Raw genomic sequence first — 71,695 nt, 5'->3', positions numbered from 1 at the left:
AAGCAAAGAGATACAACAATGTGTATAACATATTTATTATTCTCAAGTAAAATGAGTTATAAATTTAACTACTTAAATTTTGATAATTTTGAGAAACAAGTTCACTTGTAAATCAAGACAATTTGGTGATATACTGTCAACATGTAAAATTAAAATCAATATCTTTTTTAAAAAATAGGTAATTTTAAAGACACCAAAGGAAAAACACATGAAGAATGATATTTTGGATTTTGGCATCTTAATGTGAATAATTAAATTACCAAATCTATTTCTTCTTATCAATATGCCACAAACCATAAGTCTTAAAGAGATTTTTAGAATGGATAGTATGTTGAGGATCCAGTTATTCCATATAACAGAAAAACAGCAATATTTTTAATAAAAAAAGTTCTGGTGGCAGTATCAAGATCTCATAAGTAAAGGATTATTAATATTTTCCCATATGAATTAAAATGTGAGATTCTAGTCAAACCCAAAGTCTGTGTGTTTTCTGCCTTATTTCCACATTCTCTTAATCAGTCTTTGTCTTCTGGTCATTTAGCAAATAGTGAGAGCTGTTGCCAAGAAATTGATGTTGAAAGAATTGTGAAATAAGAACAGTGATTTCCAGTTGATTCTATTCTAATTTCTGATGTTTCCTGGCTTTCTGAACCTCTTTTACAACAATGCAATAATGAAAATCATATGTAACTTTTTTTTTAATGTTTGGGAATTGATTCCAAGGCATGGGGCACACTAGGAAAGCATTCAATCATTTAGTTCCACAAACACTAAAATCAATTTGTCAACCTACCTTTTTATTTCTGTGACCTTTAAGAAACTATGTCTCCTTTAGTGGTGGTGTGCTTTAGAGTTTTCAAATCACCTTATTTTAAAAAATCATCTTAGTGATTTTTAGACTTGGTAATTTTTATTTTATGTTAATATGTGGCTGGAATTAATGGTTTCTGATTTAAATGAAACAATGATAATAATTCCTCTTATGATACCTCCTGAATACCTAGCCTCTTGGGATAAAGATATCATGTTGGTAGCATAATGTTTAAATCTTTCCCAAACTTCTGAAAACCAACAGATCAAACAAGATAGAAAAATCAAATAGAAATTTTAAAAAATGGTGACATTCCTACTCTGGGCCATGAGTGTAAAGCACTATCAAAGATCTCAGAAAGATCCAAGGGTCAACCTTAGAGATCACTGGAAACACCCCGCATGTTTTGGCTAGTTCCTAAACATCACTCAGTTTTAAAACCTTTAGTTCCATTTTTTCCATACCATCTTTGCATTATTGTCATAAATTGTAATTTATTGTATATTTTAACTATATGATGCATTATTATGATCGCATTGTCAATCAACTATAATTTATAAATATCCACATTTTTACTTTTTTTTTTTTTTTACTCCTTGTAAACTTGTGACTGGGCCTCCCTGAGACTTTCCAAATTTTGGTTGGTCATAAACCAGTGAAGTATTTTCAGTGCAATTCAGAAAGTTGCTTGAAAACACTTGCACATTTTTGAAACCATCAGTGGTTGCCTGCCATTCTTTTTCCTGATGTACTTTCAGCTTTACCTTTATGTGGATGTGCCATATATAAAGGGTTTTGAGAGTCCTTTCAGTCATTCAACAGCTATTGATTGTAACATCTGTGTTGCAGTTCATATATTTTCTACTGACCTGATTTAAAGTTTAATTCACCAAATTTATATTCTAGCCATTGAATTTTTTATTTCCAGTAGTGTATACTTTTAATTTCAAATGAACAAATAACACAGAACTTTATAAAGCAGGAACTACAGAAACTAAGGGATAAAGACCAGAAGTCTGACACTTCCCAGTCAAATTCTATTTATCTCACAAGAGGGTATTCAGTGACTTCAGACTTCACAACAGTTTGCAATGATTGATGTAAGTGGATCAACACAGAAAAGAAGGCTGTTATTATGGAACCTCCTCATTCTTACCCCATCAATTAGTTTGTGTGACTGATTTTCCCTAGCCAGTCATGCCCCATAAATCCAGAGGGTCCAGTTTGGTTAACTGTAAACCATCTAGACAGGCCAGGTATATCCTATATATCATTAGGGAATGTGGGTGGAAATTCTTAACAGTGGTCAACACAATCTGATGGGAATATATATTTGGATCTTTTTAAATGAATATATGGGAATATATATATATATATATATATATATATATATATATATATATATATATGGATGTTTTTAAAATGTGAGGTTAATTTTATTATGTACCATAACCATATATCCTTGAAGGGCTGGGGATATCTACCAGCTATCACATATGTACACACAGACACATACACATTTCAAAAGAGCAATTTACATGTAATGTCCTAAAACTCTTCTAGGAAATTTTAACATTATCCAAATTCAAGTTTGTAGAATCAGGAGCCCTAATACTCAGTAACTTCAAATTTTTTGGCTTCTTTTACTAATGTATAAACTATTAAAATTTTAATATAAATCCACTGCTTTATCTATTTTCTTATTAATATTAATATTTAGAAAGATAATATTTCTATTATTATTATAATTTTTCTTTCCACATAGAAGGTATCTTTCATTTCTCCTCACGTCTGTTAATTATGCAATTTCTCATGAACGTTAAAAATTCAGTATTAATAAAATTTTTACAGAAATATTGTTATCTTTTATTTTCATTGTGGTGAAATACATATTAAAAAGTTTACCACCTGAATCATTTTAAATGCACAGTTCAGTGTCATTAAGTATATTCACATTGTTTTGCTACTATCCCTACCATCCATCTACATAATTCTTTTCATCTTGAAAAACAAACCTTTCTGCCTACTAAGCAGGAACTTCCTATTTCCCTTCAACTCTGCAACCACTATTCCAAATTTTGTCTTTAGTAAGAAAGATTCTAGGTACTTCATATAGGTTAAATCCTATGGTATTTGGCCTATTACTAGCTTATTTTCTATGGCATAACATCCTCAAGGTTCATCCATGTTGTAGCATGTGCCTGAATGGCTTTCATTTTTTATGACTGAATATCACTCCATTGTATGTGTATACCAAAATTTGTTTACCTATTCATCTACTGATGGACACTTGGATTGTAAGTAATGCTACTCTGAGCATGGGTGTACTAATATTATTGAGTCCCTACTTTGAATCCTTTTAGGCATATAACCAGAAGTGGGATTGCTGGATTATATGGTAATTGTAATTTTAAATATTTGAGGAAACTTCATAATCCTTTTCACCCTCCAGACATCATACCATTTTGCTTTCTCCCCAACAATTCACAAATGTTCCTCACATCCCCTAACACTTGTTTTCTGTTTTCTTTGATTCTGTTATTTTTTGTTGTTGTTTTTCATTTAGAGGAACTATCTTATAGGGTATGAGGTTCTATTTCAATATGGTTACAACTTGCATTTTGCTAATGATTAGTGATTTTTTTTCAAATTCTGAAACTGGATTTTTATTATTTCAGTTTTACATTTAAATACAATGATTCATAATTTTAAAACATTTTCCACCTCTTTTAAGATCTTGAATTTTTTCAACTTCTCAGAATTACCTTTCTTTTTTTTCTTTTTTTATTGGTTGTTCAAAACATTACAAAGCTCTTGACATATCATATTTCATACATTAGATTCAAGTTGGTTATGAACTAGCAATTTTACCCCAAATACAGATTGCAGAATCACATCGGTTACACATCCACATTTTTACAAAATGCCCTATTAGTAACTGTTGTATTCTGCTACCTTTCCTATCCTCTACTATCCCCCCTCCCCTCCCCTCCCATCTTCTCTCTCTACCCCATCTACTGTAATTCATTTCTCTCCTTGTTTATTTTCCCATTCCCCTCACAACCTCTTATATGTAATTTTGTATAACAATGAGGGTCTCCCTCCATTACCATGCAATTTCCCTTTTCTCTCCCTTTCCCCTCCCACCTAATGTATCTGTTTAATGTTGATCTTTTCTTCCTGCTCTTCCTCCCTGCTTTGTTCTTAGTTGCTCTCATTATATCAAAGAAGACATTTGGGGGCTGGGAATGTGGCTCAGGCGGTAGCGCGCTTGTCTGGCATGCGTGCGGCCCGGGTTCAATCCTCAGCACCACATACCAACAAAGATGTTGTGTCCGCCGAGAACTAAGAAATAAATATTAAAAATTCTCTCTCTCTCTCTCTCTCTCTCTCTCTCTCTGCTCTCTCACTCTCTCTTTAAAAAAAAAAAAGACATTTGGTATTTGTTTTTTAGGGATTGACTAGCTTCACTAAGCATAATCTGCTCTACTGCCATCCATTACCCTGCAAATTCCATGATTTTGTCTTGTTTTAGTGCTGCGTAATACTCCATGGTGTATAAATGCCACATTTGTTTTATCCATTCATGTATTGAAGGGCATCTGGGTTGGTTCCACAGTCTAGCAATTGTGAATTGTGCTGCTATGAACATCGATGTGGAAGGATCCCTGTAGTATGCTCTTTTAAGGTCTTCAGGGAAGAGTCTGAGAAGAGCAATAGCTGGGTCGAATGGTGGTTCCATTCCCAGCTTTCCCAGGAATCTCTATACTGCTTTCCAAATTGGCCGCACCAGTTTGCAGTCCCACTAGCAATGTACAAGAGTACTCTTTTCCCCACTTGTTGTTGTTTGACTTCATAATGGCTGCCAATCTTACTGGAGTGAGATGGTATCTTAGGGTGGTTTTGATTTGCATTTCTCTGACTGCTAGAGATGGTGAGTATTTTTTCATGTACTTGTTGATTGATTGTATATCCTCCTCTGAGAAGTGTCTGTTCAGGTCTTTGGCCCATTTGTTGATTGGGTTATTTGTTTTCTTATTGTTTAATTTTTTGAGTTTTTTGTATACTCTGGATATTAGGGCTCTATCTGAAGTGTGAGGAGTAAAAATTTGTTCCCATGATGTAGACTCCCTATTTACCTCTCTTATAGTTTCTCTTGCTGAGAAAAAAAAAAAAAAAAACTTTTCAGTATAAGTAGGTCCCATTTGTTGATTCTTGTTATTACCTCTTGTGCTTTGGGTGTCCTATTAAGGAATTTGGAGCCCGACCCCCCAATATGTAGATCAGAGCCAACTTTTTTTTCTATCAGACGCAGAGTCTCTGATTTCATATCTAGCTTCTTGATCCACTTTGAGTTAACTTTTGTGCATGGCGAGAGGAGGGGATTCAGTTTCATTTTGTTGCATATGGCTTTCCAGTTTTCCCAACACCATTTGTTGAAGATGCTATCCTTCCTCCATTGCATGCTTTTAGCTCCTTTATCAAATATAAGATAGTTGTAGCTTTGTGGATTGGTTTCTGTGTCCTCTATTCTGTACCATTTGTCCACCCGCCTGTTTTGGTACCAGTACCATGCTGTTTTTGTTACTATTGCTCTGTAATATAGTTTGAAATCTGGTATCGCTATACCGCCTGATTCACACTTCCTGCTTAGAATTGCTTTTGCTATTCTGGGTCTTTTATTTTTCCATATGGATTTCATGATTGCTTTATCTATTTCTACAAGAAATGCCTTTGGGATTTTGACTGGCATTGCATTAAACCTATAGAGAACTTTTGGTAATATCACCATATTGATGATGTTAGTTCTGCCTATCCATGAACAGTGCATATTTTTCCATCTTCTAAGATTTTCTTCTACTTCTCTTTTTTAGGGTTTTGTAGTTTTCCTTTTGAGGTATGTGTACTTTTAGTGTATAAAACACTATTGATTTTTGTATGCTGATTTTGTACCTGAGATTTGATGACTTCACTTAACAAGTTATTTTAGTTTTCATTTGTGCATAAAGTCTTTAAGATTTTCTTTTTTAAAAAGAGTTTTAAATTCCTTCTTTTTAGATACACATGACAATAGAGTGTATTTTGATATATTTTACATACATGGAGTATAATTTATTCTAATTAGGATCTCATTGTAGTGATTGTACATCATGTGGAGTTTCACTGGTGGTGTATTTATATATGAACATAGAAAATTTATGTCAAATTTATTCTACTGTTTTTAAGATTTTCTATATTAAAAATCAGATTTTTTGTAAACAAATACAACATTATTTCTTTCTGATTTGAATAGACTTGATTATACTACTTTAATTTAAATTACATTAGTTAAAATAGCTCATTATTTCTATTTTTAGAAACCATTTTCAATCTAAGATAACCATAGAAGAACTAGACACATAGTATGCTTTTGTCTATATTTAAAACGTACTTTGAAAAAAAAAAAGTTGCAATGATTGATTCTGTGAACCTAGTTCCTAAAATGATTGTTTAATCTGTCATTAAAATGAAAACACCTATGATTACTAGGTTATGTATAATGCTTTTAGGTAGTCCTATACACAAAACAGCCTTCAATATTTCTGAGACAGCCTTCAATATTTATGACTCAGAGCATATTCTGTGCTGGTTACCTAGCCTAGAGTGCATTCTCTTACTTCACAAAAAGATTTGGAAATAAAACAACAAGAGGAATGCTTTGAGAAGTGAGTACCCATGTACCATCAGGGAATATCACAGTAGCTTTTTTACCTCTAGATATATGTATTTTTTATTGTCAAAATTTTTAATGATTTTACAAAAAAAATTCACTTTGGTAGATAAGATTTATGCATTTAAGACATAAGAGTTTGATGTTAATCAGTGAATTTGAACTTACACAACTTTTCTCATGAACCCTTTTAATTATGTGTGAAAAGCTGATACATATAATTTGGAAAATTAACTGCTTGAATTAATTCAGCCTGTATTTTAGTTTAGCATAAAGTCGAATTTCAAGAATTTTTCCTAAAAATGATTAATAAAAGCATGTAAATATACATATATCCTTAAACATTGTACATGTATATACATAACATATAGTTTCTCTACAGCTCTATTTATGATAATGGAACATTGAATCAATAAACTATATGACAAATATATCAATAAATTAATGTTTATGAAGTTAAATATTATTTATGTATTAAAAATTTATGAAAGGGCTGGGGATGTGCCTGGCATGCGTGCGATCTGGGTTCGATCCTCAGCACCACATACCAACAAAGATGTTGTGTCCGCCGAGAACTAAAAAATAAATATTAAAAATTTCTCTCTCTCTCTCTCTCCTATCTCACTCTCTCTTTAAAAAAAATTATGAAAGATGAATATTGTTACTCTTAAAATGTTTCAGTAAATGTGCACAGAATTTTTGCCTTTTCTAAATATTTATATGAATATTTGTTTACATAAATGTTATATATATGCATATAAATATTCACACGATTTTGCATTAAGAAACAAAAGTTGAAGAAACATCCAAGCTCTTAAGGTTGTTATCTCTCAGGAGGGTTTTGGTGAGGAAATATTTAATGAAATTTTGTAATTTAAATTATATAAAATTTTAATAATTTAAAATTTGGCTTTTTAATATATTTTCTTTCTGCTACTGATTCCACGTATGAGGACAAGTCTACATGTATATACAAGCAGAAATGTAAATGTACTTGAAATAAATTCCAAAGCAGTTATTAAATATATTTATTATTCCATGCTGGCAAACTGTATGAAAAAGCTTTACCTAAGAAATGTATTCTGAGGCAGATAGTGTTGGCATTTTTTAAAATAAACCATTACAAAAATATTGTACTGAGGAAATTTATGTACGGTCTCTACTTTGGATTTAAAAGGATCATTAATTTCATTGCAGAATTTAAGCAAGTGCTTTATAGAAAGGAGTCCCATGAATAAAGAATAAATATTTTAAAATATGAGTCCACTGAGGTTCCTTGCATAAACATTGTTTTCAAGGAGTTAAGAAAGTAAATACAGTTATTTTATTGGAGTCCCCAGCTAACCCAGTGGTGCTACTAGATCTTTGTACTGAAGAATTATGGTTTTCTGCATTCTGTCTCTATGTGGCATCTGAAAGCTGGAGTGGATGACTTCTACTTGAGGATCATCCACAGCTTTAAGAAAAATCATAACCCTGGGCCTCTTTTTAGGACTACAAGGTAGCTGTAATTTTGCTACTTTTTAATCAGTGGTGTACTGGAGAGGGAACACAAGGCTACCTGATGTGCAATGCTGGCTGATTTCTCTGGTCTAAATGTTTCCATCTAACTGGTTTCAAGCTGTCAATGCACAAATGGAGTTAGGAAGAGATATAAACAATTGGTTCTCATAAACCATTGCAAGCTACATCTAGCAAATCACTGATTTAAGACACATTTCACTTCTGTTTGCCTCGTTATAAAACCTGCAATTATCATTTTGTTAGATTCTTAAAGTGACTTTTTTATTACTCACATACACACATAGGCATATGTACCACATTTTTGTGTCTTTGTGTCTATATATTTGTGGGTTTGTTTGTACATAATTTTTCTTTTCCAAATCCTTGCTACTTCTACAATAATGTGATGACTGATGATATTATGGGAAGATGTTGCTGAAAATGCTTTGGTTCCAAACTGAAGTTGACATGGAGTATGGCTACCAAGGAGTTACAGTGGATAGTTTCATAAACAAGAAATATGCCTTTTTCTTTTGCAAGCAACTGGTTGTTGGATCTCTTATCTTAACTGTTCCATAATGGACCACACCATATAAATGTGGTCTATGTGAGCTGGGGCTGTAGCTCAGTAGTAGAGCACTTACCTAGCATGTGTGAGACCCTGGGTTCGATCCTCTGCACCACATAAAAATGAAACAATAGAGTAAAGGTATTATGAAAAAATTTTCTTTAAAAATAAATTTTAAAAATATGGTCTCTGTGACCTAATAAAGTATCTCAGGGCAGAATGACAGTCAAGCAATTGCATAAATTCAGTTCAAAATTTCCTACTAGAAGAAAGTAATACTTCCAAAATCAGTTCAGACAATGTCTGACAGTATTCTTCCTCACATTTTAAACTACACCTATCTTCTTGTTAAATAACTGAGAATTAGAAATAACAGTGACAGCTTACAACATCTTTCCTGAGGTGGTAAGAAGTTATTCTCATAAAGGGCTTTACACTGCAAGCTCAGCTCAAGTAAAATTTTATTAACAAATCATATCACCTAGGTTTTCTTTCTAAATCACTGAGGATCTTGGGGTCACAGCTGCAAAGGCCATCCGTGTCCTGGGGCTCCTCCACCATGAAAGGGCTCTCCCCATCACCCTCTCCTCCTGCCCACTCCGTGCTGCTCTCCCTGAGGGAAGCCCCAGTCTCCTCTGGCTCAGGTCTGACTGCTCCAGAAGCAGCCCAGTCCACACTGCCCCCAGCATCCACATGGAAGACGAGGGGCTCCCCAATGTGGACCACAGCTGGACCCTGGGCATGGGGCTCCTGGTCCAGCTGCTTGTTGTTGGAGTTATTGGCGTTGGGGTCCCCACCTGGCATCCCACCAGGCAGTGTGAAGAGCAGTGTCCCCATGCCTCTGGGTACCTCCCTGGAGGGAGACACAGCCCGAGGACCCGAGTTATTCACTCAGACTTCAACAGTCTCCTCAACCTCCACCCACTTGGGCTGGGGCCCTGTGCCCCCTGGCAGGGCTCCGGAGGGGGCCTCAGCCTCCGTCACATACAGTGTGGGCACAGTGGGCTTCCAGCCTGGCTCTGTCTCAGGCCTGTGAGGTTGCCTGGACCCCGGCAGGAACAGCAGGTCAGGGGCCAACAGAACTGGCCTTTGTGGGGTGGTGGAGCGGCGGGAAGGCGAGCAGGAGGGGGACTTGCTGGGGGACCGTCGTGGGCCACGGGGACTCTTCACCACGGTGGTGATGGTCTCCTCTCTGGTAGGGGAGAGGGCCCAAGAAGAGATGGGCACAGAGATCTGCAGCCTCACCCAGCTCCAAGCCATCAGCACATGCCAGAGACCAAGTTAAGGTACAAACAGGTGAGGAGGGTGAGTGTGCAAACTCCTACACATGCTCTTCAGCCCCACCTGCAGAGCCCCTGGCAGGAAGCCAAGGAAACCAAGCACAGTGTTTCACATGGCTAAGCTCAAGTTCTGCTCTGCTCAAGACATGTGGAGGCACCTAGAAGGCCCATGCTACATCACCCAAGTTGAAGCCTCTGGACACCAGGACTGCACTGTCTCCCCGTCCCCCTCTTCAGCAGGCTTTCTGCTCTGTACCTCAGGCAGGGTGCCCAGCCTGCTACCAGGAAGTGCCCGCATGCAGTGAAGTCTTTGGCAGGTGACAGGCTGCTGGTCTGCAGCCTGTGCTTCTGGCCTCTGGATCTAAGGCCAGTGAGGCCTCAGCAGGCCAAGGGGAAGACTGGCTGAACACTGAGCTCCACATGGCTGAGTCCCCCACCTGGCTGGCATCTCTCAAGGTGGGAGGGGCAGAGCTCAAGGCCAACAGCTCAGGAGTGCATGCTGGGAGGGCCAGCGACTCTGCAGCCCTGGCCTGTCTCAGCAAGGGCCCTCAGTGGTTCTGATCCCCTTTACAGGCATGGACAGGGGGAAAGGCTCAAAAATGCCCAGATCCAAGAGTCAGCAATGCACTGGTTAGCCTAGGTCCTCCTCTGCTGCCAGTGATCCTGGCTCTAGCAGGAGCTGAGGTAAAGTGGGCCATGAGCAGGGAGCAGACTCCAGCTGAGGGAGGCAAGTCCACGGGGCTCAGCTGAGGATCTACCCATAGTCAGGACTTGGTGCTTTGACCAAGGCACTGCCTATCTCTCTCTCTCTCTCTCTCTCTCAGCATTTATTTTTATTTCTTGCTCTAACTTTGGGGCTCCAGGAAGAGTTGCTCCCAGGTACGGGCCCGGAGACACATGGGCACCCTCAAGGTGCACAGCAGTGATGAACCCTACATTCCCTATCCCTTGTCCAGGAGGAAGGGAATCTCCTACTCCACTGACTGGTGGGGAGGTTGAGGCTCCTGGTGGCCTATTGAGGGCCAAAGCTGAGGGGGCACAGCCTTCTCTGCAGGACGAAGGTGGGTACTTCCCAGAATGTTTCTGATCCCCAGTCCCCCTCAGGTCGCCTCTGAAGCTTCCCAAATGGGATCTGGCTCCATCTCTACAATGCTCCCCCTGTGGAGGGAAGGGAGCAATAACCTGTCTGAGGCCCTAGAACACCTGCTTGTACCCAGGATGGCACTCTACCACCCAACTGTTCCCATCTGTTGGGTGGCACAGTACTAGAAGCCTACTTCTGGGGAGAAGGGAGGTCAGGGAAGAGCTAACCCAGGGCCTCATCAATTCTGATGACAGAATTCTTCTGTAGCACAGCTACCTTCAGGCCCTATTCTAGTGGCTCTCAGCCCATGGGGAATGGAGGTTTCTATCCTAGAGCATCCCAGCCTGTAACCTATAAAATCCTCAGCCAGTCCTGCCTACAGCTCCCCACACCTCCACCTGCATACCTCCTCTGCAAGTCTCCAGGACTGTCCAGGTCATAAGCAAGCCTATGTTCTGTGAGTTCACCCAGCTCTGATCCCCCAAGTCAGCTCACCAACATGCCCAGATTTTCTACAGCATGAAAGTATTGAAGGACAAAGCCCACAGGCATGGCTCTGAGGAAATGGGCTCCCAGCTGACTTCTGGGAGCCACCCTAAGCCTCCTCACTTCCCTGAACCTTGGTTAGGCTTGGGTTTGGAGACTGCTAAAATTCCTTCATTTAAAAAAAAAATTAGTTGTAAATGGATCTTTTTATTTTATTTATATATTTATGTGCAGTGCTGTAGATCAAACCCAGGGCTTCACACATGCCAAGCAAGTGCTCTACCACTGAGCCACAATTCTAGCCCCTAAAATTCATTTCTTAAGCTGCACTAGACACTTCAAGTACTCAACAGACACACGTGGCTAGTGGCTGCCACACTGGGCAGTGTAGAGAGTATACTCTCACCACTGCAGCAAGTTCTGTTGGATGATACCGTCCCAGACCTGGGGTACCAAGGGATAAGAGTCTGTCTCTAGTCTTCTGAGGGAAGTGGTTCAGTCTCAGCCCCACCCTAGTGGTGCGACTCTGGTGAGCCATTGTGTTGTGTGCAGAGCAAGAGAGCCATGACATGTGGAGGGACCTGAGGCCACGGCTGTGTGAGAAATCTGCAAGGCACTCGTGGCCAGAAGTGAGCCAGTCTGTTAGTGCAGCCACTGCAAGTGGCCAGGACACACAGCAAGGTCCAGGAAGGTTAGTGGCATGCAGGGCACTGCAGTCCGAGGACGGGTTAGGAACACGCCTGCACTTACATGATGACGGTTTTCTTGGGGACTTTAGTTGCCTGCTCAGTGACTACAAAGAAAACAGTCAGAATAGCAAGGGTTACAGAGTAGCCAGTGCCTGGGGCTGACTCCCTGATGGCACTGCAGTGCAGCCATCTGCTGGGCTTAGGAGCACTGGCCATGTGTCTCTGGGCAGCCTGTCTCAGCTAGGAGGTCCAGTTTCCTCAGCTACAGATGGGTGAGAGCATCTGCCCCGAGGGGCTGGGGTGTGACAGCAGGCACCCCAAGGATAGCCCACTCTCCCTCCTGAGTGCCACAGGAGCTGTGGGGAGGAGAATGAGCTGGCATCTGTTGCCTACTCAAAAGGGCCCAGGCTTTTCCTCATGCTGACATAAGACTGTGAATTCCTCAAACATGTAGCCCAACATAGCCCTGAGGCCTAGGGAAAGGGAAGAGTAGACTGTGGCCATGCAGTGGGCCACCAGCCACAATGGGGCCAGGATGGTTGATGACTTTGCCACAAAATGAGTTCAAGTCCAAAAGGTGTCTCCAGGGGAGAGGGACACAAGAGTCCTGAATGTAGACATCTGAACCCCATGCATGTGGTGAGTGTCTCCAGGGGAGAGGGCACCAGAGTGCTGCATGTGGCACATCTGAGCCCCATGCATGTGGTGGGTGCCTGAGGTCTGAGTGTGAAGGGCAGCTGTCCCAACTGCGTGGCCTTTCCTGGTTTTCACAGCTGTTGCCCTTACCAAAGCCAGCCCATGGGGCCTATGTTTCCATCTTGCTTCTGCGGACTGGAGTTTGAGAGAGGATGAAACTCATCTGGAACCAGGCAGCACCTACTCCCAACCACCTTTAGGCCTCTTCCCTTGACCTCTGGGCAGGCCTGGGCTTGACTACTGAAGGCCATCTCCAGGCTCAGCAGCCCGCTCACTGCTCAATGGGAAGGTGGAGGAGGTGGCCAGCAAAGCCAAGTGTCCTGTACTGGGACATGGTCCCACATCTCCTGGGCCAGGGGACTTTCTGCTTCACTGCACTGCAACACTGAGACAGGCTTTCCCTAGGCAACTTATGGCATTTCAAGCTTGACTCAGATGATGAGCACAAGAATTAGACACTGTCTGTGTGTGTGTGGATTGGAGGTCACACTGGCTACATTTGTGTGCCTGCACATGGATGTACCTTGCATACAAATGTGCACACAGGTGTACTTGTCTGCACACATATGCATGCTCAGACACGCTGCCCACACATTCACACACACAAGTGTGTATACATGTATGTGCACATCAGCACATGTACATATGTTTGCTCAGGCATGTGTGTTTATATGTGTGCATTGCTTGCACAGGCTGTGCTCAGGCATGTGTGTGTTTATAAGTGGGCATTGTTTGCACAGGCTGTGTTCAGGTGTGTGTGTGCGTTTATATGTGTGCATTGCTTGTACAGGCAGTGCTCAGGCTTGTGTGTGTTTATATGTGTGCATTGCTTGCACAGGCTGTGCTCAGGCAAGTGTGTTTATATGTGTGCATTGCTTGTACAGGCAGTGCTCAGGCAAGTGTGTTTATATGTGTGCATTGCTTGCACAGGCTGTGCTCAGGAGTGTGTGCTTATATGCGTGCATTGCTTGCACAGGCTGTGCTCAGGCAAGTGTGTGCTTATATGTGTGCATTGCTTTCACAGGCTGTGCTCAGGCATGTGTGTTTATATGTGTGCACTGCTTGCACAGGCTGTGCTGAGGCGTGTGTGTGTTTATATGTGTTCATTGTTTGCACAGGTGTGTGCTTGTATGTGCATTGCTTGCACAGGCTGTACTCAGGTGTGTGTGTATTTATATGTGTGCTTTGCTTGCACAGGCTGTGCTGAGGCATGTGTGCTTATATGTGTGCATTGCTTGCACAGGCTGTGCTGAGGCATGTGTGAGTTTATATGTGTGAATTGTTTGCACAGGCTTTTCTACAGGGAAGTGGCTGATGGCGGGAATAGGAATCCAGTCAGGAAGCTGTATGTATTTAGACTAAGTTGGGCACAAAGAGGGACAACCTGTGTGCCATCTGCAGGCAAGCTCCTGTACACAGAAGGACAGGAAAGCCCAGGGCCTCCACCTGAGTCCTCCCTGGCAGGGACCCGGCTTACTGCTCCATCTTGCTGCTCCAGGACACCTTGGTTTGCTAAGCTGGCACTTTATTCAAGGTCCCCAAATGCCCCAGACCAGCTGTGGGCCCCAGTGAGTCTGCGGTTACAGGAGGGCTGCAGCCGTGCAAAGTAGCATCCTGGCCTGGTGCAGACACTCAAGCCAGGTCAGTGCCACAGACAGGAGACAGCCAGGGCCCCTCTGGCTGCAGAGCCACTGGTTAAGACAAAGCAGCAGGACAGGATTAGGAAGCAGGAGGCACAGGGCTCTGATTGCATGGCCTTCGAGAACCAGCGCTCAGTGATGTGCCTGGCCCCAGTGGGCTCTGGAGGCCTGCTCTTCACGCTGACACCTGCCTTCTTCCAGAAAGGGACCCATCGTGACCAACAAGAGAACAGCTGCAGAGGACACTCCTGCCCCAGTGAGAAGGGCACGTCCCCAACCATGAGACACGCAATGCAGAGTAAGTGGACTAGCCGGTGGCGGCAAAAGCATATATGCTGTCCCCGGGTTGTGGGACAGTACATGTCACGGGTCCCCAGGAACACAGGTCCAATATGGCAGGTAAGGGTCACAAGCCCTCACACAGGGACTTGCCCTTGGAGAAAGAGTCCATGAGGGCCATGGGGGCTTCGAAGTTCCTAGGGTTGGGATCTAGGGCGTTGGCTGGCCCGGTCCTCTGAAGGTCCAAAGGGACAGAGACCCTGTGTGTTGGTTCCTGGGATGGACAGACTGCAGTGGGAACACTCCACAGGAGCCTGTGCTCAGGAATTGGACGACACATTTTCCAACCACCCTCTTGTGGAAGCTGTGGCTCCACCAACATGGGTCCAGCCTCTGCTCCATGGCTGTAGGGACACGGACTCCCCACCTGCCAAGGCAGCCCTTCCAGGGGGGCAAATCCACCTGGGAGCCAAGACATATAACAGTGGCCCTCCTCCCATCCTGGTGGCCTGGGCACTGGCTCACCCAGATGGGGCCTTGTAGGAGTGACTTGTTGTAACCCTGGGAGTGACCTAGGCCAGGGCAGGAACACTAAACCAGAAATGCTCTGGCCTCTCCAAGGCCAATTCAGCCTGGTGGGAAAGGACCAGACCAATATCTGACTCTCCACTCATCAGTTTAGCCCTCAGTGGAGATGCCCTTCCCCAGATGTCCTACTGTCCTGCCCTCTGCCCTCAGTGTATATGCCCATTCCCCCGACATCCTACTGTCCTGCCCTCTGCCCTCAGTGTAGACGCCCTTGCCCAGATGTCCTACTGTCCTGCCCTCTACCCTCAGTGTATATGCCCCTTCCCCCGACATCCTATTGTCCTGCCCTCTGCCCTCAGTGTAGACGCCCTTGTCCAGATGTCCTACTGTCCTGCCCTCTGCCCTCAGTGTAGAGGCCCCTTCCCCAGACGTCCTACTGTACTGCCCTCTGCCCTCAGTGTAGACACACTTGCCCAGATGTCCTAATGTCCTGCCCTCTGCCCTCAGTGTAGAGGCCCCTTCCCCAGACTTCCTACTGTCCTGCCCTCTGCCCTCAGTGTAGAGGCCCCTTCCCCAGACTTCCTACTGTCCTGCCCTCTGCCCTCAGTGTAGAGGCCCCTTCCCCAGACGTCCTACTGTACTGCCCTCTGCCCTCAGTGTAGAGGCCCCTTCCCCAGATGTCCTACTGTCCTGCCCTCTGCCCTCAGTGTAGAGGCCCCTTCCCCAGATGTCCTACTGTCCTGCCCTCTGCCCTCAGTGTAGACGCCCCTTCCACAGACGTCCTACTGTCCTGCCCTCTGCCCTCAGTGTAGAGGCCCCTTCCCCAGACGTCCTACTGTCCTGCCCTCTGCCCTCAGTGTAGACGCCCCTTCCCCAGACGTCCTACTGTCCTGCCCTCTGCCCTCAGTGTAGACGCCCCTTCCCCAGACGTCCTACTGTCCTGCCCTCTGCCCTCAGTGTAGACGCCCCTTCCCCAGACGTCCTACTGTCCTGCCCTCTGCCCTCAGTGTAGAGGCCCCTTCCCCAGACGTCCTACTGTCCTGCCCTCTGCCCTCAGTGTAGATGCCCCTTCCCCAGACGTCCTACTGTCCTGCCCTCTGCCCTCAGTGTAGAGGCCCCTTCCCCAGACGTCCTACTGTACTGCCCTCTGCCCTCAGTGTAGATGCCCTTGCCCAGATGTCCTACTGTCCTGCCCTCTGCCCTCAGTGTAGAGGCCCCTTCCCCAGATGTCCTACTGTCCTGCCCTCTGCCCTCAGTGTAGATGCCCTTGCCCAGACGTCCTACTGTCCTGCCCTCTGCCCTCAGTGTAGAGGCCCCTTCCCCAGACGTCCTAATGTACTGCCCTCTGCCCTCAGTGTAGACGCCCTTGCCCAGATGTCCTACTGTACTGCCCTCTGCCCTCAGTGTAGAGGCCCCTTCCCCAGATGTCCTACTGTCCTGCCCTCTGCCCTCAGTGTAGACACCCTTGCCCAGATGTCCTACTGTCCTGCCCTCTGCCCTCAGTGTAGACGCCCTTGCCCAGATGTCCTACTGTCCTGCCCTCTGCCCTCAGTGTAGACGCCCTTGCCCAGATGTCCTACTGTACTGCCCTCTGCCCTCAGTGTAGAGGCCCCTTCCCCAGACGTCCTACTGTCCTGCCCTCTGCCCTCAGTGTAGAGGCCCCTTCCCCAGACGTCCTACTGTACTGCCCTCTGCCCTCAGTGTAGACGCCCTTCCCCAGACGTCCTACTGTCCTGCCCTCTGCCCTCAGTGTAGACGCCCTTGCCCAGATGTCCTACTGTCCTGCCCTCTGCCCTCAGTGTAGATGCCCCTTCCCCAGACGTCCTACTGTCCTGCCCTCTGCCCTCAGTGTAGAGGCCCCTTCCCCAGACGTCCTACTGTACTGCCCTCTGCCCTCAGTGTAGACGCCCTTGCCCAGATGTCCTACTGTCCTGCCCTCTGCCCTCAGTGTATATGCCCCTTCCCCAGACGTCCTACTGTACTGCCCTCTGCCCTCAGTGTATATGCCCCTTCCCCAGACGTCCTACTGTCCTGCCCTCTGCCCTCAGTGTAGACGCCCTTGCCCAGATGTCCTACTGTCCTGCCCTCTGCCCTCAGTGTAGATGCCCCTTCCCCAGACGTCCTACTCTCCTGCCCTCTGCCCTCAGTATAGAGGCCCCTTCCCCAGACGTCCTACTGTACTGCCCTCTGCCCTCAGTGTAGACGCCCTTGCCCAGATGTCCTACTGTCCTGCCCTCTGCCCTCAGTGTAGACGCCCTTCCCCAGATGTCCTACTGTACTGCCCTCTTCCCTCAGTGTATATGCCCTTCCCCAGATGTCCTACTGTCCTGCCCTCTGCCCTCAGTGTAGAGGCCCCTTCCCCAGACGTCCTACTGTCCTGCCCTCTGCCCTCAGTGTATATGCCCCTTCCCCAGACGTCCTACTGTCCTGCCCTCTGCCCTCAGTGTATATGCCCCTTCCCCAGATGTCCTACTGTCCTGCCCTCTCTCCTCAGTGTAGACGCCCTTGCCCAGATGTCCTACTGTCCTGCCCTCTGCCCTCAGTGTAGACGCCCTTGCCCAGATGTCCTACTGTACTGCCCTCTGCCCTCAGTGTAGAGGCCCCTTCCCCAGACGTCCTACTGTCCTGCCCTCTGCCCTCAGTGTAGAGGCCCCTTCCCCAGACGTCCTACTGTACTGCCCTCTGCCCTCAGTGTAGACGCCCTTCCCCAGACGTCCTACTGTCCTGCCCTCTGCCCTCAGTGTAGACGCCCTTGCCCAGATGTCCTACTGTCCTGCCCTCTGCCCTCAGTGTAGATGCCCCTTCCCCAGACGTCCTACTGTCCTGCCCTCTGCCCTCAGTGTAGAGGCCCCTTCCCCAGACGTCCTACTGTACTGCCCTCTGCCCTCAGTGTAGACGCCCTTGCCCAGATGTCCTACTGTCCTGCCCTCTGCCCTCAGTGTATATGCCCCTTCCCCAGACGTCCTACTGTACTGCCCTCTGCCCTCAGTGTATATGCCCCTTCCCCAGACGTCCTACTGTCCTGCCCTCTGCCCTCAGTGTAGACGCCCTTGCCCAGATGTCCTACTGTCCTGCCCTCTGCCCTCAGTGTAGATGCCCCTTCCCCAGACGTCCTACTCTCCTGCCCTCTGCCCTCAGTGTAGAGGCCCCTTCCCCAGACGTCCTACTGTACTGCCCTCTGCCCTCAGTGTAGACGCCCTTGCCCAGATGTCCTACTGTCCTGCCCTCTGCCCTCAGTGTAGACGCCCTTCCCCAGATGTCCTACTGTACTGCCCTCTTCCCTCAGTGTATATGCCCTTCCCCAGATGTCCTACTGTCCTGCCCTCTGCCCTCAGTGTAGAGGCCCCTTCCCCAGACGTCCTACTGTCCTGCCCTCTGCCCTCAGTGTATATGCCCCTTCCCCAGACGTCCTACTGTCCTGCCCTCTGCCCTCAGTGTATATGCCCCTTCCCCAGATGTCCTACTGTCCTGCCCTCTGCCCTCAGTGTATATGCCCTTCCCCAGATGTCCTACTGTCCTGCCCTCTTCGCTCAGTGTAGACGCCCTTCCCCAGACGTTCTACTGTCCTGCCTCTGCCCTCAGGGGGAAACCCCCTTCTCTAGAAGTGCAGCCCATCCCAGCTGCTGCCTGCAGGGGGCCTGTGTGACCACTGCCAGGCAGGCTGCCCTGGGTCAGAGGTGACTCCGTGGGTTGTCCTGCAGGCCAGGGGCCTGCAGCCTCTGGGCTCCTCCCCACAGCCTCCTCTTCTAGCCAGGTCATCCGCCCAAAATGCCTGCCCAGCCACCTCTGCAGGAAGTGCACCCGCTCTGAGACATGGTGGGTCTGCTGCCCCCCAGTCCTGGCTGGCTGTGCAGCTGTGACACAAGGCTCAAGCCTGAGGACCCACCTAGGCAGCATGGGCAACAGGCTCGGTGGCACCTACCTTCTATGGCAGTCACAGTCTGCTCCCTGTGGCGCTGCTCCCGGGCCGGCAGCACAGGGCTCTGCATGTACAGCTCCCCACCACCATAAGTGGAGCCAAGCAGGTTCACCAGCTGCAGGATGGACAGAAACCACTCAGGACCCCTATCCTCAAGGGACATAGCTGTCTCTCGTCCACTCTGGTGGTCTTTAGATTGAGGTCCCCACTGAGACTGTGTCCCCCAAAGGGGACAGGGCTCCCAGCCAGGGCCTCGCCCAGGCATCTTGCGCTGTGCAGATGGCTGCTGGCTGTGTGTGGCTCTGAGCCCCTGAAGTGCAGAGCTGGCTGGGTCTCCCTGCCTCCTGGAACTTGCATGTGGGGCCCACATGCAGGAGGCTGGCCTCTAGACAAGAGCCAGAGACTGGAGCCTGGGGCTCTCGGGGGCCCTGTAGCAGGCACACACCTGCTCAATGTCACTGTGTGCCAGGACAGGCCCTGAAGACCAGAGGCTCAGACTGGGCCTTGCCTTCAGGAGCCCCAGCCTTGGGTCTCTGGACAGTGAACAGGGACAGGGCAGCTCTTCCCTCTGTAGGGTCCCACCCATGTGACACCAGGAAAAGGTGGAAACTAACACTACATTTTACATAAATGGATGAAAGTTGAGGTCAGCACTGGGTTCCCTAGAAAGGCAAAAACCAAAGGGCTTCTTTGAGAGGGTGGGAACAATGGCAGGTGGCAGGGCTCAGCCTCGTGTGGAAGAGGAGCAAGGCAAGACATGGTGTGGTGGGTTGGGGATGATGGGTGACAGTGGCCTGGTGTCCCCGGGCCTGTGCCAAGGGCCCAGGCCCTTCCCTTGTCAAGCCCCAGTGCACAGCTGACCATGAGGCTCCTTGCCCACCCAACTTACCTCGCATTCATAGTGTCCCAGGTCATCCTTGCCAGCTGTTCTGACCACAAGCACCAGCAGGCCGCTGTGGGGCTCACTCAGCATCTGGTACTTGTTGCCCGTGGTCAGCAGGGCCCCATCTTTGTACCACCTAGAACCGTCCCAAGAGTCCACGAGGCAGGGTGTGATATTCCCTGTGCTGCAGACCCGCTGCCCTGGCCCAGATGCTACAGTCCTTGGTGAACCCACCCTCTGGATGCCCACATCCAGCTTGGCCATGCTATCTTGTGGCAGAGGCCCCATGCCCAGTGGGTCTCAGCCCCATAATGCCCACTCTTCAGTGATCAGACAGTCACTGTGCCCAGCCCAGTACAGCTGCACAGCCCTTGTGTTGCAGACAGGAGCCTGAAGCCCCTTCCCTGGTGCCCCACCCACCATGTGCTGGCCCACCTGATCTGAGGGTGTGGGGCGCCTTCGATGGTGCAGGTGAGCTGGGCATCCTCTCCCTCCACAAAGGGCGAGGCCCGGACCTTGTTCACAAACTGTGGCAGGACTGCAGGGTGGAGAGAGTCAAAGAGCCACTCTGATGGAGCTGGGGGTGTCCGAGCCCCCACATTCTTCCTGAGCCCTAAGTGAGCCCATGATCACATAGGGCTTCCACCCTCACATGCCTGCCTGCCTGCCCTTCCCTCCCACCCACACCCAGTCCCTCATCACAGCGAGCAGAGGGATGGAGGGCCCTTCCACCCATCCACCAGAGCCACATGGTGGGCTTGGTCAGGGTGTCTCCCTGCCCCACGGGCCGCCAGGCTCACCTTGCACCAGGATCTTTCCCAGGGTGCTGGCACTGCCAGCGGCGCTGGTCTCAAAGCACATGTACTGGCCAGAGTCGACCCCAGTCAGGTTGTCCAGGATGAGGGTGCAGGAACCATCTGGGTCTTCGATGAGGATGTGGTGAGGGTCCACTTCCACTGGCTTCCCATCTAGAAAGGAGGAGTGAGGGCTGTTGTCGGGCAGGGACCTTGTAAGCCTGCCCCGGTGGATGAGAGGCTGGGGCTGGCCTGCACCTCTCTGGGTCTGTCTCTGTTTCTCTCTCTTTCTCTCTGGTGTGGCCCAGACCTCTGTCTCTGTGTCTCTATGTCCACCTTGGACATTAGCTAGAGGCAGGGCCAGGTGGAGAGACCTGAACCTGACAGAAGACATCCACATGGACAGCTAAGTCCATGGTCGCCCCACTGCCCCAGTGTGACTCCCTGCGGACCTCCCATGTGCTGATCACGCCCAGCTCCCTGGCTATGGGCCCAACCTCACTCAATCCCACCAAGCCTACAGCTACATAATCCACTGCCTAACACCCCTTCCCTCCCACCCACACCTGGTCCCTCATCACAGCATGCAGAGGGATGGAGGGCCCTTCTACCCATCCAATCTGCAGGGGGCTTCGAGAAGGAATTCAGATTTCCATGGCTCTGCTGGACACAGGCACCAGGCCACCCAGTTGTGGACAGGGACCTCTGGGTACCATGGTGATAATGTCTGCATCTGGCCTGAAACTGCTTGTGACTCTGAGTTCACACATGGTGGACCCTTAGCACCAGCCTTCTGCTCAGGGGGAGCCAGGCATCCTGCTGGTCTTCCTGAGGCCACTAGTGCAATGTGCCCTTGTTGACCCAGGGGCTGTTGCAAGTGGCATGGCCATTTGGTTTGACAGTTAACCACCTAAGCTGGGACAGCTCCACTCAAAGACCTGGCAGTAGAGCATGGATGCCACACGCCAACTTCCCAGCCTTTGCGTGGCTGGCAGAGGAAGTGCCAGGCCTTGCTGTAACACAGAGGCAGCCAAGGTAATGAGAAGATGAATCGTAACTTGATGTCCTTGTATGGCCAGCAGAAATGGCCAAAGGGAGCTGGCCGCTAGAGTGATCACCACCAGCTCTATCCACTTGCTGCCCCCATGGCCCCAGGTGGTAGGCACATACATAGGTTGTGCAAGCCCAGCAGCTATGGATGGGTGGCTCTGAATGGGGTGCCCAGGGAGCATTCCCCTCCTGAGAGGTGGGGCCCAGCAGAAGTGAATTCAGTCACTGAGGGCACTGACTGGAAGGGATGGGTGCTGGTCTCCAGAGGTCAGCAAGCTGCTATAAAAGCCAGCCTGGTCCTGAGCCCCTCTCTTCCTGTCACTGCAACTGCTCCTTCCCCCTGGCAAGACTCCCAAGAAGCCATGAGGCCACCAAAGGGAACCCCACCAGATGGCACCATGCCCTTTGGACTTTCAATCTGAAAACAATCTCTTCACTTTATAAGTAACCCAGACTCAGGTGTCTTGTTGGCACATCAGGAAATGGACCAAGACATGTCGCACGTTCCTGAGACGGACCGTTTCGAGGCTAGAGCCCTTGATGAGTGAAGCGTCCCCTGGGTCTGGGACTTATCCCCTGCCACACATGGCTGTCAGATACCACTTTTGAAAATCAGCTCTCATCATGCAGTGGGGCTTTGGAGGAAACCAGATGCCCAACCCAGTGAGGCCTTGTGATCTTCCACTCAGGGATAGTCCAATTGGACTCCCTGGGGAACAAGATATAAGGGCTGCCCAGCCGCATTCATCAAAAGGAAGAGAGCTTCGTGAATGAGTGGATGTCCCCCAAGGGCAGGGTGGGCTCCGCTCTCCACTCCACTCCCTGATGCAAGGCAGCTGACTCCATGAGAATCTGGATCCAAGGGTCTCCACTCATGGGCTTGGGTTCGCATGGTCTAGCTAAACTGAAGCCCACTGACACGGCAGCTCACTAGCCTCATCACCCAGGAAAGGGAAGCTGGACTCATTCATTGTTTTGGGGGCTGGCCAGAGCTCTGGGCACTCCTGGGCCCTCTCTGCCTGGCTGCCCTTCCTCGGTAGCTTCCTGGGGTCCCTCCCATCTCTCTGGCTTGCTGCCCCTTCACTTATGTTCCTCACCTCTCTGACTCTGTGAATCCCAGATCCCAAGCCTTGAAGCCTGCCTCATCTCTCCACGCTCATTCCACATTCAAACTGACCTCAGTCTCTCTCTCTCTCTCTCTCTCTCTCTCACACACACCAGGGATTGAACCCAAGGGCCTGAATCACATCCCCAGCCCTTTCTACATTTTATTTAGAGACAGGGTCTTACTAAGTTGCTTAGGGCCTTGCTAGGTTTCTGAGGCTGCTTTGAACTTGCATCCTCCTGTCTCAGTCTCCTGAGCTGCTGGGATTATTTTGAGGGCTGTGCACTAGACCTGACCCATAGTTTCAGACGCACTGTATGCCAAGGACCTGCCTGCCATCTCTCACCTCCAGCCAGACATCTCTCCTAAGCTCTAGATTTATTCTCAAGCTATCCCCTCCATAACCACCTGGAGCCCAATGGGCACCTGGATTCTTCAAAACCTCACAAATCTGGGTTGCTTTCCTCCCTGCCCAGCTCAGAATGTACCAGCCTGCCTCCCTGTGGGTCTGCCCCACCTCTGTAAATAGGACCAGTGGCCTCTGCTGTCCACAACCCTTGTGCTGCTCCCTGGATGCCATCTCTCTTCCACACACCCCATGCAACCCATCAGCAAATCTGGCTGGATCTGCCTTCAAAATGCATCCAGGATGCAACCATGGCCACCACCAACATGATGCCATGTCCCTAAGCAGGCCCTTGGCGCTACAGCCAAGGTGACAGATGAGAGATCTGAACCATGCCCCCTGCTGCTCACAAGACCATGGGGTTTCCATGTAGTCAACGCTTCATGCTGCCCAAAGGAATAATGTTGATCCCTGGCACCAGCAAGGTGCCTCGGGACCTGAGAACAGTCTGCCAGGGAAGAGCCTCGGATTTTCTGGAACCTTGGGTCACAACAGATGGGCTAGCCTAGGGGTTTGTGGCTCAGGACCAGACTGCACACTCTATTTTACAATGGCATTCATGGAGGAGGCTCTGGCCCATGCTAGCCTCTACACCAACTAGGAGATTCCTGGTGGGTGACCCAGGCCACGCTGGCATCTATGCCAATGAGGAGATTCTTAGTAGGTGACCTGGGCCACACCAGCATCTATGCCAACAATGAGATTCCTGGGGGGATTCTCAGGCCATTCTGTGTCTATGCCATTGAGGAGATTTCTAGTAGGTGATCTAGGCCATGCCAGTGTCTATGCCAACAACGAGATTCCTAGTAGGTGACCCAGGCCATGCTGTGTCTACACCAATGAACAGATTCCTGGAGGATGCTCCAGGCCACAAAGGCTTCTATGCCAATGACGAGATTCCTGGTGGGTGACCAGGGCAATGCTGGCACCTCTACCAATAATGAGATTCCTGATGGATGCTCTAGGCCAAGCCAGCATCTACGCCAACAAGATTCCTAGTAGGTGACCCAGGCCATGCTGGCATCTACGCCAATGACAAAATTCCTGTGGATGACCTGGGCCATGCTGGTGTCTACACCTTTGACGAGATTCCCAGTGGATGACTAGGGCCACGCTGGTATCTATGGCAATAACGAGATTCCTGGGCAACACTGGCATCTACACCAATGAGGAGATTCCTGATGGATGACCCAGGCCACACTGGCGTCTACACTAACAATGAACTTCCTAGTGGAGCTCCATGCTGTCTTCTATGCTAACGTGAGATTCATAGTGGGCTTCAGGCCATTAATCTTGACTTCAGGAGGACTAGAGCCTGAGGTCAGCCACATGAGCGGTCAGCCATGCAGGTCTGACAGAGTTCCAGTGACAAATGCTGACGTCAAGTCTCATTAAGCCTCCTGGTTGGCATAGGTCTGTTTGTGTTCTCAGGTGTCACTGGGAGGAGAAGGTGCTCTTCCTCACTGCACTGGGAGCGGGAGGCTGGCAGCTCATAAGTGGTGACACGGGACCCTCCCGAAGTGCTCTTCTTTTTTCTCAGGGGCTGCAGTCTTGTCTTTATGCTGAAGTAAACCCTAACCCTGAGCATAATAGCTCTGAACTCCAAGACCTTCTGGTGAATCACTGAACCTGAAGGCAACCTTGGGGACCAGTGAATTGGACGTCAGAAGTGAGAGTGTTCTCGGGACCCCAAGCCTATGGTGGTGCAGGAAGTGAGGATGGTCTCGGGACCCCAAGCCTGTGGCAGTGTCAAGTGAGACGGGCCTGGGAGACACCTGACCTCCCTTGACCTTGGCAGCTCCATGACCCTGAAGGTACAGTGTGATCAGCACCCTTCCTGGCCCATTAAGCTCACAGGACTCTCCTGCATCCAGGTGCCTGCCTGTGGCCCCCTCTGTGGTCCTGGTGCTCTCTCGGCTGCCCTCAGGCATGTTTGTCTCGGCCCTGTGCTGACTCCTCACCCTGCTCATTCCCCAGGGTGGCCATGGCACCACCTGACTTACCTGTTCACTGTCCATCTCCAGGATGTTTGCCCTTGAACAGGCCTGGACTGTCTCTTGTTCCCCATGCCCAGCCCACTGACCAGACCCCATGCAGTCCTCAGCCCCCGTGCAGCCCACCCCCGGTGGGGGTTCCTGTGAAGGGTCAGTCTGTAGGCCCTGGCAGGTAACTTTGTACCAGCTGACAGTAGGCTTGGGTGTGCCGATCACGCGGCAAGCCAGCTTTGCAATTTCCCCCAGCTCAGCCGTGCAGTCAGCCAGTTCCTCTTCAAATTCCGGAGGACCTGAGGACACATGTGGGGGTCTGAGGACTCTGAGGGTGGGATGTCAGGCCTATGTCCCCTGGGTGCACCCTGGCAAATTGCCCCCAACAACAGCAGTAGCCCCACATCCAAGGGCCTGGTTACTGACTAAGCTGGGTGTGGCTGCACGAGGCAGGGACAGACCAGGGTGCAAAACCATCACACCCAAACATGACCTGGTCAGATACCCCAAGTCTGGAGCTATGCCATGTCCCCACTACATCCCTTTGTGTCCCCCATTTGGGTCAGGGTCAGCCCCTGTTCTGGGGCTCCCTGGGAGGCTGAAGCCACCGGTCCCTCAGCTAGATCTGACCAAGGGGAGAACCAAGCCACCAGTGCAGAAAGCAACCCATGCCCACATGCCCGGCCTGGGTGCAGCCCGCTGGGCATCTAAGTGTTGTTCAGGTCCCCACCCCAGCACAGCACCAGGGACACTCACGCCACACAGGCAGGGCCAGGCGCTCCTGGATGCCGCTGATTTCCTTCACCCAGGAGTGCTTGATGATGACTGTGCGCGCCTGCAGCAGTTACTTGCGCACAGAGTCCTCCCGCTCATGCCACACCTCGACGGCACGGTCGTCCCCTTCCACCTGGTCGTTCAGGTCGATGCTGCTTAACTGTTGAGGGGTGCAACTTTAGTGGGAGGACACAGCTAAGCATCCCCAGACAGACAGGGTCCAGTAGGGCTATGCCCAGGTCACCCCAGAACAATGGCAAGTTCTGCTCCAGTGGCCACCATGGAGCCCAGGAACAGGGAAACCTCCACTGGCCTGCATGACACCCCAAGCCCCAGGCACCACAGACCTTCATCATATTCCGGAACACTAGCTGAAGGTGTCGCTGTGCGAGTCTCGTCGGGGCTTGCAGATCACCAGGTGGTTCTGAAACAGGAAGACATGGCGATTGTGGCCCTTCCAAGGCATGAGGGCCCCTGGTGCGCCCTCCCACACAATGAAGTGGCCCTGGGGTGTGAGTAGATGTGGTTGGACTGTGGTTGCCTGGCCCCATCCCTGGGCGCAGACCCCAGGGTCATCTATGAGCCCAGCACCCACAAAAGCCACACCCCACCACATGGCAGCAGACGCAAGTCCCCCCCCACCTGGTGGATGGGCTCCCCCAGGGCCTCCAGGGTGCCGGGGTAATTCTCCATGAGGGACACGTGCAGCTTGTTCTCAGCACGCTGGGGCAGCGCTGACATGACTGCGTAGGCCTGCTCCAGAAGGGCGCAGTTCTGCCGGTTCAGGGCCTTGTTGCGGATCAGCTCCTGAGGCGGACCAAGGGTCAGGACCCAGACTGCTTCAGCTCCAAGGCCTGGCCTGGACATTCAGGGCTGGGGCAGGACATGGCTTCCCACCTTGAGCAGAGCCTGGTACTTCTGCACCCGCTCCACTGGCTGCTCCAGGTAGTGCTGCAGTGGAGGTGGGGGTGGCTGCAAGGGGTCCCCAGCGGACAGCATCTCCTCAGCGCATTTCTGTAGGCACCACAGGGCGGGTTTCGGGCAAGAAAGCACAGCCCCAGTTAGGGCATCCTGACAGTAGAGGACATCCCAGGGGCACTCTCACACCTGGCCCTGAACCTGTACAATGGCTGTGTTACCATCTATCTGGAGGCATGCACAGAACTTAGGCAGTGAAGTGACCAGCCCAGGAGCACAGAGCTACAGGGCTCAAGGGGCCCTGGGGACTCTGGGGGAAGAGATCAGGGAATATGAACTAAGGCCATGAGCACAGGACAAGGGCTAAGCCTCAGGGGACTTTCAGGTGAGTGAGTTTTCTGGTGGGAGTCAAGGCCAGCACTAGGCCTGGGAGCAGCCAGGGAGGGGCCCGGTGGCCAACGCCATGGAGCCAGGCACGGGCACCTTGTAGAACTCCTGGATGGGCGTGCTGACAACCACGGACTCTGCCTGCACACGGCCCACCAGGAACTCCAGGTACTTCTCAAAGGCTTCCTGGTTCTTGATGAAGCACATGGCCACATCGTCATCTGTGTCACAGCACTGCAGGTCCTGCAAGAAGCTGCCACAGAGAGGGACAGTGTCAGGGACAGGGTCAGGCACAGCTCACAGCCCAGTCCTGGGCCCTCTCCTTGAGAGGCTATGGTTCTTGCCCAGGAGTGGGTTCTGAGCCTGTGAGATTGAGTATACTAAGCTGGGTGTGCAGACACGTGGACACGTACAGAAGTGCATGGGTATGTACACTTGTCCACGAGTGTGCAGATGTGTATTATGTCAGCATGTATATGTGGGTACATGCATGTACATGTGCACGTGTGTGGGTGCATGTGTGCATGCATGTGACTGTGCATATATACACAAGTGTGCAGATGTGACCATGCATGTGTGGCATGCGTGTATAATATGTGTGCATGTGTTTGCCTGAATGTGTCTGTGGATGTGCACATGGTACACACATGCACTCAAATACTTGTGTGAGTGTGCAAGAGTGCACGTGCATGGAGATCAGCATGCATGTGAGTGCACATATCTATGTGTATCCAGCATGTATGCACATTTTTGTACAGGATTCACATATGTATGTGTGCACACATGTACACTATGTGCACACGCATATCAAGCACATGTGCATGCATATTTGAGGCTGGGTGCGTGAGCATATGTGGTGTGCACATGGGACTTCCCGTGTGCCCGTGTACATTCATGTGCATGCACATGGGCCTGTGTGAGTGCTCATGGGTGGCAGGTATTCTGCAGCCTTCAACCCATATGGCGAGCGTCTGTCACTGGGGCATCACACAAGTGGGATGTGCCCATGGGTAAATCGAGTTCCTACCCTAGCTACTGAGTGTCACCCTCCACGAGGCCTGAACCACAGCTGTGTGTGCACCTCACATGCATGTGTGTGGCCTTGCCTACCTGCTGTGGAAGTGACTGATGTCCTGCACATTGCGAAAAATGACTGCCTTCTGGCTGGCCACGGCTGCTGGTGCTCGGGGAGCACGGTCCAGTTGCTGTATGTAGTGGCTTTGGAGGAACTGAAGCTCACCCACGAAGGTCTGCTCTGAGCTCAGCAGCTCCTGGATGACAGAGCTGGCGGAAGAGTGGCATTAGGGGGTGCCCAGCAGCTGCCCTGCTCCCACTGTCCCTAGTCTCCACATGGGGACTAGGGACACATGGAGAGCTTGCTCCCTTGAACTGCAGTTAAACGGGGTTCCTGTGCTCAGGAGCCTGTCACCCAGCTTCAGAAAGTGGGTAGGTGGTGGAGCAAGGGTACCACCTCTTCCCCAGGAAGCTCTCCCGCACGAGGCTCTGGGAGGGCACAGCTGCAGAAACCAGGGGCAGAACCGTGACCTAAGGAGGCTCACACAGCTTCAGCAAGCACAGGTCCCCCATGAAGAAGCAGGGCAGAACGCCAGCTGGCCCTTGAGGCCCAGCAGCCAGCTGTGGCTCCACCCTCAACCCTCCCCAACACATACCTCAGCCTTGTCTTGTACTCATCCTCAGACACGGCCTCGGGGAATTTGGGGGCCTCACTGGGCCCCCACTCAGGAGACAGCTGTTGAGAAACAGGAGTTTGTCCCAGGGCACCAGTTTGTTACACCTCCTCTGTGGCCACCGGGCTCCTGTCCCTTACTTCCAGGGTTCTCTGGCGAAGGGCCAGGATCCCAGGGCCTTGGCACCCTCCCCCAGCTCCGGACTACCATACCTTGAGCCTCTTGTCCAGGTAGGCTGGTGACACCCAGCCTTGCCTGGAGGGGCTGGACTTGGTGGGCTTGGTGCGCACAAGCCAGCGCCGCGGGTGGGCTGAGTCCAAGACCTCCACATACTGGCCTTCCCGCAGTGTGATGGCATCCTGCTCGGCCCCCAGGGGTAGGTAGTCGGCCGTGGCCACGTAGATATCAGAGAACTGATAAAGAGAAATGGGCCTAAGTCCTGGGGCCAGAGGGGTGAGGCCTGCCAAGGCCCCCCATGGCCCCCCACCTCTGAGGAGGGAGAGGTTCTCCCAACCCCCTAAAACCCCCAAGAGCACAGAGGGGAGGGTGCTGAGTTCAGGGGCCGAGGAGTTACCCAGTCCAGGGCCACAGGGCAGGAGCCCCCAGGGTCACTCTGCACAGATGGCAGTGAGAGGGCTGGCTCCTGCCCACGTGGATGGGCACCTAGACTGTGGTTGCTCACAGTGCCTTGCTGCCCACTGCCCCCTGCAACTCAAGAGGTGGTGGGCTCCGGAGGCAAAGGTGCACTCTCCACAGATGGCAGTGAGAGTGACATCAGAGGTAGTGCTCTGCAGGAACCCATGTGCAGAGACCCTGCCCTCTGCTCCAACCTCTGGTGTCCCTTGGTGTCTCTGGGGGTGATGCCCCTCCCTTGGTAGCACCAGGCCCTTGCAGCCCCCCATCGTCTCTTCAGCAGGTCAGGCCCCAAGCCCTGTTCCCAAGGGTCCCAGCCTACCCACCTCTCCTTGGGAGTCCCAATCCTCTGACTCTGAGGATGACTCCTGGACGCTGGAGGAGGGCCGCGACCGGCCATGCCGGGGGGAGGTGGACGGAGTCTTGGACTCCTCATCACTGTCACCTGCAGCTTGGCTGGGTGAACACAAGGGTTGTGATGTCCCTGGGAGGCTGTCCCCCTACTGCCTACCACCCAACCAGTCTCCAGTGCTCGCAGGCACAGAGTCCTAGCTAGGCCCCATTGGAGGACACATGGTCCCAGCCTCCCCTGGGGACCCTGGATGCCCATCCTGGCCCCCTCACCCTGTGTGATCTTGGGCAACACCATCTCAGTGATCTGGGAGGTGAGTTTCTGTAGGAATTCCTCTGTGCCCACCTCAGTGAGTGACAGGTGGCCATGGGCCTCCACATCCACCAGGGCCTCCCCTGGGGGTACAAACACAACACTGTGGGGTCATGCTTCCCCCAAAAGTTCACTGCGATTCTCCTAGTCGCTGATGGTGAGCAGGAGACCAGGCCCTGGAAGGGAGACCATGAGGTGATGCCAGCAGGAAGAGACCAGTGAGGTCAGCAGGATGTAGAGCCTGTGACCAGGGATGAGAATGAAGGGAGTGGGTCTGGACAGAAGAGGCAGCAAGTGGCCAGAGAACGGCAAGCACAGCTAAGGGGCAGCAGGTGGCAGGCAGGGCTGCAGGCAGATGGTGAGGGAGCTGAGGACAGGGCTGGGCAGGGTCCAGCCTGGCATCAGGCTTGAGGCGGGGTTGGGGCTGTGGGGGCCGAGTTGACTTTGTGGCTCTTCTTAACATAGCCCACTGGGCATGGGCCCCCTGACCACAGAGGTCAGAAACAGCTCTGACTCCAACCAGAGCTGGGAGCTGGCCATGAGAGGGCAGGGACCTGCCCAGAGCCCAGGCTGCTCAGGTACAAAGGGTGGGCTCCCCTGCACCCAACCCGGGCATACCTTTCCTCTGCCCAGCAAGGCCGGTGAGACCAGCAGACTCTGACATCTGTGCTGAGATGGCTTGGGTGGTCCTGAGGGGAGGAGGGGTGTCATGCAAGCCCAGCTTGGACCCCACCACTCTGTTCCCCATAGAGGGGGGCCTAGGGGCCAGGACACCACAATCAGGGGCTCCACACCAGAAGGGGCCCATAAAAACTTCATTTTATAGTGTGGAGAATCTGCACAGGGAAGGGGGTGGCCACCCGCAGTGCTACACCACCCTAGCCCACTGGGTAAGTCAGTCAGGGCACCCACTCACCCCTGTAGGAAGGTAGAAATGAGAGCCTCCTTCATCTTCTCCTGCTCCTCCTCCTTGGGAACTGTCCAGAGATCCAGGGGAGCTGTCAGGACCAGTCCTGTACTCCGACACCTTGAGTCCTGGGCTGGGACCCCTACCCAGGACATCTAGACCACCCTGGGGGCCCTGCCTGCACTGTCCCTAAGAAGCCCTGGCAAGGGTCTGTGCCTAAGCCCACCTCCCTGTCCACTCTCAGCACTTGGTCACCCATGGGATTGGGGGACAGGCCTGCCCTCCAAGCACCATCCCTCAGAGGGGCTGAACAGAGGGCTCTGGGCAGGGCCTGCAGGCCATCTGTGCACCATGCAGCAGGGCTGAGGTTCCAGGCCAAACTGGCCTGCACCACTGGGCCCAGACTGCTCTTGGGCTCTGCAGGAGAAGGATCACAGGTGGGTGAAGGCCATACATCCCAAGCTGGTCCCTCACTACACTCAGGCTCCCTACTCACGGCCTGAGACCTGCAGGCTGGCAGAGCAGAGGGCCTGGCCAGCGGCGTTGGTGGCAATGCACGTGTAGGTGCCCTGGTGTTGCCGGCCCACATCTAGCAGGACCAGGCTGTGCTGCTGAGCGGAGCTGGCCATAGTGTAGCCTGGGGTGTTGGGGCCAATCCACAGCATGCCTCTCTCGGCTTCCTCCTTGAGCCAGTGTATGGTGGGGGCCGGGCATCCTGTGGGCAGGAGAGGGCTCAGTGGGTACACAGCCCCACTGGCTATGGGCCTCCGGAAGAGGGTGCTTGGCAAGAGTGATATGAGGGGTGGAGCAGGAGGCCACACAGGGTGGCATGGGTGGCCTGTGGGAGGGTGGCATGGGCGACCCGTGGGAGGGTGGCATGGGGACCCTGGGGGGTGCTCTTTCTCCGGGGAGTGAGGATGCCCACCTTCCACCTTCACCGAGAATGTGATGCTGGAGCCCTTCTTCACTTTCTTGGGGGTGAACCTCTCCAGGATGCGGGGTGGCACCAATTGCTCACACATATCTGGGAGAGCAAGGACAGCCATGGGGACACCCAGCACCCCTCCTTCAGCTCCCACGTCCTGATGTCCTTGTTCTGGGAACCCCAGGTAGTTCTCTGTGGCCTGTGCCTGTGGCCCCAGAGAGCCCTCTTCCTGCACCTCCACCACTACCAGGCCTAGGGCTGGTCCACTCTGGCCTCACGCCCATAATCCACCCAGCCTCTGTCTGCCCACAGGGCCATCTCACCTGATGCTGACTTCTCTTCTGGTTCATCAGGACCTGAAAAGTGCAGAGGGAGTCAGATATGCAGCACACACATATTCCCTTGCTTCCCTACACGTAGGAAGGTCCTGGTCCTACTGCCCAGTGGGGGGACCTGGGCATGGCCTCACCCATGGTCAAAGGTCCATTACCCTGCCTGAAACCTTGGCCTGGAGACCAAAGAACTCACACTCCAGTGTACATCCGTGTGAGATCCCCACCCTCCCTGTGCCCACTGGGAGTCTGGGGCCCCGCCTGGAACCACATGGGCACTGGGAGATGGCAGCTGGGGCTGCACCCTGAGAGGCAGGAGGAGGATCCAGCAACAGTCTCTCCACAGGACCAGTATGGGTCAAACTGGGAGTCAGCTCTCAGTGCTCAGAACCTTTGGGAAAATAAGGACACAGGAGTTTTCTTGTCAGAGCTGCCACTGGGACTTTGTGTGGGTCTGATGGGCCCAGTGTTCATCCGCTTCCCCCAAGAGCCTGCTCATCACTCAGGGCATCCAAGCCCCACTGGGCAACCGCTCCTGTGGGGCAATTCTGCCATCTGTGCCACTGTGCATAAGGGCAATGGGTTGGGCCCTGGCCTGATGGGGCCTGGCATGCAGTACATGTGGCACTGCTCACTCCTTCAGGGCACACACCTCAGACCAGCAGCCGGGCAGATGAGTAGGCAGCACCAACAGCATTGCTGATATAGGCCGCATACTGGCCCGCGTCCTCCCGGGTGACAGAGACGATCTCCAGGGTGTGCAGTGTCTTCTTGTCAGCCATGCGAATGTGGGCAGATGTAGACAGGGGCTGGCCGTCTTTGAAGCAGTACAATCTGGGGACTGGGTAGCCTACCCCATAGAGGAGAGTGGTCAGCACAGGACCATTCTCAATAGGCACTACACTCTTTCGATGGGAGACAGACAAAGGCCCAGAAAAGAGGTTGCTCAGAGGCCAGCGAGCCTCTGGTGTGGGGGTGGGGTGGCAGCCTCCTGTTGCCCAGCAGCAGGCACACATGACCTCCTGACCTCCACTGGTCAGGCCCTTCCCACGTGTGACCAACGGGAGACAGCTCCTGGCATCCCTCCAGCTACGGTGCCCACTCCCCTGCACCTCACCTTTCACCTTGAGCTGAAATTTGGCCAGGCGTGTACCAGGGGCCACCTGGAGGTCCCTCAGCTCCTCCACCACCTGGGGCAGCTGCCCCTCATCTGATTCGGTTCCCTCTTGCTCCCGGCTGGCAAAAAAGACAAATAAGGGGGTAGCCATAAAGTGGAGCAGGCTGAGGGTCCAGACGGGAGGGCCCACAGGCTGAAGGTCAGAGGCGGATGGGTTTGAGGTTCCCTGTCTGCTGAGTGGAGGGGCAGAGGGACAGAAATGGCCAGGGTCTGACTGAAAGCTGCAGGCTTGGGAAAGTCAATCTAAGCCACCCAGCCCAGATCACCACTTCCCGGGTGGCCCTGGGCCACTGTTTGTGTGGCCCCACCTAGACAGGTATCCCTGGGCACTGAAGTAGGATGAGGTCTCTGTGGCGTCTGCGGCAGTGTCGTAGTCTGTGCTGGTCACTGGGGAGGAAAAGTGAGTGGAGGAGGCTCAGGACTTTGGGATTTCAGGGGGACGAGCCCTCCTGGGCCTGCCCACCCCTGCTGTTCCCAGCCTCGTTCTTCCACACCCATAACTAACTGCAAGCCTCTTAGGCCCAGCACAAAATGTCATATGACCTGAGTCTCCAGGAACAGCAGACAGGGACAGTGGGAGAACCTTCTGGTTCCATCCCACCAGGGCACGAGAGGTTGGAGACACAAGCCTCAAAACCAAGAGAAAGAGACTTGGATTTGTGGCCAAGAAGGGGCAACAAGCTGGACTTCCACCACCATGGGCCAAGCGAGAGTCACCAGAGTGCCCATGCTGAGACTCTACCCCAGCAGGATGGTTGGGAGGTGTGGCCCTGGGCCTGGGGCCAGTGGGAGCTGAATGGCAGCTGTGCCTTAGCCAAGGACCCAAGACCCCTGGCCCTTCTTGCCACATTCTCAGTGATATTTAGGTAAAATTGGGGGACTTTACAAGATTTCTTAGACAATAAAATGGAAGAAAATAGTCTTTAACAAATGGTATTAAGCAAGAGTGAACTTGGAGCCTTACCTCACACTCACAAATTCCCTCCAAGGGAACCAAAGACCTCAACTTCAGAGCTACCACAGAGTTTCCAGAAGAAAGCACACATGTGGGTCTTTATGACTTACATCAGGCAGCACTTGCATACATGTGGCAAAGCCCAAGCAGGCAAGAAAGAGCAGAGACCCTAGCCTTCATCAGGCCAGACACGGTGCCCCCAAGAAAGGGAAAGACTGAGGTCATGCCTCTGATGCAGCCCGGAATCAGGAACACGTGAAGAGCTCTTTCAGCTCTGGAAGGAGACCAGCCACCAGTGCACAGTATGCCAAGGCTCCAAGCATGCCTGTGTGCAGGGGAGTCTCCACCACGACCCCCCACACACCGGCAGCAGTTCTGCAGCCAGGGCACCTGCCAGCTGTATGTCCACTAGCCCAGCTCAGCTCTGACCCTATTTGCCTGGGGACAGGTCAGGCCCCAAGACAACCTGCTTCAGAGGCCAGTCAGAAGCCCAGGCTCCTCGCTGGGGTGGGCCCAGTGGCTATAAATCAGGACCTATGGCCTCCCTGGGGCAGGAGTAACCTGCCAGGGCAGCTCAGAGAAGCCAACCAAGGGTCCTGTTGCCTAGGCTGAAGGTGTCTTAAGGACACCTCAGGAGCAGCCAGTTGTGAGATCATGTCAGGCAAGGTGTGGTGGGCACAGCCCCTGCCAGCACCTCTGTTTCCATCAGGCTGAAGTTCCCTGAGGCTCACAGCCTGGGCACCCTACTCCAGCTGTGTCACACGCCATCCCCAGTGGATGGGGTGGGGCCCTTTCCAGGCTTCCTGTCAAAGCTTGGTCTTCCTGGCCAGCCTGCCCACCAAGGCTACAGGGACCCTGCAAGAGTCACCTCATTAGAACAACAGAAACCCTCAACACCCAGGAGATCCCAGGCCCATGAGCACCATCAGGAATCTAAACAAAGAGCAAATGTCCTAACACTCAGTGGCAGCAGCCACCCGCATGCCCAAGAGTCTCCTGCAGCAATAGCCAGGGCTCCAGAGCAGCCCCAAGGCAGTGGCTGAACAGCTGGGCTCCCCTGGTTCCTCTTCCACACCTTCCTGGTCTCCCCAGCCTGGACGCCTTCGGCAGATACAAGAGACCTCCACCCTCCACCATTGGGCTCCCAGGGGAACTGTGGCCTTGAGCTTGGATCAAGGGAAGTCTCCACCAGCTTAAGACCTGGAGGCCCTAACTCCTATCTGGTCTAAGACCAGAGCCCTGCATCACTCTTCCAGCCCTGCTCAGGAGACTCTAATCCCCACCCTGGTAACACAGATCCCCAGAGTGCACTCACGCTCCACTCGGAGCTCAGCCTTGGTGGAAGAGACGCCCATGCTGTTCTCCACCAGGCAGCGATAGACGCCCATGTCTGTGGGCATCACAGCAGTGATGATGAGCTGGTGGCCACCCTGCTGGTCCTCATTGATCATGTAGTGGTCATCCTCCTCCAGCAACTTCCCATCCTTGAACCAGCGAACAATGGGCACAGGTTGGCCCGTCACCACGCAGTCGAAGCTCACGGGGTACCCATCCTGCATCTCCTGGTTCTGCAGCTCCGTCAGGAACATGGGGGCTAGAACAGCAGACAGGGCATGTAGCATGTTAGCCTAGGCATGCCACTCACGCCTGTGGCCACAAACACACCAATCACACCAGCTGGGTGGTCTGACATGTGTGAGCTGCCCGGCAACAGGCCATGTGGGAGCACCTGCAGACCTGACGTGACACAGACCCTGAAGCTTGCCTGCTAGGCTTAGCCCTCTTCCCAGCTCTCTAAAAGTCTCTCCTGCTGCCCAGGCCACCAGGAGGCAAGAGGGATGAAGAGCTAGACAGGGATGGGAAGAGCAGTAACTGCGGAAGGCTGAGGGCTGTTCGGGATCTGGAGTGTAGGAGAGCAACTTCTGGGAGTGCCAGGGTAACTGATCCCAGCTACCTCCTGTCCCTGCAGAGATGCAGGCACAGTGGCATGGCTGATAAGTAACTCAGTGGTTGAAATGGAAGTGAAGTGCCTTGTGGAAGTGGGTGCCTGTTCTATACGGGTTATATCTCCAAGACTCCTTGGGAAAAAATAAATAAAACTCTCCAGAAAGTAAGTATTCACATTCCCATTTTGCCCACATGAAAGCCGAGGCTCTGATAGACTATGTGGCTTCCCTAAGCTCACACAGCTAATAAGAGGCAGAGCTGGGATTCAAATTCAGCTCTGGGATTCAAATTCAGCTCTGTTCAATGAGTCGGGACTTTTTACACCTCGGAGGCTGCACTCTGCAAGTGCTGGAGCCCAGGTAACCCCTGGACCTCTCAGCTGGTGCTGGCCACTGCTGGCCTCACTCCTCTTCTACCGCCTTGGACTCCAGCTCCAGAACCAACTCTGTGGAGCAGTTGGACTCACCGGCATCAGAAGTCAGCTGAGTGTACACTGGCTCCGGAGGTGCTGCAGGGGCAGGGGCCACCTTGCCAATGCGCATCTCCAACCCCCTGGGCCCCTGCTCCACCAGGCTGATCTCCACCCCGATGCCCATTGTGGTGAACATCTCTCGGAAGCAGGTGACTGCCCTGTGAGCTTCGGCCAGGGCCTCGAAACGGATGCAGACAAAATTCTCATCCTCTCGGTAGGTCTGCCAGTCTGCAGGTTGCTCTGGCTCCCCGGGACTCTCGTCAGCGCTAAGAAACAGCTCCTCATCAGAAACCTCCGCTGGGCCTTTGGTGCGGAACAGCCGGTGCAGACGCGGGGCAGCGCGGTGGAAGGCGTCGTCCAGTTCGCCCCCGGAGGAGCTCTCGGCCTCACTCTCGGTGCCACTGACCACCACACAGGCGCTATGGCTCACACAGCCAAACTTGGTGCTCACTTGACAGGTGTAGCGACCAGTGTCGGCATGGCCCAGGCCAGTGACCAGCAGGGTGCACGTCCCATCCGCGCGCGAGCTGGTCGATGTGGTGGTGCCGCCCGTCAGTGAGCTCTACGCCGTCTTTCAGCCAGCATGCTCATACATCAGCCTTGCTGGCTACCACACACTCCCGCCTCAGGGCATCCCCCACCTGGGCCTCAGTGTCCCCAAATGTGTGGGAGAATACGGGTCCTTCCTGCTGCTTCATCTCCTTCTTGACCTCGTAGCCCTTAAAGGCAGCCTGAATTTTCACTGCTGCCTTGTCCATGGAGGGGTCACCCAGATCCTCAGCACTCAGACCTATTGGTGGTGCGTGCACCTGGGCTGGGTGCTCCTGCTACTTCTGTGGTTCCACATAGGAGGGTGCTGGGGCCCTGGCCTGTGGGCACAGAGCACAGTATCACAGTGAGACAGGGGTCCCAAGGCCAGACACACAAGACCAGGGCCCAGCACTGATCTCTGCACGGCTATCCATTCTGCCTCTCAGGCCCTGGCAACTGTGCCAGCCTCATGGAGTATGAGGTACCTGCTGGCTCTTGTTGCTATCACAAAGCAAGCCCAACTCCCTGAAATCACTCTATACAGTCCCCACTGGGGACTGATGGGTAATGAGGAACACCAGAGAGACTGGCCCCAGCTTTATAGGAAAAGGCTTTAGCAGTAGATGGATGATGGACGGGTGGAGAAATCGGTGGAAGGAGGGACAAGCACGTGGGTGGTAGTGGCAAGGGTAAAACACTGGGCCTCCCCTTGCAAGCCAAGTAGAGGCTCACCTTGCTGACCAGGGGTGAGACCCCAGGCCGCCCAGCCTTCTTGAGGTAAGTAACCAGGGAAGGTGTGCCTGCCCAGGACTCGTCGTCAGAGCTGGTGTGCGAGAGGTCAGCCTCTCCAGTGCGTGCCAGCTCATCAGCTGTGGAGTAGCCCTCAGAGAGGTCAGGGGCCACCTCCTCCACCTCCTGCCGTAGGTGATGCATGCGGCCATCCTCCTCTGGAAGCTCACTGATGGAGTCCAGCATGGGTTCACGGCTCATGCGACGCTTCTTGGCCAGGGCCTCCCACAGCAGGTGCAGGTCACCCTCCTGGGCTGCCTCAGGGGGCAGGCTGGGCTGTGTGGGAGCCTCGTCCCCAGAGCCAGGGGTCAGCACCACTGAGGAGAGCAGGAGGGTATCACCAGAGCTGTGACCCCAAGCCTATCACTGGACCTCTGTTCCCCACTTGGCAACTGGTTTTACCAGGTCTAGAAGCACTGAGCTTCAGTCTTCCCTCCCTATGTCAGTTCACCTCCTGCATAGACAATGTGGTGAGCAGAACAGAAAATGGCTCTGCACAGTGAGCCTGGGCCTAGATTCACAGGCCCACACTGCAGGGGTGGGACACATGCACAGGGAATGCACCTGGATCAGGCTCCGAGGTGGGGCACTGACAACCTCCCGGGAGAAAGTGATGGGGTGGGACAGGCTACCCCCTTCCATATTCAAGGTTTCCCAGCCCAAAACCTAGTACTCACCCTGGAAGGTAGCAGCCTCCATGGAGGCCAAGGCATGGGCAGGGCCACAGCGGTACTTGCCATGGTCTTCTTCCCTGAAGCCCTTGATCACCAGTGTCTGCTGCCGCCCCCGGGAAAGGACCTCAAAGTGCCCACTGGGTTGGATGCACTCCATCCCCTTGTGCCAGATGACCTCGCCGGCCTCAGCTGCCACCTCTACCTCCAGACAGACAACCTCTCCAGCCACCACCTGCTGGCTCACAGGGGTAGGGGGCGGGGGAGGTGCAGGCTCCACTGGTTCTGCTGGGGAACAGTGTCTACAGAGGACAGGCCACATCAGGTGTGGGGGCATTCCAGGATCCAGACCTCACCCTGCCAACTCTTCCTTCCACCTTGGAGAAGCTGGGCATTCTCCAGGACCAAGATGGCTACTTACCCAGCCTGACCATCTGGGGCAGGTGCACAGGCTCCCCAGCACCTGCAGGGCCCAGCAGCCACTCGGAAACAGTAGGTCTCCCCAGGAGTCAGTCCATCCACTACACACTCAGGCCTAGGCACGAGCTCGTGGCACAAACGCCACTGGCCCTTGGACCCCTCCTTCATCTCTACCCGATAGCCACACAGACCCCCTCCACCATCACTTGTGGGAGCCACTCAGGACAGCGTCATGGAGTGGCCACTGCGACCCACCACTTCGGCATCTTCTGGGGGATCAGGGAGGCCTGCAGGGAAGAAGAGTAGGTCAGTGTATTCACTGGAACTTGCGGGTCCCCTCTAGCAACCCCTGAGTCTGGTTTGGACACAGTGTAGGCACTGGGCAGATCACCTCCCCTGAGCCCTGGTAGCAAGGGATGCTGATACGTTTCTCTACCATCGTGAGACCATACCCAGAGCCCACTCTGAGTGGGAGGCCAGTGAGAGCCCCCAGCACGTATGGATTGGCAGCCTTGATCCTCCTGCCCACCCCTCCAGGGCCCAGCTTGGACCTCTCCCAGGTACAAAGCAGGGGAAGGTAGTTGGTGATCTGGGGACCATGGCCTCAGGGGGTACTCAGGGTTGAGCCAGGACACATCTGATCAACAGCAGCCCTGAGACTTTAGTGACCTGGCCTACACACCTGCAGGAGAAGCCACCAAGAATGGAGGGAGCATCCTAAGACTCTGGGGGTGGGACAGATTCATAGCAGGACCCAGCCCAGGATGGTCATCCACCCTGGTGTCAGGAGTGTAACCCAATCTGCAGAGAAGGGACACACTTTCACACACACAAACCACCCACCCAACACTGAAAGTCGAGCTGAGGTCACTGCATCTTGGGCAGCAAAGGTGACCTCCCCAGCGTGGTGTAGCTGTGCATTGTGTAGCAGCAGGGTGTGGTGGCTGCCGTCAGCAGTGACAGTCCAGTCGTCATCAGGCTGTACTGCAGTTCCGTTGATGTACCAGGTCGCTTCGCCCACCAGCAGGGCCTCGCTGAGCACGCAGGTGAATCGAGCCTGTGTGCCAGCTCGCATCACCACATCCTTGGGGGCCTCCAGGACTTCCAGGCACCAGCCTGCAGTCAGGGGTGGATTGAATGCGGGTGTGTAGGAGGGTCCAGAGAGGGCAAGCCCAGCACGGCCCACTGGGTTTCCCCACTGAGTGGGAGGGAACAGAGACCCCATCTCCACCAGCTCTCCCTACCTGCAGAGCCCCACACTGGAGGGGTCTGGGAGACACATGCCCTGCACTGGAAGCTGCACTGTAGTCCTGGGAGCGCTGCCTAGCCCCTGGAAGAGTCTTGGAGACCCCCTTCGGGCTCCCCACATCTCACTCCATTCCCTAGCCACAGGGCTTGTCTCAAAGACTGATGTCCTGCCTCCAGCCAACTCTCCAGGCCCCACCCTCTCCCAGGTGTTCACAGACAGCAGACTCACACCACCCAGCCGGCTCAGTCACAGGCATAGACAAAACCTGTCCTCATGTCCCAACAGCACGCCTGGCCCTGCTGCTGCGCAGGTACACTCCTACCATGGCCCTGCTGATGGAGGCCTCCCTGGTCCTCGGCCCCTGTCCCCACTCCCTCTCGGGTTCTCTTGGCCATGGGTCCCCCAGAAGCACAAGCTCAGCAGCAGCATGCCCTGATCAGGCAACCGTGCAGGACCCCAGCACTCTCCCAGAGGCCACCAGCCCAGGTGGAGGACTCTCCTGCAAGCTGCTCCTGTCCCAGGCCCCATCCCCTGAGTGAGCAGTCCAGAGAACTCTTTTTGGAGGTAGAGTGGGGGTCCACAAGGAGCAACTTCCCTTCTGGTGGGAGAGTCCTGGAAGCCACCTTGGGCTGCCCAGAAAGTGGCCCAACCTCCTGTGGGAGAGGTCTCACCCACCTCCGCCCTCTCATTGCCATTACCTCTGACGGTGAGAAAAGCAGAGGTGATCATGTCCCTAGCCAGGAAAGTCACCCGACAACTGTCCTGTGGCCTCAGGTTTTTGAGCAGCAGTAGGTGTCGCAGGCCGTTCTCGAAATATACCACCTCCGCATTCTCCGAGGTGTGCATGGGCTCATCGTCCAACAGCCAGGTGTGGGCAGCCACCTCAGGCCTGGACAGCTGGCACTCAAACAAGGCCTCCCCGCCCTCAGGTACATCCATATTCTCCAGGCCCCGGACCACGGTGTTCTTGGCTGTAGGGAGAGCAAGGCTCAGGGACTGCTGACCTCACTGTCCCTTGGGAGAGCCAGCAGCTTCAGGAGGGCGGCACCCAGGCCTGTAGTGTTCCCTCCACACCCTGCCCACCCTTTGGACCCCTCACATCAACAGTGGTCTCCTGACCACAGGAAACTCACAGGTATTCACAGACCGCAGACTCACACCACCCAGCCAGCTCAGTCACAGGCATGGACACAACCCTGTCCTCGTGTCCCAATAGCACTCCTGGCCCTGCTACTGCTCAGGTACATTCCCCCATAGCCCTGCTGATGGAGGCCTCCCTGGTCCTCGGCCCCTGTCCCCCCATCCCTCTCAGGTTCTCTTGGCCATGGTTCCTCCCAGAAGCACAAGCTCAGCAGCAGCATGCCCTGATCCGGCAGCAGTGCAATGCCCAGGGCAGGTTGCCTGCCACCTCCCGGGCCTGTTCCCACTATGTAGGTCCCCTGAAGTGCAGAGCTGGCTATTGCTGCCTGCCACTCCACCATTGCTGCATGGTCAGAGCCACGCCAAAGCCGTGCTGGACCTGGGATGCCCGCCAGGTGGCCTCACCTTGCACTTGTAGCAGTGCCACCACGCGAGTGCCTGCGGACTCACAAGAATAGATGCCACTGTCACAGGGCAGAGCCGGCCTGAAGGTCAGCCTGGCCACAGTCCAGTCCTGCTCTATGATGACACGGTGCCCATCTGCGTGTACCTCCCACTCGTCCATCTTCCATGTGGCCTGCACCGGCCGTGAGTATTGGCAGAGGAGTTCGGCAGAGCCACCCTCCTCCACTGCCAGGTCCTGCATGGCACTGACCACCTCCACCGTAGGATCTGTCAGCCAACATGCCGGACACGCATCAGCCCTGAGGAACAGCACTACCATGGCCCACCCACCCCACTCAGTGTTAGTAGCTTCAGTGGCTGCAAGCATGGAGCTTCATGGTGAGAGTTTAGCAGGAGCTGCCTGGCATGTGGCTAGGAAGGGAACCCACACCGCAGCCCAGAGCCCTCCATCAGACACACCTCACCCATGAGCATAGTGCCTAGGCTTCACCTCTGTCCAGGCAGAGCTCCTCTGGCCCCACATACCTGCTGGCCCCCAGAAACATACGCCACTGGAAAGGCTCCTCTGGATGTCCTAGGGCCTGCCCCAGAACCCAGAACCCCTGCCCTGCTTGCTCCTCTCCAGGGGCCTTGCTGCCCACCCAGGGCCCCCATTCCATCTCCATTTGTTGAAATCTCAACACATTTTACATGACAGCACACAGTAGGCACCAGGCAGAGCTGTTGGGAAGAGGCTAGGGAGACCCTAGCAGCTGCTACTCTCCCTGTCTGGCCAGCTCCTCCCCAGAAGGGCACAGATCTCAGCTGAGCTCACAGCAGAGGAGCAGATGTGAGCAGGGACAGGTAGGCCAGGGCCAAGCGCATGGGCCTCCCCTCAGAAGCCCAAAAAGGCCCCCGAAGGGACTGGCCCCTGTGGCTGGGGATGTGCAGCTAACTAGGTGACTGGTGGCCAAGCAGGCGGCAATGCACTGGCCCTACCTGGCAGGTGGCAGTGGACCTAGCCTCCAGCTAGATCTCCCATTCAAAAGTAAGAGCTGCCCACTGTGCCTCCTGGGGGTGCCCAGGGTAGGTGGCACATGTAGAGTGATGCCCAGCCTCTGGCTCTGGGGACAGTCCCCACCCTCAGTGCCCATCCTCCCCCTTTCCCCAGGAGCCTGCAGGAAGCATGTGGCAGCAGGAGCAGAAGCACCAGCATGGGGAAGTCCCCAGTGGTCAATACCTTTGACCAATAACTTGGCTGTGGAGACCAGGGGCCCTGTACGGAAGGTGACAGTGCCTGAGTCGGCCACCCCCAGGCCCGAGAGTGTGAGGGAGTGAAAGGTCCCATCACGCACAGTGATGGCACTCTGGGGCCTGTCCTGTAGCAAGGTGCCATCCAGCCACCAGCGGGCCTCTGGCCCACCCGCATGAGACACCTCACAGGTTCCACTTCCCCTGCGAAGACATCCACACTCTTCAGGCCACGGACCAGGCACAGTGCAGCCTCTGCATAAGAGGGCAAGAAGGAGGGCTGGGTCCATCACTTAGAGGCTACCTGGGGCTACTGGTGCAGGTGTGTCCTATGATAGCAGGTTTTGTCTTTATGCCCAGTTCCTGGCCCAGAGCTCCTAACCCAGCAGAATCTCCTGAAAATGCTGCAAGCCCCTTCATTATATATAACAGGCTCTTTTTTTCTTTTAATCACACCTGAGATTATGTTAATGGGGTGACTCAGGCCCAGCCCTGAGACAGCTTCCGGAAAGGACTGGTCACCAAGAAGATCAAGTGATTACAGGGTTACAAGGCTCAGCCCCATCCTCTGAGAAAGCAGGGTGGGTGGACATAAATCTCCATAAGACAAACTCTTAACAAGACCAGATGAGCTTCCACAGTGCTGAACACAGGCTGGGAGGGCAGCGTGGAGAGGACATGGACTCTGTGTCCTTTCCCATTCTTGTCTTTCACCTGGCTGTCCCTGAGCGGGATCCTCTTCAACAAGCTATCCAAGATGAGTGTGTCCCTGACTTCTGTAAGTTGTCCTAGCAAACTGGTCAAGCATGAGGAGAGGACAGTGGGAGCCCTCACTTGAAGCCACTCAGAAGTTTGGGTAGCAACCTGAGATTTGCCATTGACATCTGAAGCCGGGGAAGCCTATGGACTGAGCCCTTAGCTTGCAGGGTCTGTGCTAAATCTGGGTAGATAGTGTCAGAACTGAATCACAAGACACCCAGTGGGTGTCCACTAGAGAACTGCTTATGTCTGTTGTGAGTGTCTGGTCAAATTTTCTAGGTTGAGGAAGTATGACAGGAAGAGAATAGTGACCGTTCTCTAGAACAGATGTCAGAAATGGGATGTGCTGACCTAGTTCTGAGACTCACTGGTGTGGGGCCACCCTGGGGCCTGCTGGCACCATCCAGACCAAAAGGATGACCTGAGCCCTGGGGTCTAGAAATCCACCCTCATCACAGAGGGAGGCACAGAGGCCACCACGGTGAGCCCAGATCACACCCCATCAGAACACTACAGGTTTCACCCAGAGGAGGCCATGCCATGCATGGTACCCTGATCATCAGGAAAGCAGACAAGCCCCAAGCCCCATGACTGGGGCTCCTTCTAGTGCAGATGCCTCGTCTGACCCAGGTTAGGGCAGGAAGCAGAGGCCCCAGCACCTGCTTCTCCCCAGAGGTGGTGGCTGGCCTCAGAAGGGGACCTCTCTGTCCTTGGGGGCACCTTCAATCCCAAGAGGGCACCACATCCAATTTTCCTCTTAAGTCCCTCAGCCCCAGGGTTCAGGGCCCTGATGCTGGATCCAAAAATTCCTGTCCCTGTCACACAGAAGGTCCGAGCTCAGGGACTTCCAGATGAATCATGGCTGCCCTTCTGTGCCCTCCATATAGTCTCCATCCTGTCTACCTCCTGATGGACACTCAGGGTGGTTGGAGGAAGAGGATACCAGCATCCACGTCTAATCCTCCCATCCCCACAGGCCAGCCAGTAGGACCAGACAGAGACTTCTTCCACCACCTGCTGCCTAGGGCCAGGCAGGGAGGATGTCACCCCCACCCTGTGCTTCTCTGAGCACTTTACACAGGCCATCCTGGGGCCTCCTTGTGAAGACAGAGACACTGTTCAGCTTGGTAAGGCCTAGATGCCTTTACCCCAGGAGGTGGGCCACAAGGGGCAGGTGGGAGTCACTGGCAGACACCAGAGCCCATCAGGACAGTGATGTGCGGGCAGCCCCCATGCCCACCCCAGCAAGCCCTCCCTCAGGAGCCTCTCCACACTCCCCTTCGATGCACCCCACCAGCACCTGCCTTCCCCAAGTGTACATCTGCACCTCCTTCTCCTGCTCTGCCAGCTCCTGGGTCTTGCCCCAAGCAACAGTTCCCAGGCCTGCCTATCACACCCCTACCTGGACATTCATTCACACACCTAGGCCCAGGGCTCTCCCCCTGAGATCACTGTCCTGATGCATAAAGAGCCATCTTTCCCAGGCAAGGGACACAGAGCCATGTCACCCCCACATAGTCATCGCCCCAGGAACACACAAGGCCCTTCCTGCACTGCTCCCATTTAGGAAACCCATGACACTTCATCTTCATCACTCAACCTAAGGCACTAAGTAGCCTTTCCCAGCCCCCAGGCCACAGAGCTGACCATATCTATCTATTCTTTAGGTTTTTGGGGAGGAGAGCATGAGATTCAAACATACACTGTCTCCATGTCCAGCTCCTCCAAGCAGACGGGGAATCCCTGAGGGCAAAGCTACCTTTGGACCTCAAGGTCCGGGACTTGACCATGGTAGGGGCTTGCTCAATGGTGAGTAGATAAGTGGTTTGATAGTGGCTGGTAGATGGTTGATGGGTGGATGGATGGATAGTTAATGGGTTAGTGGATGGACAGAAGGATAATGAACTGGTGGTAGATGGATGAATGTGTGATAAATGGATGGACAGAGGATGAGTGGAAAGGTATGTGGATAGCTAGATATGGAAGATAGGTAATAGATGAATGGAAAGTGGAGGGATAGATAGATGGATAATGGGTGCGTGAGTGGACAGTGGACAGATGGTGGTAGTAAATGAATGAATGGTAGATGGATGGATGGTTGATAAATAAACGTATGGATAGAGATGGATGGATGGGAGGGTGGATGGAGAGGTGGTTAATGGGTGGATGGATGAATGGATGATTGGTGTGGACTGATGGGACCAGTCTGAGAACCTGGAATAGGGCAGCAAGGGAATGCACTCAAGAGTGACCTGTGGAGTCAAGGTACAATCCAAGTTGAAGATTCCTAAAGTCCTGTTTGCATTCTGGGGCCATGTGCACCATGCCTGAGTCCACACAGGTGTCATGCATCAGCTGTTGCATCCACACCTTTGAGCTTGTGTGGTATGCAAGAGCGTTTCAACATGGATGTGTGTGGGCCCACATGGACCATATCAGAAGGACAGGCATTGGAAGATGATGTCCAAAAGACCCTGTCTCCACCTCAGGGTCCAAGGTAGCAAGGCTCTCCTACAGAGAATACCAATCCTGGCCTGTGTTCCCCCTATACACAGCATTCCTCAAGATCTTCACCAGCCTACCCCACTCCATGACTTGAGGGATCAAGGACTGGAAAATTGCTAAGTCTAGGGTTTCTTCCCCACACCAACACACACACACACACACACACACACACACACACTCACTCACTCACACACACACCAGCTGCCACTAGGCAAGATGCTGTGGTACCCAGAAAACAGGCATCCACAGGCCAGGGTCTAGGTATGGGAGAGAGCTGCCCACCTGTGACTTTCAGCTGGGCTTCTGAGCTGCATGAACCCACTTGGAAACTGATGGTTCCCGCATCTTCAGGGGTCACCTGAGGACACAGGGAGGAAGATGCTCAGCACTGGCCAACTCATCCTGACAGGAAGGACTGGTCCATCTAGCCAGCCCCCAGTGATGGGCTCATCACCTCCCTAACCCTACCCCCTAGTGGAGGGTATTTCTGAATGGAGCTGGAACCATCCCTGTCCAAGTGGAACAGGTCCCAGAGCCCCACCTTGTGCAGGGTGAGCAAGTGAAGCGTGCCCTGCTCCACGGTGATGTCATTCATCTCACTGGCCTGCAGAGGTACCCCTCCCAAAGCCCAGCGGGCTTCCTGGCTTGCAGCTCTGGACAGCTGGCACCGGAAGTGGGCATTCTGGCCTTCATTCAGCTGCATGTCTTGCAGGGGCTCCAGGATGGTCACCTCTGGGACTAGACACAGGGTAGGTATGGGTCTCAGCCTCTGTGTCCAGGATGCTCCCTTCTTTAGCATAGCTTCCATATCCTGGGGATCCTCCCTGGTGACCCCACCCCAATTCCTGAAGACAGTACATGGGGGTGTGTTATCAGTCCTTCCTCTAGCCAGGGCTCTGACCAAAGGGAAATGCCAAGATGGCTGAAGGCTGGGGCGGCCAGTCTGCAATGACCCCTCATGAAAATCAGGAGAGGGAAACTGGAGCTTTAAAACTGGTAAGCTCTGGGAAGCCCACCACTGCCTGCTCACCAGCATGACTCAGTCTTCAGCCCAGAATCATTCCGTCCTGACTGGGACTACTAAGAAATGGCCAGTTCATAGTCCCTCTCTCTACCAACACCCAAGGATCCCCAAAGCAGGGACCCTTGCTGTCCACTTCTGTCCCGAACAGAGGTTGGGCCAGGACAGCCTCTCAGGGGCAGTGATAGGGCAGGCCCACCCAGAGCTGGCTACCTCTGACAGTGAGATGAGCAGAAGATGCATGGCTGCCCACATGGAAGGACACGGTGCCAGTGTCCTCAAGTGTCACACCCTTCAGCTGGAGTGTGTGGATGCAGCCATCCCAAACAGCCACCTCTGTCACCTCGTTGCTCTGCAGTGGCAGGCCCTGGAGGCACCACTGCACATCTGTGGCCCCAGCCCGTGACACCTCACAGCTGAACTCCACATCCTCGTCAGCCTGCACTTCAGCATCAACCAGGCCCCTCACGATGGTCACCTCAGGCTCTAGTGGGTAGTAAGAAGGGTCCCTTTTCAGGCAGGGCCAGCCCCAGTGCCCCTATAGAAAGCCTTCCTGGCCACCTAACACTCCTCTGCCTTGTGTGGCATTTGCCAGCTGCTTCACTCCATGAGTCTAGAAATAGCTGGGGCAGCTATCTCCCCAAGGCCAAGGGTACAGCTCTGGTTGCAGGATAGTGGATAGATGCCCTGTTTGGCTCCAACATTGCTGCAGGCCCAGTCCTGGCCAGGTCACCAGGAAAGTAAGACCTTCAGGAAGAGCAGGTAGGTGCCAGAAAGGGCCACCAGGCCAGCTCAGGCCAGTCTGCTGCCAGCTGGGGGGCAGGAGGGAGCACAGCCTTCAGTGCTGCAGGCTTCATGCCTACCCCCATAAAGCCCTTCTCTTGGAGGATCAGAATGGGGGTGAAGTAGCAAAAAGAGAGCCTATAACCTGAGGGACCTCCACCACCCTGTGAGCTGCACTTGTCACAGCCAGGTATGCCCCCAGGGGAGCTGTCAGGAAGAGGGTGTGTCACGAGGTCCTGGTTGGCTCACCTCTGACCCTGAGAGAGGCCAAGGTTTTCTGGCCACCCACCACACAGGCATACTCTCCCGTGTCCTTGGTCTCCAGCCCATGGACCAACAGCTCGCACATGGCCCCTTGGCACCGCATCTCATATTTGGGGCCCACAGGCAGCTCCACGCCCTCCTTTAGCCACTGCACAGGGGCCCCTGGCTCAACCTCGCTCAGCTGGCAACAGAGCCGAGCCATGCTGCCTGCCTCCTGCTCCACGCTCTGCAGCCGCGTCTTGAACTTGGGCTTGGAGGCTGAGGGACAAGAAAGGAAAGCTTAAGACTGCAGGTTCCCACCTCATGTTCGCCTTGAGCAAGGTGCCTGCCCACCCCTGAGGTATGAGGCTGCTGGGGAAGCACAGGTGCCAGTGGGCAGCTCACAGCGGATGGAAAGAGAGGCTGTGGTCTGCGCCTGACCCGCATCGCAGGTGTAGTCTCCCGCATCTTCCTGCTCCACCCCGCGCACCAGCAGCTCAGCGGCGGAGCCCTCCTGTACCATCTGGTACTTGGCGCAGGGGAAGAGCTGCAGGGAGCCCTTGCGCCACTCCATGCTTGCTCCCGCCTGGCTCAGCTCACAGCGCAGGTGCGCTGTAGCTCCCTCATCCACCTCTAAGGCCTGCAGCTCCCAGAGGAACCGCACGGGTGCAGCTGCGGGGCAGGAAAGAGAACATGACAGCGAGACCCTGAGCATTTAAGACCCAGAACCCTGTAGGTGGAGAACCACATCCGGGCAAATCCTGAGCCGGACCCACAAGGCATACCCTTTGGAAGAAACAACTGGGGAACTGCATGGGGCAGAGGCAATACCGGCCAGCAAAGCTACCAGAAAAGGAGAGACCCAGGGAAGCGAGGTCCTGGAGCGGATATAGAGAAGCAGAGGACACGGGAGCAGCTTCGCACTGGGGACCCCCGCACTATGGGGAGGGGGTGGGGTCACAGCCACCAGGAGGAATTGGGGGACTGCACAGGAAGAGGCGCGCAACGGGTAAGGAAGAGAGAAAGAGGAGAGGTTAGGTGGTGCTCCCTGTCCTGGGATCTGGGAGGAACAGGGCCTTGTCCACAGCCTTGTCCTTTGGTCTTGGGGCGCAGGGAGGAACTGGGCAGGCAGAACCACGAGGTGGGAGGAGCGAGCAAAGTTATTAGGGCAGGTCCGCCCGGCCCCACTGAGCTGGGTCCTCTCTGCTGGGACCCCCCCCCCCAGGTTGCAGCCTTGAGGGTCAGCGGGGACTCTGCACCCACGCTAGGCTTCGCCCTGTCTTGTGAGGTCACCTGTGACCATGAGGGTGGCGCTGGTAGCCTGGGAGCCACAAGCACAACTGTACTCACCCGCGTCTTCCCAGCGCAGGTCCCACAGCACCAGCTCAGCGGTGCAGCCTAGCTGCTGCAACTCCAGGCGCCCATCAGCCTGCAGCTCCAGGCCATTCTTGCTCCAGACCACAGTGGATTGGGAAGGGACAGCTCACACTGCAACCTGGCTGTGGAGCCCTCCTCAGCCTGCAGGCACTGCAGGGGCTCCCGGAACACAGCCTGTGGAACTGCAGATGGGGAGGAGGCAGGGTCAAGATCAGGCACACAACTGGCCAAAGCTGGGGAGCCCAGCTTCTCCCAGTCCCTTGGCCTACCTCCACAGGACCGGTCTATGTAAGGAGGGAGGTGAGGAAGCTGGGGGCAGAGCAGAGATCTGCCACAGGCTTTTCTAATGGCAGCCTCCCCCCTCAGAACCTCTAGCCTTGCCAGAGGGATGTGTCCCCCTTGGACCACCAGAGCAGGGCCAAGTCCAGTCATATAGTCATTTGGCCAGCACAAGACCTTTTCCCACTCCCACCAGACCCCAGGAAAGGGTGATTCTCCCCAAGACCACAGGACAAGGCAATATCCTTCCCAGACTGTGGACAAGGCCCTGTTCCTCCCAGACCCCAGGACAGGGACAGGAGGCTCAGATCACAGGGCAGGGCTTTGTGTCTCCCCAGGCGAGACCCTAGGGCATGGCTGAGTCCACAGGAAAGGCCATAATTCCCCATTGCAGGCCAGGCTGTCCCACTAATCCCCAGGCAGGATTGTCCCTCATGCCCCTGAGATGCTGAGGGGCAGCAGGTGCTGACTGCCTCACGTGGACACACTGGCAATCAGGGGCAAGGTGCAGAGCCCAGGCTGGGGAACCTCCCTGGGCATCAGAACCCCCAGGGCCCCCAAAAGAAAATCTTGGGCTATACGTGGCATGCAGAGATTGAGGAGGAACGACAAAAGGTGATTAGGAAAACAAGGTGGGAACTCTGTCCCTCCATGACAGCTGGCCATATGAGGTCCCTGGGGAGACTGGCAAGGCACTAGTACACTGGGCAGTGCTATGACAGAAATCCAAGCAGGACAGAGAAACAGCATGAGACAGAGGGAAAGGGCACCCTCCCTCTGGACAATAGGGGCAGCATGGCCATGGCTGGACACAGAGCAAAGGCAGAAACCCAAACAAGCCCACAGTCATGGGAGGTCTTTACCCCTGACGGTCAGCACTGCCGAGGTCCTCTCCTGCCCACACACACACGAGTACTCCCCAGCCTCTGCCACAGTCAGGCCCTGGATCTGCAGCTCACACGTGGCCCCCTCCTGCCTCAGCCTGTACAGGTCCCCATCCCTGAGGGTCTCAGACCCCTTCCTCCACTCCACAGGGGCCACCTTGCTCAGCTTACATAGCAGAGTGACCATGGACCTTTCTGTGGCCTCTTGGCTTCTCAGGTCTCCTATGAATCTGGCAGGCAAGGCTGAGGAGAGCCAAGCAATCACTGAGAACATGGGGCAGTCTGGAGGACTCCAAAGGCACATGTGATCCACAAAGAACCACACACATAGCCACGTGGTGTGGATAGTGAACTAATGTACAGATGTGGAGGGAAGTGGCCAGTGGGGAGGACAACACAGCACATGAACAAGAGCAGGAGGACCCCAGGCAGAGGACAGGGCCACAGACCATGCAGGAGCAGTACTACAAATGGAGCAGAAAGTGGCAGTGGACGACACGAAAATGCCAAGCCACAACCCATGAGGACACATTCTTTACCCTTGATGGTCAGCGTGGCCGAGGTCCTCTCCTGCCCACACATGCAGGAGTACTCCCCAGCATCTTCCAGAGCCAGGCCCCGGATCTGCAGCTCACACATAGCTCCCTCTTGTCGCAGGCTGTGTCTGTGGCCTTCCCTGAGGGTCTCTGTTCCTTTCCTCCACACCACTGCTGTTTCTTTGCTCAGCTTACACCGCAGAGTGGCCGTGGCCCCTTCCACAGCCTCCTCATTCCTCAGACCCTCTGTGAACCTGGCAGGCAGGGCTGGGGGCCAGAAAGACATGGATGCAATTATGCTCTTTGAGTGCACAGAAGAGACAGGACACAGACAGTACAGAGAGGACGTGAGCCCAACTGGACATGTCCGGTGCTGGGCTGCTCAGCACTAGCTGTGGGCTGAGGCTTCCAGTGGTCTTACCCCCACGCTTCCCAGCCAGGGTCTGTTCCAACATCCATGGATCTCATGCCTGGCATGAACGGGACTGGCCTGAGGAGGCCACAAAGAACACCAGGGTCTCTGTAGAACACGTGGGGTAAGACATGGCACTCAGCAAGGGAGACAACCTGGAAACAGGAATGGAAGCACCAGACACAGGTGGCCCAGGGGGTTGGACAGCAGACTGGCTGTCCATTCATGTGGAGGCCAGTGAGACGTGGAAGAGGGCCTCAGCATGAGGACAGGCCCACAGAAGGTCATAGGGCCCAGACGGATGGGCAGGAACATGGGTTGGAAGGGCCATGCCACTCCACAGTGTCCTCTGTGGCCTGGCCCAGCTCAGATTCTGTACAGCACCAGATTGAAGGGCCTAGCCTGGCCACAACCTCTCTGAAGCTCTCTGTAACAGCTGTTCTCTGATCTTGATAGATGGCTGGGGACATCGACAGTCTGGCTGAAACTCTCCCATAACCACACTCGACTCCATCTTCCAGAGCAAACCAAGAGAAGGAGCACCCTGGCCAGGGAGAGAAGCCCCCACTCTCCTCCTGGAACTGTCACCCTGGAACATACAGCCACAGGGCCCATGCCCATTGTTCACAGTGCCAGCAAGCTCGCCTCCACAGCAGAGTTGACGAGATAACCCACAAATGAACAACGGCCCATCCACGGCAGCACATGGGTAGCCCCCACAGAGAAGGGAGGACAGCTTGGCTCCTGGGGCCCTCCAGCCACCAGCCCAGGTCCATCTGCCCCAGGGGCTTCAGGGCAACAGGGCCTCAGAGCATCCTAGAAAGTGAAGCACTCTCTGGAAGGGCCCAGGAGGGCTGTGCACCTCTGGTCCTTCCTGGGCCATGCCCAGTTCTGGAAGCAGCTCTCAGGTGGTCAGCAGGGTCCCACTTCCCAGCCACAGGCAGCGCTCCCTGAGTCGAGGGAGGGAGCATCTTCCTGGTGGCCTCCCTCCAGCATCCTGCAGCAACGCGGTGGGCTTTGGTGTGCACATGCTTCTGTCACACGGGGGTCTACCTCTGTGCAGGAACACGTTCCGTCCATGCTCCAACATGTCATGGCACTGGGGCCTCTCCACAGAGGTCACCAACATCCATGCACATAGTGGGGCTTCCACTATAGGTGGAGGTGAACAGATGGCCATGCCCTGCCCCACAATACACTTTACTGCCCCAGGAGTCCCTCCCTGACTCTTGACATGGGATCAGAGACAGCAGCATCCTGGGTGAGAGGCCCCTCACACCTGGGGGAGATCCTTCCCACCACACTGAACAGACACTGGGGCCCTCACCTGCCCATCAGATGGCCCCAATGGAGGCAGCTGCCCTGGCTGCAGGGACACCCTTCAGAGTACCTTCCACTTGCTCCTCCTCTGTCTCCCGCCCACCCCTTCTCCAGTGTGCACTCCTTGAATGCCTCCTGCGCCATCTTAATGCTTTGGCCTCACCTACATTCTCCATCCCAGGCTGTGACACATGGGGCCGGGAAAAGCCCACTCTCTGCTGCTCTGGGTCTGAGCAGGCCCCACAGTGCAAGTGTGAGAGAAGCCTAAGAGCACACAGCAGTGGAGGATACAGCAGACACAGCACACAAAGAACCTGAGATTGTCTTCAGACACACAGCAGCCAGTGCCTGAGGACACACATGGTCCTTACCCCTGACGGTCAGCGTGGCCGTGGTCCTCTCCTGCCCACACACACACGAGTACTCCCCGCCGTCCTCCTCAACCAGGCCCTGGATCTGCTGCTCACACACAGCCCCCTCCTGCCTCAGGCTCAGTCTGTCCCCGTCTGTGAGGGTCTCTGTCCCCTTCCTCCACTCCACGGGGGCCGCCTTGCTCAGCTCGCAACGCAGCATGGCCGTGGCCCCTTCCGTGGCCTCCCTACTCCTCAGTCTTCCTACGAAGTGGGCAGGCAGAGCTGGGGAGGGTCAGAAGACACAGGGCCTCAGGTTCACTGTGATGTTGGGAGACAGCACGTGACCAGACAAAGGACAAGACTAGCCAGCAGGGTAACAGGGGAGACCACAGTGACATCAGGGACACTGGCCATGGCCACTGGAGTCTCCTGGTTCATGACAGCCCAGGAATCAGGAAGGACCCTGTGGTCCACAAGAGGAGGGTGGCACAGACGGGAGGGAAAGGGACAAGCTGATGGAGAGTGGTGTCCATACTTGGTACCAAGACATGCCTGCGCAGCCATAGAGGTCCTTACTCTGACGGTCAGAGTGGCCAAGGTCCTCTCCTGCCCACACACACATGAATACTCCCCAGCATCCTCTTCTGCCAGGCCCTGGATCTACAGCTCACACACAGCCCCCTCCTGCTTCAGGCTCAGTCTGTCCCCATCTCTGAGGGGCTCTGTCCCCTTCCTCCACTCCACAAGGGCCGCCTTGCTCAGCTCGCAGCGCAGCATGGCTGTGGCCCCTTCCGTGGCCTCCTTATTTCTCAGTTTTCCTATGAACTGGGCAGACAGGGCTGAGGAGACCAAAGACACAGAGAACATCACTTTGTTCTGCAGTGGCAAGCAGCCAGTCCAGCTATGTGGGCAGGCAGGCAGGCAGAGGTGCTCACCTTTCACAGAGCGTGTTGCTGAGGTTGTCTGGTCCCTGAAGGAGCAGGAATACTTGCCCCCGTCCTGGGGCTGCAGGTCCCGGATGACCAGCTCCAGCACAGCACCCTCCTGGCGCAGGCTGTACTTGCTGCTGGACCTTAGGACGTCTTCCCCATGGTGCCACTCCACGGGCGTCACCACCGAGGAGAGCACACAGTGCAGCGTGGCGGCACCACCCTCTGGCAGCTCCAAGTCCCTCAGCGCCTCCTGGAACCTAACTGGCCGAGCTGCAGAGAGACATGCTCTGCTCACCTCCCTGAGCAGGAACCCCCAGCCACGAGGTTCTCAGCCAGGGTGGGGGTGGTCCCAGCCCTGCTGCCTCACTCCTGAAGGGTCACAGGAGGCAGGCCAGCAGGGCAGGCACACGGCAGACCTTCGGCAGATCAGCATGCCCCAAGAAATGGGTGCCGGAGCCTGACCCAGGACCTCCAAACACAGTGTGGGAGGCAGATAATTAGAAGTGGACCCTAATTCCAGACACACATAGAACATGCAGGTGGGCAGCTTCAGAAGGCACCAGCCCTGTAACCTGCAACCTTAAGACCCTAAGCCTCCAGGCTGGGAGGTGAGGTCCTGGTTCCCATCCGCCCAGGTTGGGGCAGCCCAAGCAATCTGAGGCCAGCCAAGGGGCCAGAAAGCCAGGGAGCCAGGAGCGAGGCAGGTCAGCAGCAGGAGGGCAGCCATGCAGTTCAGGCCACCCACCGACATGGACACCCATGCACCCCAGCCCTTGCCTGCCAGGTAGACTGGGAGCCACAGGCACTGAGCTCACCTTGGACCCTGACAATGGAGCTGCTCCAGGCCCCACCAGCCTCACACTTATATTGCCCACCATCCTGCTTGGTGGCACCTGTGATGACCAGCTGGGCACAGCAGCCCTCGTAGCTCAGCTGGCACCTAGCAGATGGTCACAGCATCTTCCCATCCTTGGTCCAGTGCACGGGGGTGTCAGGAGCAGTGGTCTCACACGTGAGGGTAAAGTCCTCGCCTTCTGTGACTGTGGCATCTGAGAGCTCCCGGGAAAAGATGCTCGGCTTCTCTGGAGGAAGAGAAAGGAGCCAAGGGTCCCTGAGGCTGTGGTGTTACTGCAAGAGAGGCCCCTGCTGCAGATGGTCATCATCTTGTCCATGTCTGCCGCTGCCTCGGGCTGCAGCCACAGACGGGAACGCTGAGGGGACAGGGTGGGCTCTGCGTGGCTCTCGCCCTGGCAGGGAGCAGGCCACCTTCAGACATGCTGACCAGGATTCTGAGCATTACCGAGGGGCGTTCATCCCAAATAGCACCAGTGCACACACCTGCCTTCCTAGGATCCCCATGCTGATGACATCTAGTCTCACGTCACCATGAGTCTGCACCCAAGCTCAGACATGACTCAGCTGCCACCTGAGCTGTTTCCCACCCTCCTCAAACTGTACCCTGAGCAGCATGAACAGTATGACATCCCCACCCCAAATGGCCCTGGCCTTGAGGTACAAAACCTACCAGTGACCCGCAGGGTGGCCGAGGTCCTCTGGTCACCCGCCTCAAAGTAGATAGTACCCGAGTCCTTGAGCGCCAGTTGCCGCAGGGTGAGCACATGGTACCCCACAGGCTGGACCACGATTTCATTGAGTTCATTGGCATGCAAGGGTGTCTCATCCAGGAACCAGCGCACAGGCCCGTGGTCAGCAGGGGCAACACCGCAGCAGAATGTGGCTGAGGAGCCCTCGTGCACTTCCATGTCCTGCAGTTCCTCCGTGATGAGCACCCTCTGCCCTGCAGGGCACAGCCAGCCATCAGGGCCTGCTGCCCAGGGAAGTCTGGCTCTCTCCAGACCCAAGGAGGGCTCCCAGCAGGAAGCAAGTGACTGGTTAGCCAGTCAGGGTTGACAACAGGATGCACGTGGGAGCTGAACAGTGCAGAACAGTCTGTCTCAGGGTGACTTTTGAGTCCCAGTCCCATCTCCCAGCTCAGGTCTGCAGGGCTCTGGACACCATTCTGCCATCCCCAGAAGACAGACCCAGAAAGAACTTCTAGCAAACTTGGCCCTGGATGCCAGCCCAGGACGCCAGGGCCAGGTGAAGGATGGTCAGGAGGGCTGGGACGCATTTGTCCTGATGCTGGTGGTACGTCCTGCAACCCCGGGCCACCACAGACCCTTTTAGTTCCAATTTACCTTGCAAAGCAAGAAAAATGGTGGCTCTCACCCAGTACACCAGATGCAAACAAGCCCTCACAACCACTGTGAAAGGCCATGATCCAGGAGGAATGTTCCTTGAGACCCTGGCAAAACCAGAGCTGGAAGTTTCCCCAGGGAAGGCTCCACCTGCCCATCTCAGATGAGCACATTCTCAACAACTCCCAGTCCTACACCTCACACCCAGCAGCTCAGGAGCAGAAGTCGCTCTGTTCTTTCAGACCACCGCACTGCAGACCAGACCTCTGACAGAACACCTGCGCAGCAGTGGCCTCCACCTACGCAGAAGCCAGCACCTGCATGGGGTCTCCAAGGCCACCAACTCTGGACCTGACTATCTCCCTTCTGTGCCCTAAAGCCTTCCCCTGGCCTTAGCTTCCCTGGCACACACTTAGTTTACCATAGCCCTGCAACACTCCACTCTTCCGAGTAACATCATTATTCTTTGGAGAATCTCCCTCCACCTGTTTAGACATCACAGGCACACTAACAGCTCCACCCTGGGAACACCTGGGCTCCCTGCTGTCAGCATCTGGGTCAGGTTGCCCCTCTGGTGGGCAGGGAGAGGGAAAAAGGTGTGCAGGCCCAGAGCAGAGTGCGCCTGAGCCCAGAAGGAACATGCAGCAGGCAAGGATAGCTCCAGGGAAAGAAGCCATCGACTCACCCACAGAAAGGCACAGGGAGCAACCCAGAGATGGAGAGGCTGGGCAGGCCAAACACAGCCTCTAGGGTCAGTTTCAATAAGGCCCACCTGAGCCCCCGAGGTGCTGAAAGCCAGGGCACACGTGAGCACTGTGGCTGCAGCAGCCTCTCACCTTGCACCAGGAGCCAGGCCTGGGACTGGGCCTGCCCAATGTCACAGGTGTAAGTGTCACTGTCCGTCTTCTCCAGGGTGCGGATGGTGAGCCGCAGGGCCAAGCCCTCCTGGCTCAACATGTGCTTCCAGGAGGCCCGCAGCTCCTTGAGGCCCTTGCACCACGTCACGGTGGGTGCCGGGAGCTCCGTCTTGCACTCGAACACGGCCGTGCCCTTCTCCTCCACCTGCAGGTCAACCAGCTCCTCTGTAAACCTGTTGGCCTTTTCTGGGAGAGAAGACAGAAGAGGTGAGTGTAAAGCTTGCATACATCCCAGGCCAGCCTTGTCCCTCCTGCTGGCCATGGAAGCAGAGCCCTGAGAGAGACCTCCCCTGCTCTGAGGCAGGGGTCCTGGGCATGCCAAGGGAGAGCTGCTGTGGGGCCGTGTGGGCACTCACCATCCACACGGAGTCTGGCTGTGCTCTTGGAAGTGTCCATCTCACACGTGTATGTGCCAGAGTCCTTGAGAGAGGCTCCTTGGATGACCAGCACAGCCTGCGTGCCTTCGCAGAGCAGCTTGTACTTCTGACTCTCGTGGATGGCCTTCCCATCCTTCAGCCAGTGCACAGGGGTGCCTGCCCTCGACAGTACACAAGTGAGCACCACGTCCTCCCCCAACGTGGCCTGCTGGTCTTCTAGGGGCTTTGTGATGTCCACTGGCCTCTCTGAAGGGAACAAAAGTGTCTACCCAGGAAGCACAGACATGCTCAGCCAGGGGCAGGGACAGGGGTGGGCATTGGGAGCGTCCATTTCAAGACCAACACCACAGAGCCTGGACCCCAGGCCCCAGGAGCCTCCAACACTGTCTTGCCAGGAGCCCTGGCCACCAGGGGAAGGCACCCAGCACAGCAGTGCTCAGGCCATTCCTGAGACCCAACACTGAGCCTGCAGTGTGCACCAGGCATGTACACCAAGAGCACAGGTCCAGACCGCTGGGAACCTCCCAGCCAAGCATAGACCCTGTGGCCCCTGCTCAAGAGTTGCGGGATGGTAGGGTGAGCCATGTGCATTAGGAACCCCAGCCAGGAGAGCAGTCAGATTAAGACCCAAACCCTGGGCCTGGCCCAGGGACACTAGCTCAGAGTGACCCCCTCAGAGGGCCAGAATCTCTCCCAGGTCCAGCAGGTGCCTCCATGCCCCCACATCCTTTAAAGGAAAGTTCACTGAGGGCTGGGGTCAGTCCCTCAACCACTCCTGACCACCTGGAGAGGGTCTCAGGCTCAGCAGCCTGGGGGCCTCTGGTGACAAGTCCCCAGCTGGGTTCATCACACTCACCTTTTACGACAAGTGAGGCCTTAGAGGTGAGACCCCGCACAGAGAAGACCACTTCCCCAGCATCGTTGAGCGCAGCTTCTTGGATGGTCAGGGTGTATTTGCGGCCCTGGCGTGCTGCCCGGAAGTGGCCAGAGCTGCCCACTGTCTTCCCACCAACAGTCCACATGGCCAGGTCGCCTGCGCTCTCGTGGGACAGGACACACTCGAAGCTGCAGCTGTCCCCCTCCAGCACCTCCACCATCTTCAGCCTTTTGGTGATGCCCACATGTAGGTCTGCAAGCCACAGAGACTCCTCAGGCCAGAGCCAGACACTGGCAGCACTGCCCATGCAAGACCCCAGGCAGGGCTGGCCCCAGCAGGTGGGCTGGCCCCCTGCCCCCAGGCCCAGGACCTATGCAGGGCACGATCAAATGCACCCTTGGCCTGGGGCTGGCCATGTCCTGGTGCCTGTGTAGCCAGTGGCTATGAGCTCCAAAGAAGGGGAAGCAAGGACCACCCACATTTCCCACCACTCACAAACCCCAAGGGAAAAAGGACAGGAGCCCCAGGAGAAGAGCCTTCAGACAGCATGAGCCCCACTCTGTGACAAACACTCCACCCCCCTCTCCTTTCCTGTCTCATCAGAAACCACCAAGGCCAACCTGGGCCAGCAGCCACAAGGTCAGTAACTAGTGGGCCTGCCAACCACATACCCTGGAAACAGAATATGTTAGGGACTGAGCTCAGGATGACCAGACGCTGAACCTGGATAGGGGTGCTGGCCCTGCAGTTGGAACCCAACCCTGGCTGAAAAGGATGCACTCAAAAGACCCAAGAGTTCAGGGTCCAGGGTTGGGTCTGGCTCCTTAAGAGGGGAAGTGCATGTCATCTGTGTGAAGCTGCCCTCACTGCATGACCAGGCTTTACCCTTGGCCAGGGAGCCCTTCCTAGGCAGGCCCTGCCCGGACCCTGAATTCTTGGTTTCTGCTCAGAAATCTGCTCCTGCAGCACAAAGCAATGTCTCTGCCGACCTCAGCCCCCAGGCATATCCAGAGAGTCTCCCATCCCCCTGCCTGTCCACTCTGGGACCTCACAGGACCTCCACAAGAACCAGCCACTGTGGGAGCTCCTTACTTCCCCGAGCTCTGCAAAGCAGCCCCAGGGTCTTGGAGAGCAGCATGGGCCTCTTGAGATGCAGGAAGACCACCATGTGCCGACCCTTCCCACACCCCACCTCGGCCAGCCCTTGGCAACGCACCATGCACGCTGACCCGGGCCCGGGTCTCCTCACTGCCCACATGGCAGGTGTACAGGCCAGCATCCTCGTGGCTCAGGTCGTGCACCACGAGGCCCCGTGTGCCCGCCATGTGCAGGAAGTCGTACTTGTTGCTGGGACCAAGTTCCACGCCATCTTTGCGCCAAACCACACGGGCCTTGGGGTCTGACACTTCGCACTGCAGGGCCAGCATGCCACACTCCTCCACGGACACATCGTCCAGTGCTTTCAGGAACACCACTGGCTTGGCTGCAGGGAAGATGGGGCTGGTGAGGGAAGCCTGATACCTGTCCATAAACGGAGGGGACCCGTAGACCCCACAAGCACAGCTCATCTCGGACAACCAGGCAGGCAGTAGTGGACACCTTGGGGGAGCTGGCGCGCACGGTGCCTGCATCAGCCCGCCGCACGCTCTTCAGCACCAGTGTGTGGTGGTGGCCCTCGTGACTGATCTCGTGGAAGCTGTCATTGTACAGGGGTGTGCCGTTGAGCCACCACTCCACCTCCTCATCCTCGCGGGACAGCTCGCACGAGAAGCACATCCGCTCCTCCTCGGTGGCCTCAGCATCCTGCAGCGGCTGCGTCACTGCCACGTCCCAAGCTAGAAGGCACACACCGGGCCTTAGTGCTGCCCACGGCCACAGCCCACCCCAGGCCCTCCCATGGCCTGCCCACCTCATGTCCTACCTTCCACAGTGACCTCAGCACTGCTCTGAGCATTGCCTGCCTGGCACCGGTAGGTGCCAGCATCAGCAGGGGTGAGCCAGAGAATGCACAGCTCTGCCATCTGGCCCTCCAGCGTCATCTTGTATTTGTCCGACGGGGCCAGCGGTGTGTCCTCCTTATACCACTGCACGGCCTTAGGGGCCAGCCTGAAGTCACAGGACAGGACCACCGACTGCAGCTCACGCCCGGCCTTGGGCTCCAGTGGCCGGGTTAGCACCACCGGGATGTCTACAGCGGGAATAAGGCAAGGCTGTGGGGCCACAGGACTGGGTGCCCTGGGTCTGAGCTATATTCTTCTATAGTCTTCTACCCACAACACTGAGTCCACGTTCTGCCCTGCACATCATGACCTGCCCCTCCTCTCCTGCCCCACTCTCCTCCACATGCCCCTCCCTGTCCCCAAGATACCCCGCACCCCACACACCTACCCATGTATGCCCTGGCCCCACACATCCTGTCCTGCCCTGCCCCAGCGCTTGCACCCTGCTCTGCAGGCCTCTGACCACTGGTTCCCAACCCTGCACCAGCTCCAGCCAAAATCTCCCATGCCCTGATCCTTCCCCCAACAAACCACTGAGCTGTGTCCACCCACCACCCCGGGCCCAGGTACCACAAGCACCATGGTGTGCCCAGCCCTTACATACCTCCTGCCCACCTTGTCCTGTGTATCCCCACACACCCCCACCTTGTGAGCCCAGGCCATAACTACCCACCATCTGAGCCAGGCCCACTGGAGGCCCTGAGCCATGCCCACCTCAGCTTACCTGAGACAACCAGGCGGGCAGAGGAGCGGGACTTGCCAATGGTGAAGTGCACAGGCCCAGTCATACTGGAGCAGGTCCTCCGCAGGGTCAGCTGGTGCACCGTTCCCTCCTGCTCCAGGCCCACATTCGCCCCTGCCTGCAGCACAGTCTTGCCCAGAAGCCACTTGGGTGGCCTCATGGAGGGAATGGAAGTCTCACACTCGAACCAGGCAGGAGCAGGCTCCATCACGGTCACATCCTGCAGGCCCCGTATGATGGTGATGGACTGCTCTGTGGGAGAGGAGGTAGTCACGGTAGACCTGGAGGCTGGACCTGTCCACCCCCACAGGCTCTGAGGTCCTTCCTGAACACAAACCTTCCCCACAGTGCGCTGACACCCCGAGTCTTCACACCCCCCAGGTTGCTCCTCCCTCTGCACCCACATCTTCCTGTGTCCACATCCAGCTGCCTGGATGTCCCCAGTTGGGCCACCTCCAGGACTTCCAGCACAGATCTTGGGAACCACAGCCACCCCCAAGAACCTGAGAGCTGCCGCTGGCCTGGAACACACCTTCTACAAAGAACTGGGCACTGGTTTTGACATCACCAGCATCGCATGTGTAAGAATCCTCGTCCTCTGGCTGCATGTCGTTGATGACCAGCTTGCGGTAGAGGCCATCGCTGACCATCTCATACTTGGGTCCAGGCTGCAGCTCCTTGCCACCTTTAACCACCGCACCTGTGCACTGGCCCTGGACACCTGGCACTCGAGCACTCCGCGGTGCTTCTCCATGGCAATCTTGTCCCTCAGCGGGTGGAGGAGGGTCACTGGCAACTCTGCAGTGTGTGGCCAGTGGGTTCAGGGCCCAATCATGAGCACTTTGGCAACAGGCTCTCCCAGCAGGGCTGCTGAAGGACTGGATGCTGCCCCCAACAGCCTGTGCACTTACACCTGAGGCAGCAGGGGCCAGACTGTCCCCATCCAGGCTGGTCTAGGACCAGCTGTGTACCACAGACCACTGGCACCATGGTCGTGCCCCCCACCACGCCTCACACATCACAGCTCATGTGTACCCTGAATGTGCATGTTCAGCTCCACACACCACAGTCCCAGTGCCCAAGCCCCATCCCACATGCCCCCATCCTGCACTCACCCCCACCCACAACCTCAGACCCTCCCACCTCTCCTGCCCTGGCAGGCCACATCGCCACCTGCTGGAGTGCACACCCTCCTCTCCAGTGATGGCTGCAACCCAAGGAGGGAGAGTTCACTGAGACCCTGAGTCCTCACACCCCCCAGGTTGCTCGTCCCTCTGCGACCACATTTTCTTGTAAAAGATGTGACACTCCCATTCCTCCTCCTGACCACTGCTGTCCCAGTCCCAGCAAGCGGTCTGGTTTGGGATAGCGGGACTATCACATACCCCGTACACCCCTACACCCTAGTCCCCCCCTCTCCACACTCCACTCACCTTTCACTCGGAGGTGGGCTCGCGATTCTGCGTTTTCTGCTACAAATTTGATCTCCCCTGCATCTTCTGCCAGGACCCTCTGGTAGATGAGTGTGTATGTCCTTCCTAGGGACAAAAGCCCCCAGCCCTGGAATGAAGGGAGCAGCCTGGGGGTGGGTCTACCCCACCTGCAGCCAGCCTGCCCCACACGCACCTTCCTGGTGAATACGCACAGTGTCACTGGGCCGCAGCTTAATCCCCTCTCGGAACTACTGGCCAGGCACCTCGTCATGGGAGACTTCACAGGAGAAACTGGCACCTTCCTTCTCCATCACCTCCACGTCCTCCAGGGGCCGCACAATCTGGACACTTCGGCCTGAGGAGGGAGCAAGACCCAGCCATGCCTGCAGGTACAGTGGCCATCCTGGCGCTCCCACCCAGGGCTCCAGTTTGCTGAGAGCTAAGGGCACAGGCAGCCAAGCACCTGGCTGCAGGCTGCAGGTGCGCAAGGAGGCATTCACAATCCTAGGCCCTGCCCTTTCCACCTGTCCAAGCCTCACCTTGCACCTTCAGAGAAGAAGAGCTCTGAGCTTCACCAGTGTCACACACATAGATGCCCTGGTCCCCCATCTCACACCGGTAAGTGATGAGGCTTCTGCAGGTACCCTGGGCCACTATGCCCATGGTCTTGCCTGACCATAGCTCCACACCATCCTGTGGAACCAAGAGGCCTGGTCAGGCACTGGTGGAGGGCAGCTGCCACTGGTGAGAGGCAGGGAGGACATAAAGGAGTGGGAGAGAAGCACCTTCAGCCAGCGCACATCAACGTTGGGACAGGACAGCTCACACTCCAGGGTCACCTTCTCTTTCTGGGTAGCCACCATGTCCTGCAGTGGGTGGCTGAAGCTCACAGGCAGCTCTGGGAAGACAGGAGGAAGGTGATCAATGGTCTAGAAGGTGCTTCCCAGGCGGGTGATAGGGAGTTCTGGCTGTCTCAAGTCACACATCCTGGTCCTCAATGTCCCCATTGCCTCCCAGGCCACCTTGGGGAAGGAGGCAGGCCTCTCTGGAGTAGGTCCTGCTACCTCCACCCACTCACCAGTGACTACCAGCCGGGCAGACATGTGCACGCCCTCTGCCTTGAAGGCCACTAGCCCACTGTCCTGTGGCTGCAGCTCCGAGAGTGTGAGAATGTGCGTGGCCCCGTGCACAGCCACATGGCACCTAGGCCCTGGCTGCAGCCGCAGTCCGTCGCGTGTCCAGGTACCCTCCACTTTGGCATGCGACAGCTCCACCTCCATAGTAGCTGTGCCCTGTTCTCTTGCCTCCACTGCCTGCAAGCCCCGAACCAACCGGACCTGGCGCACTGTGGAGATGCAGGAGAGGCGCCAGTGGTCCGCTGTACCCAGAGCCCTGCCCTTCCACCAGCCAGCATTGGGACCCCAGGGTAGGCACAGCCAGCTTCCCCAGGAGGTGCCAGAGGTGAGCAGAGGCCAGCAGCCATTGGCCCACACCCCAGGACCTGCCCTTTGGGAGAAGGTGGTGCCCCGCCCCTTCCGACTCCCCAGGCCCCAGCCAGCACAGTGCCACTCACTTTCCACAGTGAGCTTGGCCTGGGTCTTGTCCTCTGGTGTCTCACAGCCAAAAAAGCTGCGGTCGGTAAAGCCCACGCTGCGCAGCACCAGGCGATGGCGTGTGCCCTCCGCCTGGATCTCCACATTCTCCCCCAGCACCAAGACTGCGGCGTTCCGGGTCCACTTCACCTCGGGCCACGGACGCGTCAGCTCCACTTCCAGCGTCACAGAGGTCCGCTCCTCCACGGTCTGCGGCTCCAGCTTCTTCTTGAACAGCACAGGCGCCTCTGGGTTGGTGCAAGAGCCAAGGTCATCCTAGACACCCAGGGCCAACCCGCCCATAACCCAGATGGCCGCACTGCCCCCACCAGGTCCCTACGTTGCCCAGCCTCCCAGCTTGGAACAACCGTGCCATGCCCTAGTGCCTGGAACTACCAAGTGTGGCCCAAGGCCAGCAGTATCTGGTCTCCAGCAAATGGGTGGTGCCCATCAGAGCCACTGGAATCCCTGCACTTTACTACAACCAAGAACATGTGCTTGTGTAAAGGAATGAAAAGCAGACTCCAGAGGGCTTCCCCACCCCAGGCTGCTCTGTGAGCGCCCCAGTGCATTTGTCTCCATCACTCCCTCACTTAGGAACCTGCCATGGCTCCCACTTTATTTCAGGTGAAGTTCTGGCTCTCAAAGCTTTCCCCGTCTCCTGCCTCTGCCTCTACCAGCTGCCAGCCTCACTCCCTTCACCTTCCCATCACCAGATCACCTGGGCCCCGACTCCTGCAGGAAGTCTCCCTTGAGTGCCTCAACCTCAGTTGGCCCTTCCCCACCAGACGCATCTGCAGGATGGTATCTTTCCTTCTAGGGAGAAGGCGCCCAGCTCCTCATGTTACCCAAGTCACCTCCATCTCCTGGAGGACAGGTTCTGGGTCCCTTGAGGTCAGCCAGACTAGCTGGCTGCAGGAACAATACAGCTCCTTGGAACCAGCCTACAGGGGAGTCTGTGGCAGGGAGCTGCTTGCCCCACAGGTCCATTTCCCAAGCTCACCTCTGACCCCAAGGGCAGCTGAAGAGGCGGCGCCCTCAGACTCCACTGTGACCTGGCCTGCATCCTCCATTGCCACACTAGAGATGGTCAGGCTGCGGCTGGCACCACTCTGGGATATGAGGAACTTCTCACTGGGCTGCAGCTGGCTGCCATCTCGGTGCCACGTGACCACTGCATCGCTGGGGGATACCACACACTGGAAGGTGGCCTCGCAGCCCTCCTCTGCAACCACTGCACTCAGCCCAGATGTGAACTTGACCACGCGGGGCACTGCAGGGGAAGGTCTGCTTGAGGAGGTAGGAGTGTCTCTGTGAAGATCTCCACCCCTTGCACACCTTCTCAGGGAAGCTGCTGGAAGGTGGCCCACTGCCCTATCCCCTTACCATCCCCAGCTTACACCCCCCAACCCACCTAACATACCACGGACACTGAGCTGGGCGCTGGTGCGGTCATCATGGCTCTCACACACATACTCTCCTGCGTCTTCCTCCCGAAGGCCCGACACTGTGAGCAAGCGGAGGGTGCCCTCTGGCGGCCATCTGGAAGTGCTTGCCCGCCCGCAGCTGCGTGCTCCCACAGTACCACACCACCTCTGCCTGTGGTGGGCTCAGCTCACAGGCCAGGGTCACTGTGCCACCCAGATCCCCTGTGATGGACTCCAGAGGCCTAGAGAACTTGGCAACCACCTCTGCAAGCACAAGGGGATGTCCATCAGCTACCTTGCGTACCCCAAGCTCCACAGGGCTCTGCTATGGGTGGCTGCACCAGGTGGGTACAGCAGGCCCAGTGGTCCTGGAGGAGCTCACCTTCCACCTGCACTGGGAAGTCCTGACTCTCCGTGCCTACCCGGCAACTGTAGACTGCACTGTCAAGCACCTGGGCTCCTCTGACTGTCAGGGTGTGCCTGTCCCCCAGGCTGGTAGCCTGGTGCCGCTTGCTGCGCCGAATCTCCATACCATCCTTGAGCCAAGTCACTGCTGCCACAGAGAGTGTGGCCAGCGTGGCTGTCAGGACGATGTCCTCATGTTTCCTGATCACCAGAGGCTCCCTGCGGCCAGATCTCTCCAGGTCTTGGGACTCAGGTGCTGGCTCTGGGGGAGGTCAGTTGACATGAAGGTGTAGGACTCTCCACACTAGCCCTAACCACTGCCTCTGTCAGGCAAGCACCTAAGGGCCACCATTTAGGGTCCTCAGGGTCATACAGGATGGCCAGAAGAAGTTGCTACCAGGTTGGGGGCCACCAGCTCTTTACCCAAGGTCCTGCCCTTCAGAGAGAAATCCACCCACAAATGGATACTACAGGGATAAAGGGCAGCTAGCAGTCCAGATCAGGCCTCCCCCAACTGCGGGGAGGGTGGCATCCTCAAAGGCAGCCCAAGGAAACTGTGTGGGTGTCAAACCCCAAGAGCAGAGACTGACTTTGGGCACTAGAGAGAGCACCAGAGCAGAGAGGGCCAGGGAGGCCAAAAAGGCCCTCCCATCCTGCCCTTGGAGCACTCGGATAGAGCATTGGTTGCAGAGTCAGTGGCTGGTGGGTGAGTGGTCAAGAGCACAGTCAATGACAGAGACTGCTACAATGAGAAGTCTGGTGTGGGATGCTCTGCATCAACACTGCTGGAATTCTTTGGGAGGGTGTCAGCCTGGAGGGACACTCCTGCCAGCCTTTTTGACAGAAGTACTGTGTGTTCAATAGATGCCAAGCCCACAGAGTGCGGAGAGGACCACATGGGTGGGTGGGGCTATGGAGGAAAGGGAAGGGGGCTGCAAATGAGACTGAGGTGCAGTGGGCAGGGTGCCATCCCACAGTGCCCACCTCAGAAGAACTGGACTGTCAGGACCCCCAGGATCAAGACAAGAGCCAGGATCTGCAGAGGATATTGGGGCCAAGACTTCTGACAGCCAGGCTGGAATCCCAGCATGCAGGGGGCCTTAGCCTAGACGGAGACTCCAGCTGGGGAGGAGCTCTTTCCACCAATTCTGGGCACTAACAGCTTCCTGCACCTCCTGTGCCCCAGCCTCAATCACAGGAATTATGATAGGGTTATGGTGGACAGGTACAGGAACCTGGGCAGGAGACCCAGAAATGTGCGGAAATGACTAGGTGCTCTGACCCAAGGACTTTCCAGCACCTGGAAGCTCCAGGAAGTGGTCCCTCAAGGGCCCCAACATGCACAAGGCCAGAGAGCCCTGCAGGTAAATACTGATTGCCCCAATTGGTCAGGCAAGCATCCGTCCTGAGCAGCCCTGGCAGGATGTCACCCACCTGTGACGTCCAGGCGGAAGGAGACCCTCTGGCCCCCGGCCTTACAGCTGTACTCCCCAGCGTCCGCCTTGCCCGCCTGCTGCACCACCAGCTGTCGCCTGCAGCCAGAGGCCTCCAGGCGTACCTGGGAGCTCTGGCTCAGCTTCTTGCCATCCTTGTACCATGTCACCTCAGTCTGGGCCTGGGCCACCTTGAAGCTCAGAGTGGCACTAGCCCCCGCCTCGGTCTTCACCTTGCTGCGTGCCAGCTGCTCTTTGGCAAACACCAGTGTGAACCAATCTGCACACAGCCAGGTGCCAGTGTGGACCAATCATCAGAGAACTGTCATCCTGAGCCAATCAGAAAAAGAAAAACAGCACTAGGCAAGTCACTGGGAGAGAGTCCAGCACCAGGTGGGCTATCAGGAGAGAGGCTTGAGCCCCATGTGGCCCCTACCCAGGCTCAGGGACAGGTTACAGTGGGGAGAGGAAGGAGATGGGGGAAGGACAGATGGACATGCAGGATTCCAAAGGGCCCAAGCAAGGGCTTCTGGAGCTCTGGGCCCAGCAAGTAGGCTTGGGCAGGTAGAGGGAACCCCTGCCCCTGCAGGACATGGTCTCCAGTATCAAGCAATTACAAGTGCCCAACTCCACCCAGAGCTGGGCCACAGATGCTGAGGCCCAAGTCAGGAAGGACACAGGCCTCACAGAGCTTAGGCTGCCACAGGTGCCCTAGAGTTACCACTCTCCCTCCATTCACCCAACCCCAGCATCACCCACTTGTGATGTCCAGGCGGAAGGAGACCCTCTGACCTCCGGCCTTGCAGCTGTATGCCCCAGCATCTGCCTTGCCCGCCTGCTGCACTACCAGCTGCCGCCTACAGCCAGAGGCCTCCACGCACACCCGGGAGCTCTGGCTCAGCTTCTTCCCATCCTTGTACCACGTCACCTCTGTCTGGGCCATGGCCACCTCGCAGCTCAGAGTGGCACTGGCCCCCGCCTCGGCCTTCACCTCGCTGCGTGCCAGCTGCTCTTTAGCAAACACCACCTTGGGCTCTGGGGACAGAGGGGAGGGACGCACAGGTCAGGGACTCTGTCTATGGCAGGAAGCCACCTGGGGAAGGACCTCTGGCTGGACAGTTGAGGACAGAACCTTCTGCAGGCCACACTAGCTTGTGCCCTGGAGAAGCCCAGCACCCTTAGCACAAGGGACCACAGTGTGTGACACAGCCTGCCCCTGCTCCATGGGGCTGTTCCGGGTGGGAACACTGTGACAGGCCCCAGCACAGGCTCCTCCAGGGAGGAACTGCAGAGCCTGATGCTGCACCTGCCCCTCAGTGACCAGGAAGAGTCTCTCCAGGACCATGCTGGGTGTGTGTCTCTTGGCAGGTCCTGGGAGGGCCCAACTGCTGCCTGCTCTGAACTGTGGGCTGCTCCTCAGGGAGCCTAGGCCACCGTGGCTCCTGTGCCCACTGAGGCTGCACAAAGCCGAGCACCTGTGACAGTTACTGGTGCTTTAGGTGTCTGCTCAAATCTTCTGCCCACTTATCATGTAGCCCTTCTGTCTTCATTGGAGGTGCTCATGTGTGGGGGTGGTAGAGAGTTGGCTCTTATTTATTTTGTGATTTCTCATGGTCTCCGTGCCCTGTTCTGTCTCACAGGTATCTTCCTAGGAGCCATGGATTCAATTATGTTGCATTCAAATAACTCTCTCTTGCCCCAGGGTTAGGGATAGAGTTGGGTAGGCACCTGCCCCCCACGTCTCCATCAACTGTGTGACACACAAGGTGTCTGTGGCTTCAGCTCATGAAGCCCTGACCCCCTGGAACATGTGGACCACACCCAGTGTCATTCCATCTTTCCACTCATTCAAATGGTCCAGTCACTATGAAAACATCATCTTTCTCTACCTCTCACACAAACGCAAGGCAGAAAGAAACAGGAGAGGGCTGGCAATGGCAGGCCTGGTTCTGAGTACCAAGCAGTGGCTCTGTCTTGACCCCTGGCCTGTATGGAAGTGTCCTGTCCACCTCACAGCCTCTCAGTGCCTTTCTGTCCCCTCCAGTGTGTGGTTGCTGCACTTGTCCTTTGTCTCCCACTGGCCCTGCCCCCAAATGACACTTGTTTGGATTTTGATTATTAGTAAATGTCTTTGATTATTTAAATTAATTTTTATTCATTTATTTAGCCCTGTTGACTGTCAAAAAAAAAAAAAAACCAATTATGCTCCCAAACCTTAAGATCCTTATTAGAGGTAGAACTAGGAATGTGACCGGTTTGATGCGTTGTGAATTTTCTGAAGTTTCACTTCTGCTGTCACCTGTGCATGTAGGTAAAGATGTGTTTTCTGCCCATTGTCGTCTATGTGATGACCGTGCCCAGCCGCACTTCCAACCCCGCAGTTCTGTTGGCTGCTCAACTGATGATCATCACCTGTGAACTCATTTCTACACTCTTACACCTATGCTGTCCACTTTTCTTTCCCCTTGCTCCTTGACAAAGGTGCTGGACAAAGGTAGTGACAGTGACAGTGGCCTTCCAGGTGCCCCCGACAGGTGCCCTGGTGTTCTGCACCCATCCTCAGCTGAAGAAAGCTCCATTCAACCAGGCTAAGTGCGTCCACTGATCTCTAGATTTATAATGTTGGACTTGGTCCAGCACCTTAGCTGGGAAAGCTGTGCTGGAGCTGGTGCTTCCAGGCTGCCCTCCTGCCTGCTGCTGAGGGGCTGGCCAGTGCTCCATGTCTATCCTTCAGAGTCTGGTGGCTGGTCTGTGCACTGACCCCCACTTTCCTTGTCAGGTTCTGGCCCTGCTGCCCCGTGCTCAGCTTAAAATGACTCACAGAGGCGTCTCCTTGCTCCACTGGTGATGGCAATCTCACATGTGTGGAATAATTGTTTCCATTAGTATCTCATATATTTTAACAGAAAATTATCAGGCTTAGCTCTGGTCACTAATTCCATTTATCTAGACGCCATAGGACGACTGCAGATTTCTGTACTTTCTATGTCCATTTTCACTGTTTACTAGGAATAAGCCAAATGACCAAGCCTGTCAATCTGTCATCAGAGAGCACACGCCTGGAAGCCACAGGAATCAGAGCTGGCGCCACCTACAGGTTAGCTGGCCCTGCAGCCCACCCACCCTGGGACCCTAGAGAGAGGAAGATCACTGAGCTTCTCAGGCTTCTCCACCAAGGCCCGCACACTCCAACCACAGAAGGTGGGCAGCTGCTTGGCCACTAATGCACTGCAGAGCCTGCTACTGTGGCAGAAGCTGCT

Source organism: Urocitellus parryii, unplaced genomic scaffold (assembly GCF_045843805.1).
Source record: "Urocitellus parryii isolate mUroPar1 unplaced genomic scaffold, mUroPar1.hap1 Scaffold_43, whole genome shotgun sequence".
NCBI classification, from domain to species: domain Eukaryota; kingdom Metazoa; phylum Chordata; class Mammalia; order Rodentia; family Sciuridae; genus Urocitellus; species Urocitellus parryii.
Note: the sequence above shows the minus strand (reverse complement) of the source record.